This window comes from Cucurbita moschata, unplaced genomic scaffold, assembly GCF_002738365.1.
Source record: "Cucurbita moschata cultivar Rifu unplaced genomic scaffold, Cmos_1.0 Cmo_Scf00010, whole genome shotgun sequence".
Classification (NCBI taxonomy): domain Eukaryota; kingdom Viridiplantae; phylum Streptophyta; class Magnoliopsida; order Cucurbitales; family Cucurbitaceae; genus Cucurbita; species Cucurbita moschata.
The window spans coordinates 654,702-725,885 of record NW_019268526.1 but is presented as its reverse complement, the minus strand read 5'-3'; the positions used below and the strand labels follow the sequence as shown (position 1 = coordinate 725,885).

At 37.0% G+C, this 71,184-nt stretch overlaps 6 protein-coding genes and 1 long non-coding RNA gene across 9 annotated transcripts in view; 3 read left to right on the top strand and 4 right to left on the bottom strand.

Annotated features, from left to right (window-relative positions):
- Positions 1-4,434: 4,434 nt before the first annotated feature.
- On the bottom strand, positions 4,435-11,593 carry LOC111448265. The gene is made up of 3 exons (XR_002711410.1): positions 10,827-11,593; positions 10,570-10,750; positions 4,435-4,676 (listed from the first exon to the last, which is right to left on the bottom strand). It is a non-coding gene; the product is annotated as an uncharacterized LOC111448265 (long non-coding RNA).
- A 4,682-nt stretch (positions 11,594-16,275) lies between these two features.
- On the top strand, positions 16,276-19,586 carry LOC111448744 (disease resistance protein RGA2-like). Of its 2 annotated transcripts, none has more exons than XM_023088466.1 (2): positions 16,276-16,662; positions 16,747-19,586. In XM_023088466.1, exons 1-2 carry the CDS (start codon positions 16,363-16,365, stop codon positions 19,513-19,515), a joined length of 3,069 nt encoding a protein of 1,022 aa, XP_022944234.1. In that variant the 5' UTR covers positions 16,276-16,362; the 3' UTR covers positions 19,516-19,586. The 2 variants fall into 2 exon arrangements, with proteins under 2 accessions (XP_022944234.1, XP_022944235.1); XM_023088467.1 differs by having other exon boundaries at positions 16,276-18,827; positions 19,017-19,586.
- A 10,054-nt stretch (positions 19,587-29,640) lies between these two features.
- LOC111448532 (ATPase family AAA domain-containing protein 3-B) lies at positions 29,641-35,257 on the top strand. Its single transcript, XM_023088194.1, has 8 exons — positions 29,641-30,059; positions 30,548-30,643; positions 31,187-31,297; positions 31,385-31,694; positions 32,454-32,544; positions 33,006-33,339; positions 33,988-34,136; positions 34,417-35,257. The coding sequence occupies exons 1-8, from the start codon at positions 29,745-29,747 to the stop codon at positions 34,934-34,936; spliced, it is 1,926 nt and encodes a 641-aa protein (XP_022943962.1). The 5' UTR covers positions 29,641-29,744; the 3' UTR covers positions 34,937-35,257.
- A 789-nt stretch (positions 35,258-36,046) lies between these two features.
- Positions 36,047-40,756, bottom strand: LOC111448533 (NADH dehydrogenase [ubiquinone] iron-sulfur protein 6, mitochondrial). Its single transcript, XM_023088195.1, has 3 exons — positions 40,487-40,756; positions 36,536-36,620; positions 36,047-36,428 (listed from the first exon to the last, which is right to left on the bottom strand). The coding sequence occupies exons 1-3, from the start codon at positions 40,601-40,603 to the stop codon at positions 36,319-36,321; spliced, it is 312 nt and encodes a 103-aa protein (XP_022943963.1). The 5' UTR covers positions 40,604-40,756; the 3' UTR covers positions 36,047-36,318.
- A 1,019-nt stretch (positions 40,757-41,775) lies between these two features.
- Positions 41,776-49,149, bottom strand: LOC111448688 (pentatricopeptide repeat-containing protein At5g27270). Of its 2 annotated transcripts, XR_002711471.1 has the most exons (9): positions 48,497-49,149; positions 46,810-48,187; positions 46,397-46,705; positions 44,557-44,661; positions 44,380-44,467; positions 44,134-44,255; positions 43,898-43,962; positions 42,316-42,953; positions 41,776-42,244 (listed from the first exon to the last, which is right to left on the bottom strand). XR_002711471.1 is itself a non-coding variant. In XM_023088375.1 (8 exons), exons 1-8 carry the CDS (start codon positions 49,040-49,042, stop codon positions 42,399-42,401), a joined length of 3,168 nt encoding a protein of 1,055 aa, XP_022944143.1. In that variant the 5' UTR covers positions 49,043-49,149; the 3' UTR covers positions 41,776-42,398. The 2 variants fall into 2 exon arrangements, 1 of the variants encoding a protein (XP_022944143.1); XM_023088375.1 differs by having other exon boundaries at positions 41,776-42,953.
- Positions 49,150-51,200: 2,051 nt separating this feature from the next.
- On the bottom strand, positions 51,201-54,021 carry LOC111449074 (tocopherol O-methyltransferase, chloroplastic). The gene is made up of 5 exons (XM_023088922.1): positions 53,368-54,021; positions 52,689-52,793; positions 52,402-52,605; positions 51,711-51,813; positions 51,201-51,628 (listed from the first exon to the last, which is right to left on the bottom strand). The coding sequence occupies exons 1-5, from the start codon at positions 53,899-53,901 to the stop codon at positions 51,525-51,527; spliced, it is 1,050 nt and encodes a 349-aa protein (XP_022944690.1). The 5' UTR covers positions 53,902-54,021; the 3' UTR covers positions 51,201-51,524.
- A 16,282-nt stretch (positions 54,022-70,303) lies between these two features.
- LOC111448187 (growth-regulating factor 3-like) overlaps positions 70,304-71,184 on the top strand; it is a 4,255-nt gene continuing 3,374 nt past the window's right edge. Inside the window, exon 1 of the mRNA XM_023087648.1 lies at positions 70,304-70,944. Within this exon, the coding sequence (XP_022943416.1) occupies positions 70,710-70,944 (235 nt within the window). The 5' untranslated portion in view covers positions 70,304-70,709. The remainder of the gene's footprint in view (positions 70,945-71,184) is intronic.

The following is a 71,184-nucleotide window of genomic DNA, read 5'->3' as shown; positions in this document are numbered from 1 at the left end:
TGTGGAGTCGTTGATCGTAGCATTTAAGTTTATGGAAGAGTTTTGTTAAATAAACATTAAATATCATTTTTAGTTAATTTGTTTACCTCTTAAATTGAAAAGTTAGTGAACAAAGAAAAGGCCCTTAATACAAATAATGGCTGTTTATGGTGGCATTCTCCGAGCTGTAATTAGATTTAGAAAATCTTATAAAATAGGCAGTAACATTCTCATAGCTATAATTAGATTTAAAAAAGCTTATAACTACGTAATTTTTCTATTGTAAAGGTAGAGCAGAGAAAAAGGAAAATACAAAGAAGTAATAGAATAAGGGTTTTGTAGATAAACTTAGTGTTCTTTATCATTTTCAGTGTCGCTGTCGTTTTCGCAAACTTCAATACAAGTTAATGGAATTGCTTTCTCGACTGAATTCCATTAACTTTCTTTATCATTTTCTATTGTTAAAAAAATATCTTAAATTTCTTAGGGAATATATTAAATATTTCTTCTCTTTCATACTAATTTCATTGTTAGGACATTTATCCCATCATCCAATTATATCTTAGATTTTCTTTAAATTGGTACAATTATTTAGTTTGAGTTAGAAATTAAATGTTAACCATTTTAGGTGACTTCCAATAAATTATTAGTCAAAGAATTGATTAAAAATGGTTTGAACATAATTAAATTGTCAATAAAATTAAAAGAAAAAAAAAAGAATAGAGAGATAAGAGAGAAGATTTATAAGTAAGAGTCAATTAGCCAACAATGGGTGTGAACCCAATCAATAAATTGGGAGAAAAAAAAATTCTTAATAAAATTAAAAAGGTTACAATTAGCCATTTGTGATTATATCATTTATGGCCATTAAAGTTGCAACATTTCAATTAAAATAAGTTGGTATAATATTTATTTTCAAAGCTATAAATAGTCATTAATGTTGTTACTTAGGATGAAGATTTTTTTTTTTAATATTAGAATGAAAGTTGTATATTATACTTCTTAAGCCATGAAATTGTTCATTTTAGATTTGCATGCTAAAGTCATTAAGTAGCGTTGATCAATCTATTGTAACGACTAAAAAAAAACAGAAGAAGAAGAAGTCAGAAAGCGAGAATCAGTCGTATAAAGGTGTCTTTCCTTTACCTGAAATAGAAACAACACCCGACTTAAGTATTTTGAGAAATACTCAATAAGTGACCCATTATTGGGATTAGGGAAGGCAATCACATGCAATTCATGATTAGGGACCTATCCTTAAAACCATCGTAGGAGTAGCCTCCAGTCCGAAAAAAATTGGATGTGTACTTCCCTATACACGACCCACACTTGCGAACATGAATCCCCAGGCGGTACGCACCCCATGGGCCCATCATAGTCGGGCTAGTTGTCCGTAGCTGGACGTTCGGTAGTTAGAGAACTCCCGAGTGTCATGTGAGGCATGATCATCATCATACTGTTCACGTTCGTACTTATAATCATAAATGGGAAAGTAACCCCATGTATAAGAAAACACAAAATGTATGAGGTCCCTTTAACTTTTCATCTTTTAATTATCCTTAGGCCACAACTCTTTGCATTATTCACACATCACACTAGGAAACATGCATGTGTTGGCTTAAATACGTTCCTCGTTATTAACATCAATTAGGGTTGTGTCTTAGAAAACTCGTCGTCATAATGTATCATGACATTTAATACATGCACATCGTATTACTATAGAATAACATCATATTAAGTCATTTCATCATCATGCATCTTAAATCGTCATGTCATCATGCATCATCATCATCATCATGTCATTATCATGTAACATCATCATATAACATCATCATGTAACATCATATAACATTATATAACATCGTCATATAACAATCTCATCATCATAAAACATAGTCACATAATCATATAATATAGTCACATCATCATATAATATAAAACATAAATGACACGTGCAAGTGCCATTGGGCATGTATTGCCATACATAAGGCAAGTCTTCCAACCGAGTTGATAGTAAGGTCACTTACTTGGTTGGCCTTAGCTGACATTTTTCCTAAATTCGAGTACATTTGAATTTCTCCCCAAAGTTGCTACAAGTATCGTTGAAATATTTACTGTTAGAAATATTAGTTGTTAACGAAAAAAGATGGAAGTTCTAATAGGAAACAATTTCCAACAATACTTGTAGCAACTTTGGGGGAGAAATTAAAACAAACTCGAGTTTAGGAAAAACGCAGCTAAGGCCAACCAAGTAAGTGACCTTACTACCGGCTCGATCGGAACACTGATCTTACGTATGACGACTCGTGCCCAGTGGTCCTTGCACGTGTCATTTATGCTTTATATTATATGATGATGTGACTATGTTATATGATGATGTGACGGTTGTATGATGATGAGACTATATTATACGAATGATGTTATATGATGACATATTTGATGATGACACGATAATGATGATACATAATAACAGGACAATGTAAGATGCTTGATGATGAGATGACTTAATATGTTGTTATTGCATAGTAAGATTATGTGCATGTATTAAATGACATGATACAATATGACGACGAGTTTTCTAAGACACAATCATAATTGATGTTAATGACGATGAAAGTATGAAAGCCAACGCATGCACATTGCCCAATGTGATGTGTATAGGATTGTGTCCTAAGGATGATTTAAAGATGAAAAACCATAGGGACCTCATGCATTTTGTGTGTTTATATACATCGGGTTATTTCTCCATTTATGATGACTAGTACGAATGCGTACACTATGATGATGATGATCATTCTTCACATAACACTCGGGGGTTTGCTAACCTCAAGACATCCAGCTACGGACAACTAGCCCGACTATCATGGGTTGAAAGGAGTGCGAAACACTTGGGAATTCACGCTTGCAAGTGTGGGTAGTGTGTGGGGAAGTACTACACATCGAATTTGTCTTGACTGGAGGCCACTCATAGGATGGTTTTAATGTTAGATCCCTAATCATGAGTTGCATGTGGTTTCACTCCCGAACCCAATAGTGGGGTCACTTACGGAATATTTTTAAAGTACTCAACCCATGTGCTACTTCTAGTTTAGATAAAGGCAAGACCTCCCTCTACGGTTGAGTGCCCTTTTCTGGCTCGTTTTTTTTTTTTTTTTTTTTTTTTGATTGTTACAAGATAGCTTGGTCAAAACTACTCGAATGAATTTAGCATGCAAATCTAAACATAAGAAATGCAAAGAAACAAACTCATAAGAAATGCAAAGGAACAAACTCATTTGTTAAGAAGTATAATCAGCAACTTTTATTATGATATCAAAAAATCTCCATCCTATAGTAAAACTTTGAATGATTACTTATAGTATTTAAAATAAACTTTACACTAACCCATCATTAATTAAAATGTTGTAATTTTCATGGCTATCAATACCATAATCGCCCTTAGCTAATTGCAACGTATAATCATAAAGACAATTCTCTTAAAGTTAAAAAAAAAAAAAAACAATAAAACCTCCTTAAATATAAATAACATATACGAGTTTTGTCATCCACCATTAAATCTTTGTGGCATGATTAAGACAACTTATTTTATATAGTAACTAAACACATTGACGTATAAATAGGACTTTGCATGTATTTATATCATGGTTTATAACCATGAGTTTAGTTTCAACTCTTAACTATGGCTACATAGTGAGTATATAACCACCATTGCTATTTTTTTTTTCCATTTTAGATGATGCATAAATATATGAGACCGTTGTGACGAGCATTTCATCTTGTTTTAATTTTCGCTCAATAATTTTTATCTCATATTTTTAAATATGATGAAAGTTCTGAAAGATTAGGTGAGCTTGATATATATATATATATATATATATATATATATATTAATATGAACTTTAGTTGGTTGCCAAATGTGATGTATGTATTTGTATGCAAATTATCATTTTCACATTGTCAAACTAGTGATTCAAAATTAGAAGGAAAAAAGTATGGTTATAGTAAATTTTTTGCAACTTTCTCATTTTGAATTTTTTTTCCTAGTTTTGGAGTAGAGACATGGTCTTTCACAATTATTTTGTATTTCTTATAATTTTGAAATTTTTTTTTAACAATAACGTTGTTTCCATAATTCTAGTGTACTAACTTTTGAACTAAAAATTTATTTAAGTTTTGTTTTCTAAAACTTTTAGGCACTTTTCTGTTTTCATTCTTGAAGATTTCTATCTACAAAATCTATGTTAATTTGTCAAAATAGTCATGCTATTAGCTACAAACAAAGCAAAATTATGCAAGAACCTCTTGAACTTGTTTTTGTATTATAGATTTTAATAGAGGGACTTGAAATTGTTGGAAGTCATTAATTCTTTGATCTTGTGTAGGAAATTTCTTACGTTCACAATTGCAATCAATCTTGAGAACTGCAATTTATAGATTAAAGTGTTGCACTCTACGGAAAGATAAGTTTATAATTTTATTGATAATTTCATATCTTTTGCAAAGAAAGGAATTAAAGTTGAACCAAAATTAAGGGTCACAACAACAAATTATGTTTGTTGGGTTTGGAATACATACTCCATGTTGAAATCCTCTTCTAGAACATAACTGTATGCATTTATCATTTTCAGCGTCGCTGTCGTTTCCGCAAACTTCAATACAAGTTAATGGAATTGAAGTTCCCACCTTCACCTCTGTATCTGCATCAATTGAATTAAACAAAAATTTAGGGCCTCATAGAATTGAAAGAGAGAAAGAGAGGGAGTAGGGGAACAATTAGAGATAATAGAGAGGGTACGAGAGCAAACTAAAAGCCAAAGCATGGTCATTGTAGCGACAGAAATCAAGAGAAACTTTTGCATCTTCCTCCTTAACTTCGAAAACTATATGTTTAATTTTCTTCAACCGTGTTATTTTAGCTTTTGAAAATAGCTTTTGTAATAATCCAATATATATATATAAATAAATAAACAAGAAAAATTCTTTAAAGAAAACAACCTACCCATTTCTCTAAGCTAACCTATATGTCCCCTTATCCAATTATCTCTCTTAAGCAAACTAGTTAAGCCATAATATTACAGTTGTTACAGCTCAACAAAAAAACAAATAGGTCACATGTGTAAAAAAAAAATAATAATAATAAATAAAGAGGAAAATGGCTATTTAGTGAAAAAAAATGTCTTAAATTTGTGAAGGTTTATATTAAATATTTCTTCTCTTTCATACTAATTTCATTCTTAGGACTATCACATCCAATTATCCAATATATCTTAGATTTTCTATAAATTTATGCAATTATTTAGTTTGAATTAGAAACTAAATGCTAACCATTTTACGAGACTTCCAGTAAATTATTAATTAAAAAATCCATTAAAAATTGTACAAACATAATTAAATTGTCAATAAAATTAAAAGAAAAAAAAACATAATTAAATTACCAATAAAATTAAAAGAAAAAAAAGAATAGATAGATAAGAGAGACAGAAGAATTGTAAGTAACAATCAATTACAAATTAGCAAATAATACGTGTGAACACATTCCTGAATAAATTCAAAAGAAAAGAAAAAAAAAAGAAAATTTAGTTAATAAAATTAAAAAGGTTACAATTAGTCATTTGTAATTATAGTATTGGGGTCATTAAACTTGCCACATTTCTATTAACAGAAATTGCTATAATATTTATTTTCAAGCCTATAATATAGGATGAAGAATTTTTTTTTATATTATAATGAAAGTTGTATATTATACTTCTTAATCATGAAATTTTTCCTTTTAGATTTTCATGCTAAAGTCATTCAAGTATGTTGATCGACTGTAAAAAAAAAAAAAAAAAGTCAAAAAATGACCATGAAGGTTACAAGGGTGTCTTTCTTTGACGTGAAATAGAAACAGCACCCAAACTTTGAGTATTTTAAGAAATACTCAATGAGTGCCCCCACTTTTGGGTTCAGGGAAGACAATCACATGCAACTCATGACTTGTTTGCTGGGTTAAAACAAATGACACACAATCACTATCCCACTACCACAAGAGTGCGCCTGTGACAAATGGTATCAGAACTGAGTCGGCTCTTGAAAAATAATACACAATCATGTTTGCTACAAAATAACTGAACAAGTCTCAGGCTGACTAATTAATTGAAATCGAAGAAAAGTTACTCTGAATGAGTGAAGTTCCTGACGCAATGAGTCATTTAGAATCTCCCATGAATGAGATTGATGCAATGAGTCATTTAGAATCTCCCATGAATGAGATTGCCGCTAAAACCAACATGATCGATGAGATGGCAGGTTGCCTTAAGGTAATGTCTGTCAGCGAATTAATGTCTAGGGTGGAGGCCCTAGAAGACAAGACTACAATTGCAAGTGGCTTCAAGTGCAGGGATAGCTCGATGGACTCTGGTGCCCGAATGTAAGAACGCGTCGAGGGCTTAGACAATGTCTAATGAGCGATCATTCAGATAGTCTTAAATTTGTTTGAATATTTGAGAACAACTCTTGGAATGCTAAGGACGAAAGTGGTAGATCTAAGTGCTAGATTAAACCTGGCCATGAGAGCAGTGGGTAACCAATCCCCAACTAGGGTGTAGTACAATTTAACAAGATAAAAGTCTCGGAGTCAAATCCCTTCTAAGGGGTTTGAGTTGCCAAGGCTCTAAAGAACTTTATCTTTGACCTTGAACAGTACTTTCAAGCCACAAATACCGTGACAAAAGGAGTGAAGGTCACGTTGGCAACAATGCATCATGTCGATGATGCAAAGTTGTGGTGGAAGTTCAAGTACATGGACATTCAAGATGGTCGATGTACTGTGGATACTTGGATAGCTTGAAATAATAAATCCTCTCTCAATTCTTCTTAGAGAATGTCGAGATAATTGCAGGAAAGAAATTAAGAAAGTTAAGGCATACTGACAGTATTTGAGACTACGTGAAGCAGTTTTCTAGGCTTATTTTATATCTTTGTGATAGGTATGAGACAGCTAAGGTCTTCAGTTTTGTTGAGAGGTTGAAGCAGTGGGAAAAAAACCTATCTCTACAAACAAAGAGTTCAAGACCTTTCAATGGCTTATGCTACCGCCAAACGACTATTTGATCTCGTATCAAACAACCCCAAGAGTGAAGGTGGAACCAGGTGACGACAAGTGATAGAAATGAGAATTATCGACCCAGCTCCCAAAGAAGGGGGAAGTGATAGACTCGATGGCGAAGAAGAATGCGAATTCTCCCAACAAAGAGTTAGGACTTCATGGTAGAGACCTTAGCGCTAAAACAATCATAGTCAAAGTTGAGACTCCTTGTCTTGCTTCACATGCAAAGGGGCCCAACAAGAATCAGAAATGCCCACATGCCTTCCAAGTAAAACTCGGAGTGAATTTAGAAGCCAAGAATGAGACAGTAGAAACAGAAATACAATAAGCTGAGAATGTTGGACACCCTCACGTGGGGCGCTAAAATACTTGTCTGCTCTCTAGAAGAGAGTGGAAGAAACAGAAGAGTCAATGGAACGCGATCTTATGTATGTTGAGGTCTGAGTTAATCATAGAGCGACTAGAAACACCATTGTCGACTTTGGAGCCACCCACAACTTCATGACAGAGACCAAAGTAAAATGTTTAAATATCCTTTGGCATCGAGACCTATGAAAGATGAAGGTCATCAATTCAGCAACTTTACCTTTCTTAAGAGTTGCATAGAGAACTCCAATAAAGTTAGGAACTTGGATTGGACGAACCGACCTTGTGATCATCAAGATGGACGACTTTGACATCGTCTTAGAGATGAAATTCCTACTATAACACAAAGTTATTTCCATGCCCCTAGAAAAATGCTTAGTAGTAACGGGGTCCAACCTGACGATTATTCAAACAAAAAGGGTGAAAAGGATGTCGACACTACGATTGAGAAAGGATCTTAGTCATGAACCTACGCTTGCTGTTTGTACCGTATTTAAAAAGGGAAGCTCGAGTGAGTCAAGCCAAACACAAGCCTCGTGGTCAATACAAAAACATCACGACGTGAGACAAGTAAGTTAGACAAAGTATTTATGCCTTCGTATTTTTCTTATATTTTTTACTCTAAAATTGTGAAATAAGGACGTTTAAAAATGCGAAAAAAACTCATGTTAATGTTCTTGCTTGGGTTGTCGTCTTGCGAATCGGACTCCGATTTTCATCCAAGTTTTCTCCAAGAAATCTATGCGAACTCTCTTATAGTTAATCACTTCACAATTTCAGATCTATCACTCAATAAACATCTTAGTTCTGTTGGATTTCAATAATCGGCCAGAAAAATTCTTTTCTTTTCGGTGAGAGAAAATCGTTGACGGGAAGTTGTTGGAAGAAAATAAAACGAGCGTAAAATAACAAAGAGAGAGAATTTCTGAAATTTTGACCGTGCTTTTAAATCAGGTTATCAAATCTTCTGAACAGATTTCCTATTTAAATATAACCTATCCTATAAATGGCTAGGAAGTGGCCAACTAAATCTATGCCACCTCCTACAAAATTGACGTCTAAAACTTCGTTAATCCATTCAACGTGTTTGTCAAATGGTCAAACGGAGAACTAATGAAATCGTGTGAATCTAAATAAGGAAAAACTTAGGTTTTATCTAACAATCTTCTCCTAAAACCTGTGGTATATGGCTCGGTGTCCCTGGCGGCATGTCCTCCAGACTCCACGTCTTGTTCAGCCACCTCTTCTTCGAGTTGGCACGCCGCTAGTCCAGGTGGTTCACCTCTTCCTAATAGGTCTTCCATCCTTCGGTACCTGGCCGCCTCTTCTTTGAGTTGGCGCCCCGCCAATCCAGGTGGTTCACCTCTTCCTAATAGGTCTTCCATCCTCCGGTACCTGGCCGTGAGGTTGACTGGTTGCTCTATTCTCCAACTCTAGGATGTAAAGGCAGTTTGTCATACACCGAACTTACGTGAGCAACTGTCGTCAATCATCACGGATCCTAAGTAGCCCGCGCTTGATGGAAATGTGGCAGCCGGCCTTATCGAGTTGACCCATTCGACGTGTTTGTCAAATGGTCAAACGGAGAACTAATGAAATCGTGTGAATCTAAATAAGGAAAAACTTAGGTTTTATCTAACCATCTCCTCCTAAAACCTGTGGTATATGGCTCGATGTCCCTGGCGGCATGTCCTTCAGACTCCACGTCTTGTTCGGCCACCTTTTCTTCGAGTTGGCGCGCCGCTAGTCCAGGTGGTTCACCTCTTCCTAATAGGTCTTCCATCCTCTAGTACCTGGCCGCCTCTTCTTCGAGTTGGCGCGCCGCCAATCTAGGTGGTTCACCTCTTCCTAATAGGTCTTCCATCCTCTGGTACCTGGCCATGAGGTTGACTGGTTGCTCTATTCTCCAACTCTAGGATGTAAAGGCAGTTTGTCGTACACCAAACTTGCGTGAGCAACTGTCGTCGATCATCGCGGATCCTAAGTAGCCCGCGCTTGATGGAAATGTGGCAGCCGGCCTTATCGAGTTGACCCAGGCTCACAATATTAGCCTTCAGCCTCGGGATGAAGTAGACGCCGGTTAGCTTGTGATGATTGCCTCCCTTGCCGACGAATAGGACGGTGCTGTGCCCTTCGCGATCTCGACGACGGAGCCGTCGCCGAATTTTACCATCCCGCAAATCCCCGAGTCAAGCTCGGAGAACACAGACTTGGCCCCAGTCATATGGTTTGTTGCCCCCGTGTCGAGGATCCATCACCGGTGCTCTTGCTGCTCGCCTCTTTTATCGATTTGAGCGAGCACTCGCAACTCCTTCAGTTGAATTGGCTCCCCAGCCGGTGCATTTATTATGCACAGTTGGAGCTCTTCCTCGGGTTCGACGCTCATCGGAGCGGTTATGCCGTCGTCGATTACCTCTGTGGATTTGGGGAGCTCTTCCTCGGGATTAGAGACGTCACGTAGGACTGATGCAGTCACCATGAAAAGGGTCGGCACGTCCTCCTCGGTCGTCTCCTTGTTCCTGAGCTTACTCCAGCAATTCTTGCTCAGTGGTTCACCTCTTCCTAATAGGTCTTCCATCCTCCGGTACGGCTCGTCCTCCTCGGTCGTCTCCTTGTTCCTGAGCTTACTCCAAGCAATTCTTGCTCAGTGGTTCACCTCTTCCTAATAGGTCTTCCATCCTCCAGTACGGCTCGTTCTCCTCGGTCGTCTCCTTGTTCCTGAGCTTACTCCAGCAATTCTTGCTCAGTGGTTCACCTCTTCCCTTCCTAATAGGTCTTCCATCCTCCTGTACCTCGCCGAGGTTGACTGGTTGCTCTATTCTCCAACTCTAGGATGTAAAAGTAGCCCGCGCTTGATGGAAATGTGGCAGCCGGCCTTATCGAGTTGACCCAGGCATGCTCACCGAAGCAGTTGTGCCGTCGTCGATTACCTCTATGGATTTGGGGAGCTCTGATGCAGTCACCATGAAAAGGGCCAGCTCCCGCCTTTGCGGCTGAAACTTCGTTAATCCATTCGACGTGTTTGTCAAATGGTCAAACGGAGAACTAATGAAATCGTGTGAATCTAAATAAGGAAAAACTCAGGTTTTATCTAACAAGTTCTAGGTAAAATCAAAATGAGAAGGCCACAACCTTACCTTGTTCATTCTCGAATTTCTTTCCGAAATTGACGATTCCACCACCCAAACCATTCCTCCAGGACCGAGAGGAGTCTTGATTGAAAATTTCTTACTTTGGATTCAATCTCCAATGGTGAATTTGAGGCGATTGATTTCTTTGTTCTCCTTCTTCATCGACTCGAGCTTGGGTCTCCTCGGCCTACAATAAAATCTCATGACCTAATTATCATGCATATATTTGTATCTTAAAAAAAAAAGGCAAGGGTTGTTTATACCTCCTAAGCTCGGGTGTTACAATTCTCCCCTTCTAAGGAACTTTTATCCCCGAAAGTTGATCCTCCTTGAAAGAGTTCAGGGTAAGACCTCCTCATGTCATCTTCACGTTCCCAGGTGGCTTCATTGTCCCGATGATTTTTCTATATGACTTTGACTAAGGAAATCTCCCTTCTATGTAGTTTCCTCACGTCACGGGCCATTATTCTGATGGGTTTTCTTCGTACAATAGGTTCTTTCAGAGAGGAAGTATTTCATGATCAATGATGTGAGTGGGATCTGGAGTGTACTTCCTCAAAATCAATGCATGGAATACATTGTGCACCGCAGCGAAGGTGGGTGGTAATGTTAGTCTATAGCCATGGGCTCTACCCTTTTTAGGATTTCACAAACCTCGGGATTAGCTTGCCCTTCTTCCCAAACCTCAGCACTCCTTTCATGGGGGCTACTTTCAAAAAGACGTGATCACCCACTACAAACTCGAGGTCTTTCCTAAGAGTTTGCATAACTTTTTTGTCGACTTTGTGCAAAGAGTATCCTCTGTCTGATTTTTTGTACTACCACATTAGTAGTTTGTACCAACTTCGGCCCGATAAGCTATTTCTTGTCAACCTGTCTGAGGGTGGAATGTCGTACTAAACCTGAGTTTCGAATGGTGTCATCTAAATATTCGCTTGATAACTACTATTGTAGGTCTGATTAAGCCTCTTTATCTACCCATCTGTCTGAGGGTGGAACGTCTTACTAAACCTGAGTTGCTTTTCCAATGCCTTTTGCAAACTTTTCCAGAACTTAGAAGTAAACTTAGCATCCCGGTTAGACACAATGGACGTATAACAGGGCCCATTGATCTACTTGGCAAGTGGCCCAGCCTAGAATGAAGTGGGCTGTCTTGGTCAATCTATCCACATTAACCCATACGACATTGAACCCCTGTCGGGTCCTCGGTAGGCCCAAGATGAAATTCATGCTTATTCCCTCCCATTTTCACAATAGAATATTTAGCGGTTGTAATGACCCTACTGGTTGTTGTCTCAGGGCCTTTACCTACTGATACACATACTCAACTACATCCTTCTTCATTCTTGGCCACCAATAGCTACACTTCAAGTCCTTATACATTTTAATATTTCCAGGGTAGAACGTATAGGATGTGTCTTCGGCCTCAGTCAGGATTTCCCATAGAATCTTCTCAACTCGAGACACACATAGTTGGTCTTGCCACATCAATCCCCCATAAGAAGAAACTGAGTACCCTTATGGTCTCTCAGTCTCTTGCTAATCCCAGATCTTGCTAAGGTGCGTATCAGTTCTCTGAGCATCGATGATACGTCTCTTGAGGGTAGGTTGGACCGAAAGCTGCGCTAGTTGAGCGATGATGCCTTTAATCATGATCTCTATTCCAACCCTCTACATCTCGTCCTATAGATACCTCTACTTCATGATCAGGGCAGATGTGTGGGTTGTCTTCCTACTTAAAGCGTCCACCATTATGTTGGCTTTTCCATGGTGGTAAAGTATTTCACAGTCATAGTCCTTAACTAGTTCCAACCACCTGTTGTCTCATGTTCATCTCTTTCAGTGTAAACAGATACTTGAGACTCTTGTGGTCAATATACACCTGAATCCTCTCTTCATACAGGTAATCCTACAAGGACGCCAATGGAGGCCCGACTCCAACTAAGGAAGGCCGGCACTACGATGACAGTCGACTCCAAAATTACCGCAGCATTGTCGGGAGTCTGCGCTATCTAGTAAACTCTCGTCCTGATCTTGCTTATTCTGTTGGATATGTGAGCAGGTTTATGGAAGCACCTAGGGAGGAGCATCTAGTAGCTGTCAAGCGCATCCTGCGCTATGTAGCCGGAACCAGAGGCTGGGGTGTAAGATACTGCGCAGGGAGAGGAAAGGAGAAACTCAAGCTGGTCGGCTACAGTGATAGTGACATGGTCGGTGACGTTGATGATCGTAAGAGCACCAGCGGAATGATCTACTTCCTCTCAGGCGGCGCGATCTGCTAGCAATCAACAAAATAGAAGGTAGTTACTTTGTCTTCTTGCGAAGCAGAATACATTATCGCTTCGATGGCAGCAACACAAGGGGTCTGGCTTGCCGACTAATGGAAGAACTCATCGGGAGATAAAGCGATCTACCAATGCTATACGTAGACAACAAAGCTACAATCTCCCGGACCAAAAATCCAGTTTTGCACGATCGGAACAAGCACATAGAAATCAGATTCCACTACATTCGAGAATGTGTAGATCGAGGGCTCATCAAGATTGATTTCATCCGAACAGAGGAACAACTTGGAGACATTTTCACCAAGTCCCTGGCGCGGGTAAAATTTGAAGAACTATGCTAAAAAATCGGAGTTCAAATAATAAGGTAGATATAGCAAAGGTTTTAGGAGGAGATTGTTAAATAAAAGCTATGTTCCTTATTCAGTTAGGTTGTTTTGACGTCTCAAAACTTCTGAATTCACGCCAATGAAATAGCGTAATTCTAGCTGCCATTTTTTGGCCAACTTGGGCGAAGTCTTCGCCCACTTTTCTATTTTTTGTAATTAGTTTTTTTATTTTTGTAATTAGATTTGTTATTACAGAATTCAACTGAAGAGAAATAAAACATCAAGTCTTCAGCCAATCTCTCTCCCTCTCTCCTTTTACTTCCGCTATTTTTTCTTTCAAAGAAACCTTCGGCCAGTTTTTTCGTCGACATTTTCCTCCGAATTGCCAGAGTCAACATCTGTGGCCTTAAGACTCCCGCATGCGCTCCCGCCTCGATTCGTGGCATCACTCACCTGAAAAAAGAAGAGTAAAAAGGGATGAATGTAAAAATACTTAGTAAGCAACCGACCGGTCTTTCTAGGGCTTTGCTCAAAACACGCCCCCTTTTGACCCGACGCCTCACGCACCTAAAAAAGGAAGATATAGCAAGGATGAGTATAAAAGTTATACTCAGTCAGCCACTTACCTGTAGGCTCTCATCGCGTACTAGGCTTAATAGGTTTTTCACGGAGTTCTCATTGGCTCTAGAACATCTGGTTCTAGTCTTAACCCCTGGGGACTATTTTGGTTCTCCATCCTTTCATAAAATTCCTAAGAGCTCCTTATGCTGAGTTGTAAATGACCGGTATCTCTCTACAACGCACTACCTTTTCATGACTATCTGAGACTACATGGTATCTTACCTAGGGGTGTGCTAAGTATCTCCTAGGCCCATGATAGTCCCCCTCATTGGGGAGGGGGGGGGGGCGTGACTCCACCCTTATTCCATGCAACTAACGGATTGTACGATGTGGGAACACGTTTTCCATGCAAAATGGCTAGGAATAGTGAGAACTGATCAGGAACCCCTGGTCCCCCATGAAGCTATAGATATCATTCACACAACTAGCAGCCTAAGAACACTCATAAGGTACTTCATTTACCATGGTGATCTGTTAGGCTCCTAGGGAAAGACTAGGTCTAAACTCAGTGATTTGTCACTCTAACTACAAATCCCTAATCATTAACATAATTCTGGATCATGAAAACTACCTGAGTGTGCATGCAACTGTTATCATTCATTATCATACACAATTCATGCAAAATAAACATACATGCTCAACGGTTGTCCAACAAGGTTTCGCGGCGGCTCCTTCTTGATTCTCCCAACTTTCCTTTCTCACTTTTCTTTTCTTTTTGTAGGTGATCTAATTGGGCATCATTGGACCCCTCTAATGCCTAGAGGGGCAAAATGATTCCTTTTCCCCTCTGTTGACTTTGACCGATTTTTTTTTTTTGAAACATTACAATTTAATAGGGTGAAGCACCTCGTTATAAGTGAAAAAGAATTCGAGGGACAAAGGCAAGCCGGTTATAAATTAAATAGAAACTTTGGCTAAGGCCAACCAAGTAAGCAACCTTACTATTGCCTCTGTCGTTAGACATGCCTTATGTATGACGATACATGCCCAGTAACCCTTACATATGTCATTTATGCTTTATGTTATGTGATGATGTAATTATGTTGTATAATGATGTAATGATGTTGTATGAGGATGTGATGTTGTTGTATGATGATGTGATGACGTTATATGATAATATGATGATGTTATATGATGTTATATGATGATGATATATGATGATGATATGATGATGATGATGTATGATAACATGATGGTGTAAGATGTATGATGATGAGATGACTAAATATGACAATATTCTTTATTAAGATGATGAGCATGTATTAAATGTCATGATGCATTATGACAACAAGTTTTCAAAGACACAAACATAATGGATGATTAATGATGATGAACGTATGAAGGTTAATGCATGCACGTTACCTAAGAAAATGTGTGAATGAAGCATAGGGTTGTGCCATCATAAGGATGTTTAAAGATGAAAAATATAGGGACCTCATGCATTATATGTGTTCATATATATAAGTTTACTTCTCCATTTATGATAATGAGTACGGACGCGTACACTATGATGATGATGACGATCATGTCTCGCATGACAAGGGTTCTACTGACCTTCGGACATTGCTATGGATAGTTAGCTCGACTATGATGGGTCCAGAGGTGTGCGAACTGCTTGAAAATTCTCACTCCTACATGTGAGTCATGTGTAGGAACGTACTACACATCTACAGTAGTTCGGACCGGAGGCCACCCCTAGTATGAGATGAAATAGAGATAGGTCCCTAGAGCATATTTGCATGTGATTGCATTTAGCACGACCCCTATAGTGGGGTCACTTACTAAGTATTCTTCGAAATACTCAAGTCATGTGTCACATCATTTTTCAAGTAAAGGCAAGGTGCCCATGTACAGACGGCGGTATCACGAGCAGAGACCATAACACGTGCATAGGGTTGTCTTACATTTCATTGATTTGAATTATGTTGTATTTGTTTTTATTTTTCTTTAAATTTCAATATTTCTTATTAAACACGTAAGACCATGACAGTGTTTTCTAGAAGGTGCCCATGTACAGACGGCGGTATCACGAGCAGAGACCATAACACGTGCATAGGGTTGTCTTACATTTCATTGATTTGAATTATGTTGTATTTGTTTTTATTTTTCTTTAAATTTCAATATTTCTTATTAAACACGTAAGACCATGACAGTGTTTTCTAGAAGATGAGGTTGCTTTAAATGTTTTCGACATTTAAGTTATAAATAAAGTTCGAGTTATATTCCACATAGTAGTTAAACATGGAACGTTAATGGTGACTTTGAATAAGTAGAAATATTCTTTCCACAGGCAATTTAGACAAATTATGGAACTTTTAATATATTCAGCACATTGATTTCTTTTTTTGACAGTCAAATATTTCAAACAGAGAACCAACTGATTGCCACTTGCCACCTGCTGATGGGGTTTTATACAAAGACTTTTACTTTGGTTCTTTTCCACGCCGCTTCCCTTATCCCAAATCGACCTTGACTTCCAAAACACTGATTTTGATCTTGTGGATTATGAATCCTTTCCCCCAAATTGACTGCAAATTTCAGGGATAAGTAAGAACAGAGGAAGCGATATGGGTGAGTTCCTATGGACTTTTGCTGTGCAAGAAATGTTGAAGAAAGTGGTAAGGCTTGCAGCTAAGGAGATCGGCCTCACATGGGGCTTGGAGAAGGAGCTTTCAAATCTAAAGGAGTGGCTACTCAAATCTGAAACCTTCTTACTTGATATCAACACAAGAAAATTACATAATGATTCCGTGAGGCTGTGGGTGGAGAAGCTTCACCATCTTGTTCATGAAGCTGACGACCTGATAGACAACCTTGTTTATGAACATCTTCGACACAAAGTCCAAAAGAATGATAAAATGAACAAGGTACATAATTTCCTTTTCCCTTCTAACAACTCTCTTGTCTTTCGATACAAGATGGCAAAGAAAATGAACAACTTCATGAATCAGCTGAACAAACATGACCGTGAAGCAACTCGTCTGGGACTTGTTGGTGATGAACCCATACAAACATTACTACAAAGTGATGTTAGCCAAATTCGAGAGACAGTCTCGGAGGTGGATGATTTTGAAGTTGTGGGTAGGGATGTTGAAGTTTCAAGCATAGTGAAACAGGTGATTGATGCTCATAATCAACGAGTTACATCAATTTTACCCATTGTGGGTATGGGTGGATTGGGGAAAACAACTTTGGCAAGGTTAATCTTCAACCATGAGATGATCAAACAACATTTTGATGAAACTATATGGGTATGTGTGTCTATACCTTTTGATATCAATAAGATTTTGGGAGCAATCTTACAGAACGTAAAGGGTCATGATGGCTGCTACCACAATAGGGAGATCTTACTTCGTGAGCTTAAAAAAGAGATGTATGGAAAAAGGTATTTTCTTGTTCTTGACGATGTTTGGAATGAAGATTCATTATTATGGGAACAGTTGAAGAATTTTTTAATGAAGATCACTTCAAAATCTGGAAATAGTATTCTTGTGACTACAAGGAATGTTGAAGTGTGTAAAATCATGGAAAAAGCTCTTCCTACTCATCATATAACCAAATTATCAGACGAGCAATGTTGGTCCTTATTTATGGAAAGTGCAAATGCCAATGGACTACCCACAACTTCAAATTTGGAGGCTGTTCGTGAAGAGCTGGTTAAAAAATTTGGTGGCATACCATTAGTTGCAAGAGTGTTGGGAAGTGCAGTGAAATTTGAACAAGATTATGACATCTGGGTCTCACTGTTGGAAGGTGTATTGAGAAGTCCATTGCATTTGCAAGGCAAAAATTTTTGTTTACCCATATTGAAATTAAGTGTGGATTATCTACCATCTTCATTGAAGCCATGTTTTGCTTACTGTTCAAATTTTCCTAAAGATTATGAATTTAGAAAAGATCCACTCATTCAAATGTGGATAGCTCAAGGGTTTATTCAACTACAAGAAGGAAGAAGCTGCTACCAAACAGTGGAGGAAGAAGGAGAGAGATACTTCAAGATCTTGTTATCTCGTTGCTTATTCCAAGATGTTGTTAAAGATGCTAGAGGGAGAATCATAAGTTGTAAGATGCATGATCTTATACATGATATGGCATGTGATGTTTCAAATGATCAAAAATCTCTACTGGATTCTTGCACTTCATCTGATGAAGAACTTTGGAGGAACAGAACCAAAAACATTGGCAGCAAGTTACGGATGATTGCTTGTCATGAAGGGATGCCTCATAGAATAGAGAAGGCCGTTCATGATAAGATTGGGAGCTTTGTTTGTTTGCGTGTTTTGATAATGAACTCACGATCTATTTATAAGTTACCATATTCAATTGGTGAGTTGAAGCACTTGAGATACGTTGACATTTCAGGTTGCTTAATCCAAAAGCTTCCAAAATCCATTGTTCTGCTTTATAATTTGAAAACATTAAGGATTGGAAGCTCACCCATTGAAGAGCTTCCTAAGGATTTGAGAAGGTTGGTTAATTTAAGGCATTTGGAATTCTCAGAAATTTACTTTGTCGACCCAAAGAAGATGCCTCCACATTTGAGCCAATTGATTCATCTTCAAACATTGTCTTGTTTTATGGTAGGGTTTGAGAAGAGTTGTGAGATTGCAGAACTCGGTCCTCTGAAGAATCTTAAAGGGAGTTTGAAAATTTCAAACCTGGAGAGAGTTAAGAGCAGGGAGGAAGCCAAAAGCGCAAATTTTATGGAGAAGGAAAAGCTTAGGGAGCTGGTTTTGGAATGGGGTTGGAGCAATGAAACAGAGGATCATAGTAGCAATCATAATGGTTATCAAGTGTTGGAAGGGCTTCAACCACACAAAAAGCTTCATTCTTTGAGTATCCATTCCTTTGTAGGTGAGTGCTTGGCTAACAACATTTTTGTTGACAACTTAGTAGCAATAAGTCTAGTTGATTGTCGTAATTGTGGAAGGCTTCCAATGCTTGGGCACTTAAACAGCCTAGAGGAACTTCTTGTTTCTGGGCTGAATGGTGTAAGGAGTATTGGCAGTGAGTTTTATGGAAACCACTCCAACCAAAGGGCTTTGTTTCCCAAGGTGAAGATATTTAAGCTCATTGAGGTGGAGAGGTTGGAGCAGTGGGAAGAAGTAACAGTTGGAGCCCATGTTACAACTTTTCCACAGCTTCAAGTTTTGGAAATTTCTAAATGCCCCAGATTGTTGAGTATTTCAGATCTTTTTGGTTGTTGTGATGAAAATGGAGTCCAACACCTGAGAGTTTTGCAAATATTGGAATGTTCTAAGCTGACAAAGCTTCCAAATGGGCTGCAATTTTGTCACTCCATTCAGCATTTGAGATTGATTGACAATTGCTCCTTTTTGGCACTAGATTTGCAAAATGAGCACTTGTTAATGAGGCTACCAGAGAGGTTAGCCCATCTCAGTGAGTTGAAAGAAATGGACATTGTTGGATGCACTCAACATGGTGATCTTATGAACCTACGTCCTGTCCGGCCTGTTATAAAGCTTTTGTCGAACGATGAGCACCGTTTTCAAGATCTTAGTGAGATTCAAAGTTTACCAGAATGGTTGGAGAACTTCACGTCTTTGCAACTCTTGAATCTTTCCTTCTGTGTAAATATGAAACAGCTGCCGGAGACACGCCATGTTGTTTCTCACCAAGTTGAGTGTTATTTTTCAATGTCCACACTCGAGACTTGGCGAAGGGAACTTGGAGTTGACGTTCAACATTCTCTTTCCTAAATTATGTTTAAGTTTTCCTCCTTTCTAACTTTTCCATGTACACACCCTATTTAATGATCATAATCTTTGATTACTTCTCTCAATCTTGGCCCGACTTGCTTTGACCTTTATCTGTTCGTAACTCATGGAGTGATTTTGTGTAACGCTCAAAAACAAAAAATAAAAAATAAAAAATCTTATGAAAGGGCAAATGAGTCATTTTGTCCCTCCATTGCCACCAAAAGAAGATGTTAGATAAATTTTTTTTTTTTAAGCCACACAATTAAAGTGAATGGGATGTACACGTGGAATGGATATAATTGTTATTTAAATATGTCACTTGAATTAGAAACAAGTCATCTAGTCTTCATCTTCAACACAGACCATCGTCGGGACAGCAAGGTCATTGCTAATGACGGTCAGGATGCCTGTGAGGTTTTGGGGAGAGGCGGTCATGACGGTCGTCTACCTCCTCAACCAGTCGCCAACGCAAAGCCTCGATGGGAAGACGCCATACGAGGCCTAGTACAACAAGAAGCCAGAGGTACATCATCTCCAAGTGTTCGACTGCATCGCATACATGAAGGTCATGTGTCCCCACTTTGCCAAGCTCGACCCTAGGGGGCTAAAGGTCGTCTTCATCGGCTACGAACCCATGAGCAAGGCGTACAGGTTCTATAATCCTACAGGGGGACGAGCTCACGTGTCGCGCAATGTCGTCTTCGACGAGAACACCTTCTGGCGGTGGAACAACGTGACTGAGGCAGACCAAAACCCAAATCAATTCACGGTGGCGTACCTCATCACCGAGCCGGGAGAAGGAGGAGCATAGCATCGGGCACTATCACCGCCACCAGTAGCTGCCCTAGGCACGCCTACGCCAACACTAACCACAACTCCTACTACGCTCCCTAAACTAGTGGAGTTTGGAACACCACGTACTGCAGACTCGACACTGGATGTCGATCATGATGATGGTTTGGCGGCCAGGTATGGAGGGTTGAAGACCTACTAGGAGGAGGTGAACCACCGGGACTGGCAGTGCACGAGCTTGAAAAAGAGGTGGATGAATTGCATGTCATCAACGTAGATTAACCGAACTTCTTTGCCAAAGCAGAAAGGAACCCGTGCTGGCTGAAGGCAATGCAGGAAGAGATGGCGTCCATTACTGAGAACAAGACGTGGAGTCTAGAGGATATGCTGCCGGGACACCGAGCCATAGGGCTCAAATGGGTCTTCAAACTGAAGCGTAACAAAGAGGGAGAAGTCGTGAAGCACAACGCCCGTCTATTGGCGAAGGGCTACGTCCAGAAGCAAGGAGTGGACTTCGAAGGTGGACTTCGAAGAGGTATTCGCGCCAGTGGCAAGGTTGGAATTTGTCCGCCTATTGCTGGCGATCGCAGCACATCATTCCTAGGGGGTCCACCACATGGACGTGAATTCCGCTTTCCTCAACAGAGAGCTGAAGGAGACCGTCTACGTCCAATAACCACCTGGCTTCTTGGACAACGATAACCCCGGCAAGGTAATGCGTCTGCACAAGGCACTCTATGGGCTTGGGCAAGCACCACGAGTCTGGAACGCGAAGCTTGACAATACCCTGTTATTATTGAAGTTCAAGCGTTATGCCAATGAGCATGACATGTACACGCACGGCCACGATGAGCAACGACTGATCATGGGAGTGTATGCCGACGACCTCATAATCACTGGAGGAGACATGGAAGTTCTTGTAGATTCAAGAGGGAGATGTCAAAGAACTTCAAGATGAGCGATCTCGGCGTGCTCAGTTACTACCTCAGCATTGAAGTGCAACAGAGTACTATCGGCATCACCATTTGTCAAGGTGCGTACGCGAAGAAGTTGCTGGACATAGCTAGGCTAGCAGACAGTAACCCTAGAACGCCAATGGACGCCCAACTCCAGCTATGGAAGGCCGGCACTATGACGGCAGTCGACGCCACCAATTACCGCAGCATTGTCGGAAGTCTGCGCTATCTAGTAAACACACGCCCTGACCTTGCTTATTCCGTTGGATACGTGAGTAGGTTTATAGAAGCACCTAGGGAAGAGCATCTCGTGGCTGTCAAGCGCATCCTGCGCTATGTGGCCAGAACCAGAGGCTGGAGTGTGAGATACTGTGCAGTGAGAGGAAAGAAGAAGCTTGAGCTGGTCGACTACAATGATAGTGCATGGCTGGTGACGTTGATGATCGTAAGAGCACCATCGGGATGATTTACTTCCTCTCGAGTGGCGTGATCTGCTGGCAATCAACTAAACAAAAGGTCTGTCCTCTTGCGAAGCAGAGTACATCGCCGCTTTGACAGCGGCCACACAAGGGGTCTGACTTGCGCAGTTGATGGAAAAACTCCTCGGAAGGCGATCCATCAATGCTATATGTGGGCAATAAAGCTACGATCTCCCTGATCAAAATTCCAGTTTTGCACAATCGGAGCAAGCACATAGAAATCAGATTCACCTACATCTGGGAATGTGCAGATCGGGGGCTCATCAAGATTGATTTCATCCGAACAGAGGAACAGCTTTGAGACATCTTCTCCAAATCTCTGGCGCAGGTGAAATTTGAAGAATTTCGCTCAAAGATCGAAGTTCAAACAATAAGATAAATATATACCATAGGACTTTAGGAGGAGATTGTGAAATAAATCTCTATTTTTAAGTTAAGAGTCCTTTTTTTTTATTAAAGCCACACAATTAAAGTTAGTGGAATGCCACGTCGAGCAGATTGACTTCAATTGAGTCGCCACTCCTTTCCATTTTTAGAATATAATTGTTATTTAAATATGCTAATGGAATCTAATCATCTAGTCTTCAGCTCAGAATCTGAAATACTTATGTCTCTCTTGTGTTTTTCGGTTATTTTCTACTTTCAACATTTTCCTTCGGCTTTTTTACTCCGTTAAAGATTTCCTCTGATTTGCTCAATCAAAGACAACAGAAGATTAACCGAAAAGAAAGTTGAGAAAACTTTGGAAAAGTTGTCAAAGTACACATCGGAAACCACTACCAAAATCTGCCTTCATTGAAGCCTAAGCACAGGAACCCTCTTCTTGGAAGGACAAATAGGTTCAAGAGACCGACGCTTCATTTCCGTCAAGATCTAAGAGTTCGCGAGGTAAGATTCTTGAACGAACCTCTTCATATCTGAGTTCTTATTGAGTGAATCAAGTTCTAAAATCTTGATATATTCATCTAAGAAAAAATCTTCATTGAAACCGTGAAGAAGTTTGGCCGAAACCTCGATTCAAAAGTGGAAATCCAAGAATCGTCCAAGAACGGTAAGCGAACTTCCAACGTTGATATCTCACTCTATAAGGAAGTAAAATTCAAGAAAAAAAAAAAACTAGAGCATAGATGGTAATACGATCTACAACTTTGTGAAATTAATCATATTGATTTGAGTTGTAGATCGAAAGATACAAAAATATAAAGATTCAAGAAAAACTGATTAGATACTGCGTATGCGTCTGCCAGGAGAGAGAAACATTTTCAGGCGAGCCACGTGTTGACCAACAAGGGGGGAGGCGCGCACGACTAAGCGAGGGACGCATGTCAAGCGACAACTGGAGCTACGCGTCAGACGACGGCTGAAGAAACACGGCTTCAGCGAGACGGCAATACATGTCGCTTGCGAACCCAAACCGGCCCGCGGTCCACACGAGCGAACCGAACTACCGACCCAAACCGAAGCGCCTGACCTATGACTGCACGATTTTTGCCGCACATGCCGCCCGCGAGTAGAAGTCTTCCCAGTGCGAGAGGGCACGTGTAGGACCCATTTTTATCTATTTGACTTCTGGTTGCCCGATTTTCATCTCAATTCCAATTCTAACCATGTTTTTGTGTGAATAGGAACCTAATTGAGGAAAATCAATATCTTTTGGACACCCTACTTACATAGAAACGCTAGCGAAAGGGCACGTGTCAACCAAGTCACCACACAGAACTTAGGAAGAAATACTTGTAGGAATTATTTGGGTATGTATGCATGCTAGCTTAATTACGTTAGTTGACTAGATTTTTCCATGATATGAGCTTAAATAGAAAAATGTAGTAATATGAAAAGTTAATCATGGTTTATGCTTCCGCTTAGTATGTATATGTTTATTCATGCTGAAAGGAGGATGGAAAAATTGTGAACTCTACGTTTCGGGTGCCGATGAATGTTATCGCCCCGTTGAGCATTTTTCCCTATTTTGCATGAACTGTGTATGATATATCTAGATGTTGATGTTCGCACATCAGGCTAATGCTTGTTGTTTTCCAATAATATAATGTTTATGAATCGTTATTATGATAAGCCTAGGGATTCATGGTTAGTGTGACAAGTCACTGAGTTTAGACCTATCCCTTCCCTAGGCACCTAACAAATCACCACGGCAAACGAAGTACCTTAGAAGTGTTCTTAGATTGCTAGTTGTGTGAACGGTATCTACAGCTTCGTGGGAGGACTAGGGGTTCCTAATCAGTTCTCAGGACTCCTTGCCGTTTTACATGGAAAATGTGTCCCCACATCGTACAGCCCATTAGCTGAATGGGAAAGGGTTGGGTCGCGCCCCCAGGTAAGATGTCATATAGTCTCAGATAGCCATGTAGAAGTAGTGTCTCATAGAGAGACACCAGTCATTACAGCTCGGTATAAGGAACTTAATCTTCAAGGTCTGCACCTTTGTTTTCTTGACACGCTCCACACCCACATGCATTGTTTGCAGCGTCTTCCATGCTGCCTTTGCTGAGTCCTTCTCTCTGCCAACATGAGAAGGACGTCCTCTGGGACTACTTGGTAGATGGCGGCAAGAGCCATCCTATCCTTATGCTCCTCAACGTCAATGCTCAACAGCGTCTCATACGCCCTGTGCTTGTAAGTTAACACACATCTTTATCGACCATGTTACGTTGTTACTCTTCATGAGTAACAGGTACTGGAGCGTTACACTCCCCTCCCTTCCGCTCCTTAACGTTGTCACATCTCCTCCGACAACTTTGTGTGGTGACAGCATTTGTTTTTGATGGTGTTAATATAACACATGCGGAAGCAATTTGGATCTTAGACACTCTAAGTACATCAATTATAGTAAATTAGCTAGTATGTTCAAAAGCATTTTAACTCAAGGAGTTTGAGTACTAACCTTTTGTAGTTCAAATTCATTTTTTCCTCACAAAACCGGTTTCACTAACTTGTGGAATTATGTGGCAAGCATACAAACGTGGTTAAACCATATATTGACACTCAATATTCCACTAACTCAAACATCGATTTTTCTATTAGGTGAAGTCAACCTTTTGACTTTCTCTATTTTAATTCAACAATTAATTTAAATAATTAATTTTAAATTAAAATAATATTAAATAATTAATTAAACAATTTAATTAATATTTAACATTAAATCAAATGTCAATCCCAATCAATTTGGGGACATATCGATTATGAATCCCCATTCATACTTAAAATATTTAAATCTTAGTTAAATATTTGTAATTTTCCCTTTTTGTTTAATTCGTAATTAAAACAAAATGCTGTTAAATATATCGTATATATTTAGCGCATATTCCCTAATTTGAATTTGAACACTTCGAACTCACTCATCACACTATTCTAAGGTTTAGTCAGATATGAGCTAGCAGGGGGACCTAATGGAACTACAAATCATAGGCTCCAACGATCCTAGATTAATCGGCTAAACTCATTAACCTTGTTAATCAACATTCGTTAACTACCAGGACTCTCCACTATAGCCTAGTAGTTGCACTCCTCTCACTATAGATATATTTTTGTCCATTTGATATAACCATGATTAGTAAGTCATCGATCCTTCACAGGTTGTTCGTAACTAGAGCTGGGTCAATTTACCGTTTTACCCCTAAAGTTACTTCTTATTCCTTGAATCCTATTGATCCTGTAATGAACAATTGGTTTGTGTTCCAACCAATAAACCGAATCCCTCTCGGGCCAATGAGAGGGTGGGACCCCTTGTTCAAGACCTGAAATCAGTACTTAAGGGAGCAACCTCTCTACTATCCCTAAAAGCGGGTAGGAGCGAATTTCATCTTGCACCCTATGTCCCCAGCTATTCACCTAGTCTTACCCTTGAAATGGAAGGCTTATTGAGTCCGCAAACTCGGGTCACTCTCACCCATCCAAATCTAAGGATAATTCTGAATAAACAAGAGTTCATAACTAGCTCAGAATTAAGATTGAGTTACCTAGGTCATCGAATAAAAAAATTAATCTCAATAGTAAACGACATTATAAAATGAGAGTGACTTTCTTCATGGTCCGATCTTATGCAATACTCATTGCATAGGATGTCTCCACTCACATGTCTCCACATATACAATTTAGTGATCACATTGTTTATATCATATACAAAAGTGGGCCGCATCCATAGTGTCCCCAAGATTCGGCCCACTTTTGTATATGATATACTTAGCCTTATCCTTGTACTATAGATCATTTTCACTATATACTTGAATTTGATTCACTCTTATATCTCCACATATAGTTCAAGTAATCAAACTATAGCTAGTGTCTTCTTAGTTTATTGAATTTAGATTAATGATCGTAAAATTCACTTTATTCAATAATAATCTTTACCGAATAAACATCAATAATAAGTTTCGACATTCTAACTCTGATACCATTTGTAACGGCCTAAGCACACCACTAACAGATATTCTATCTTTGGGTTTTCCCTTCCAAGCTTCCCTCAAGGTTTTTAAAACGTGCTTGCTAGGGAGAGGTTTCCACACCCTTATAAAAGGAGTTTCGTTCTCCTCCTCAACCGATGTGGGATCTCACAATCCACCCTCTACAGGACCTAGCGTCCTCTGCTGGCACTCGTTCCTTTCTCCAATCAATTTGGGACCCCCACCAAATCCACCCCCCTTTAGGCCCCAGCGTCCCTACTGGCATACCGCCTCGTGTCTACCTCCTTCGGGAAACAGCTTCCTCGCTGGTATATCGCCCAGTATCTAGCTCTGATACCTAATGTTGGATATGGCCCACGATCCAAATATGTTGAACGAAATAACTGAAGTGGAAGAACATACATATCATGAGGTGGAGATTCTGCAACCTATCTCCTAAACTTTCCCCTCATATTAAGCAACTATTAACAAATTTTTGGATCTCCTAAACTTTCTCCTAAAATTAAAATTAAGCAACTACTAATAAATCTAAACATAATCAAATCAATAACTAGTAAATAATTATCCTAAAATTTCTCTAGTTAACTAAGTCAACCTTATTAACTCACAAACGTTTCAAGTTACTAACACGAAAAATAGGGCTAGTCCACATGGGAGCAATTGGATCTTATATGATGTCTTCCTGACCTTGTGGATAACTTCACTTGAACATAGTATTATCGCACCAGTCTTTGATTCTTGTTGTTTTGACTTTGAAGTTGATCTAACCTCAATTTGATCAAAACTCTCTCTCCGTCTTGAAATTGTCGTGGTTGACGCTTTTGACCGGCCCTTCTCTTCATTCGTCTAGATGGTATTCCTGCGTCAACATGTATTGCTTCTGAGGTTTGTCTGTGTCTCCCTCCTTCGGCGGAGGTGTTGGCTTGGTGTTTCTCCCCAGCTCTTAGGTGACCACTAACAACGATCTAAGTAGGTCTAATGGACCCGACTGTTAGCAAGCAATTTAGCTGCTTGTAGAAGTCAACTAGCTCAGGCATAGTCGTATGACATTCATTTGTCGCAGACAATCTCGCCCCCGATATAACATCAATCTTATGATTTATCTATCCAGGTGGAGATAAATACTTTGTCTCATGTTGTGATGTTTTTGTATTGATCGCGAGGCTTGTGTTTGGGTTGGCTCACTCGAGCTTCCCTTTTTAAATACGGTACAAACAGCGAGCGTAGGTTCATCATGACTAAAATCCTTTCTCAATCGTAGCGTTGACATCCTTTTCACTCTTCTTGGCTGATGGGTATTTGTTTGAATAATTGTCGGGTTGGACCCCATTACTACTAAGCATTTTTCTAGGGGCATGGAAATAACTTTGTGTTCTAGTAGAAATTTCATCCCTAAGACGATGTCAAAATCATCCATCTTGATGATCACAAAGTCGGTTCGTCCAATCCAAGTCCTCAGCTTTATCGGAGCTCTACGCAACTCTTAAGAAAGGCAAAGTTTTCGAATTGATGACTTTCATCTTCCCTACGTCTCGATGCCAAATGATATTCAAACATTTTACTTTGGTCTCTGTCATGAAGTTGTGGGTGGCTCCAAAGTCGACAATGGTGTTCCTAGTCGCTCTATGGTTAACTCAGACCTCAACATACATAAGACCGCATTTTATTGACTCTTCTATTTCTTCCACTTTCTTCTAGAGAGCAGACAAGTATTTTAGTGCTCCCACGTGAGGGTGTCCAACATTCTCAACTAACTGTATTTTTGTTTCTACTGTCTCATACTTGGTTTCTAAATTCACTCAGAGTTTTAATTAGAAGGCGTATAATGCCGCCTTTTGTGGGCATTTCTGATTCTTGTTGGACCCCTTTACATGTGAAGCAAGACAAGGAGTCTCAACTTTGACTAACTGTTTTGGCTCTGAGGTCTTTGCCATGAGGTCTTTACCACGAAGTCCTACCTCTTTGTTGGGAGAATTTGCATTCTTCTCTGCCATCGAGTCTGTCACTTCCCCCACCTTTGGGAGCTAGGTCGGTAGTTCTCATTTCTATCACTTGCAGACACCTGGTCCCACCTTCACTCTTGGGGTTGTTTGATACGAGATCAAATAGTCGTTCGGCGGCAGCATAGGCCATGGAATGTCTTGAACTCTTTATTTGTAAAGATTGATTTTTTCCAACAGCTTCAACCCTCAACAAAATTGAAGACCTTATTTGTCTCATACCTATCACGAAGATTTAAAAATAAGCCTAGAAAACTGCTTAACATAGTCTCAAATACTGCCAGTATGCCTCAGCTTTCTTAATTTCTTTCTTGCAATTATCTCGACATTCTCTAGGAAGAACTGAGAGAGAATTTCTTGTTTCAAGCTATCCAAGTGTCTATAGTACATCAACTATCTTGAATGTCGATGTACTTGGACCTCCACCACAACTTTGCATCATCGGCTAGATACATTGTTGCCAACGTGATCTTCACTCCTTTTGTCAGGTATTTGTGGCTCGAAAGTACTCTTCAAGGTCAAAGATAAAGTTCTCTAGAGGCTAGACAACTCAAACTCCTCAGAAGGGATTTGACTCCGAGACTTTTATCTTGTTAAATTGTACTATACCCAAGTTGGGGGTTTGGTTACCCACTGCTCTCATGGTGAGGTTTAACCTGGCACTTAGATCTGCCACGTCAGTCCTTAGCATTCCAAGAGTTGTTCTCAAATATTCAAGCAAATTTAAGACCATCTGAACGATCGCTCATTGGGCATTGTCTAAGACCTCGACGCGTTCTTCCATTCGGGTAATAGAGTCCGTCGAGCTATCCCTACGCTCGAAGCCACCAGCAATTGTAGTCTTGTCTTCCAAGGCTTCGACCCTAGACATTAATTCGCTGACAGACATTGCCTCAAGGAAACCTACCATCTCATCGATCATGTTGGTTTTAGCAGCAATTTAAGTCGTTTTTCTCTTTAACCAATGTGGGATCTCGTAGTCACTTTATTTGAAAAATACTTTTAAACTTTCAAAAGTGTTTCAAAAATACTTTTAGATTGAAAAAATTTCATTAAAAAATAAAGATACTAATGATAAAAACTTTTAAAACTTTTTTCTAAAAAAATACAAAGATATTAATATTAATTTTGAAAATCCGTGGATATTTATAAAATATAATATTAACCATTTTAAAAATTTTAATGATATAAAAGAAAATTTTAAAAATTTAAAGGTAATTTAAAACACTTTTTGAAAATTTAAAAGTCTAAAGTAAACTCTTTTAAAAGTCATAAAAAAAAAATATCAATGGTTTCGTAGCTTTTAATTTTTTCTTAACTTAAAATATTATTAAAATTTTAAAAATATTTTTATTAATTTAACTTAGTCCATCTTTAAATATAAAATAAATAAATATGACATCACTTGGGCCCAAATTCGTGTGAACTTGAACTGTTTAAACCCTCGGAAAGAGAAAGAAGAGCCTTCTTCGTAAAACCTCTTTAAAACCCTATCATTTCTCACCCCACACCTACACGAGCCTCGAGCCGAGCTCTAGGTTTCTGCTTCGGGGTCTGATTTTCCAAGGATTTTGCTGCGAAATGGCGAAGACGACGTATGCCATGGGTTTAATTTCCGCCATTGCAGCCTCTGCATCTTTATCTCAAGATCGCTCTGCTTATGCCGATGGCCCCTTCAACTTCCCTCCCTTTTCCTCTTCTCCTGCCGCCAATGTTCCTCACACTTCTCCTCCCGCACAATCTGCTTCACCTGCTGCTACTGCTAATCCTGAGCCGTCTGCCCCAAAGGCTCGTAATGATAATCCCAGGACGTCGTCGTCGGGGTTTGACCCGGAAGCGCTGGAGCGTGGTGCTAAAGCTCTCAGAGAGATCTCTAGCTCTTCGCATGCTAAGAAGGTTTCAATTTTTTTCACTTGTTTTGTTTTTCTTGGTTTTTAATTGGGTTTTGCTCGGCTTTTAGTGTTCTCTTCTCTGTAAGGGTAGAGTCGGTTTATGTTCTGTGTTTTTAATTGATTGTTAGAACTTGTAGATTGCTATTATTTTTTTTTTTATATTTGGCTTTCGCTTGTACAATAGAGCTGAAGCAAGTAGGGTTTAGAAAGGAGGAAAAGCTGCAAAGATGGATATTCTGAACTACGCAATCCTATAAGATACTGATACTGAAAAATATGATCGAACTGATTTTTCGTAATTTTTTTATTTGGCCACTTAGCCAATTCGGGTTTTCTTGTCTGGTGCTTTAAGTTAGTAACTGGTATTTTTACAGGATGGTTATATTGCTTAAATTTTCAATTCTCTAGTTTCTCTAGTTAATTCTTTTTTCATGTTTCGTTTACCTTCAAAATCTTATATTATGCCCTTTGGGTGGCCTCTTGTTGGGGTAGGCTTTTGAAGTTATGAAGAAGCAAGAAGAGACGAGACAAGTAGAGTTGCAGGCAAAGGCTGCTGAGTTCAAAGCAATGCAAGCTCAAGCTGAAACAGTATGTTTTACCAAGTTCTTACGGTTAACTACTCTTATAAAACTACTACCTTCTCTGTGTCCTTTGAACAATGTTGGGTTTACTTTGTAATCTTCTTTAATGGATATTTTGGTGAAGGTCTGAATCCGGCGTTGGACCAATTATTTGAAATGCTAAGATGCATGGAGAAAGTTTCAATAAGAGGAAACCCTTTATATTTGTATCGGAATTTAACTTCATCATATTTATTACTGGAATTTATATATTTTAAGTGGCATTAATCTTGAAATATCCTTTAATTTGTTGGCTTGTAGTTGTATCAGGATAAAAATAAAAACTTTTTCTGTTTCAGATGAGGTGTAATAGTTTGATCGGACATTATTTAAAGTAAATGCACTTTTCAATGGTTGCATTGAGTTCCTTTGTTTTCTACTGAAAACTATGTGCTTATTCTTGACTAATGTTTATATATTTGTAAAAAGGAAGAAAAACAAATAAAGAAAGGTATAATGCATCTATTAATTATGTTTTTGACATATGACGGATTGCTTGTTTGTATTGTAGGAAAGACAAAGGGTTATATATGATGAGCAGAAGAAGTTAGCTCAGCATCAAGCACAGACTAAATCCCAAATGGCACGATACGAGGATGAATTGGCAAGGAAGAGAATGCAGGTACATGCTTGCAAACGTCTAAGTTTGGGTTTGTTTCTTTATGTGTTCAATATGCAGACCTTTTTGTGACCTATAATATACTTACAGGCAGAAAATGAGTATCAAAGAGCCAGGAATCAAGAACTTGTAAAACTACAAGAAGAGTCATCAATTCGGCAAGAGCAAGCACGTCGAGCTACTGAAGAACAAATTCAAGCCCAAAGACGGCAAACAGAGAGGGAGAAGGCTGAGATAGAGCGTGAAACCATCAGAGTAAGGGCTATGGCAGAAGCAGAAGGAAGGGCCCATGAAGCAAAGCTTGCTGAAGACGTAAACAGGCGAATACTAGTTGATCGTGCAAATGCAGAGAGAGAAAAATGGATTGCCGCAATTAATACTACTTTTGATCATATTGGAGGTATTAACCGAACTGTATTTAATTTAGATCAATATTGTATGCATAAAATGTTTGATGGAAAAATCTTCTCCATGATATTTCTGTATAACTATTTTGTGACAAACAGATGCTTTTTCCTCTTATAAATTAAAAACCATGTATGCATTACTTTGTATGTTAATCTCGATCAATTTATTACCTCTTAACTTCTCCCATCCAAATCCATTTCACATGTTTTGTTTATACAGTGAACCTTAAATCATTAATGCAATCTCAAACATGTGCAATGATGAGGCCATGTAAAAAGCGATCAAATTAATTTATTTACTAGGTGAATTAGTATCTTAAATAACCTGCCACAGGGTCAGCCATTATTATTTTCGAGGAAAAATGGTGGCAAATGTTCTTTTTAGCCCTACCTTTTTATTGTTTTGGAGAGGAGCAGAGAGTTGGTTATCCTCTTACATCATAAGAGGTGGCTGACCTTCTTAACCAATTTAAGTCTCTTGAAGTATGATTTAATATTAAAAGAAATTTCCTTCATGATAACAGTGTCGTTTGCATTAGTGGCTTGTGGCCTATATGTTGGGTCTGGCTGATGTCTACGTATCTTTTCTTTTTAATTCTAGAATAGGCTAGTGACTTTATAAAATTCCGTAGCAAAAATAGTTCCATATTCACAACTTGTGCCAAGTTAAGTAATATATGAATTCTTAGCACTAACACGGGTGTCAGTATTGCATAGAATTGGTCTGGTTCTGATTCTATTCACATTTGCAGGAGGTTTAAAGGCCATTTTGACTGATCAAAATAAATTGATAGTTGCTGTTGGTGGAGTTACTGCATTAGCTGCAGGCATTTACACGACAAGGTATTTATTAAATGCTAAAACGTTTTGTGAAACAGGATACTTGTATTTCTGTGAAAATCTTCTTGCTCTGCTAGGGTTAAATTGTTCGTTTATTTAATTTCCTTTCTACTTTATGAGCTGCATTTTGTGCAAAGTTGTGTAAAATGTTTTTGCCCATTTGAGAGGAAGATTTTGAGACTGTAATTTATTTGCATTTAGATTTTGGATTTGAATTCATTCAAAAGTAGCTAGTTTGGATTTTTCTTTTTGGAGGTTTACTTTGTTCTATATCCTTTCCTAATAAGAGGAAAGGTTGCTTGACATATCCGATGTTTGCTACTCTTTGGGGCATCAACTTCTGAATTTTTTTTAAGGATAGGTTTATGTAGGGAGGTGCGGAGTTAGAATTTTTTTTAAGGGCATCAAATTTTTTTCAATCCCTTTTTACTGAATGCAGAGTTTGTGGCTTTTCCTTACTGTAGAGAAGGTGCAAAGGTGATTTGGAGCTATGTGGATAGAATATTAGGTCAGCCATCACTGATTAGAGAGTCCTCTAGAGGGAAATACCCTTGGTCAGGGTTGCTCTCCCGTGTCATGAGCACTGTATCACGTGGTTCAGATAAGGGGTCTTCATCAAAAAATGGAAATGGGTTTGGAGATGTAATTTTACACCCTTCACTTCAAAAGCGGATACAACAATTAGCAACAGCAACTGCAAATACGAAGTCTCATCAGGCTCCATTTCGGAATATGCTTTTCTATGGCCCTCCTGGAACAGGAAAGACAATGGCTGCTAGAGAGCTAGCTCGCAAATCTGTAAGAGTTCTTTTATATCATCTCTTGTTAAGTTGTTGAAAGCTTTGAAAGTATAAAATTCACCATCAAGTGTTATTATTTATGAGCATTGTCACAACTCTAAAAAATTGTTAATGTAACTAGAGAAGTATCCACTGTTTTGGCTATAATTAAAATTCTTGGAATACCTTAGGGATTTTTTTTTTAATTGTCCCGACTATTTCACCTAAGTGGGTAGTGATTGTGGCTTGCAGGTAAGTTACAGCTTACTCATTCCAAAATGAATTTTTGTTTTGATTCAATTTGTAACTGCGGGGTAGAATAAAACCTGTGAACTGAACTTTATGGCTTTTTTGGTAGTATATATTTCAGATTAGCATGTGCAGTTTTCTAGTTGTGGGTAAGCATTGAATTCTTGAATTTGAACTGTGGTTAGCAAACAATCAAAAACTACTACTGGTGAAACTGATGATTTTCAGGCTAGTTACACAAATTCTGCGACCAGTTTTAGCAATGAGTTGTTTGTTGATGTGACCAGTTTTAGCAATGAGTTGTTTGTTGATGTGATGGGAGTTTGTACATTTTTTTACTTCCTTATTTACTGTGCCGTACCTATCAGTCACTGATTTTTCTTTTTTTTTTTTTTTTTTTTTTTTTCTATGCTCGTAGGGACTGGATTATGCATTGATGACAGGAGGGGATGTTGCTCCTCTGGGATCACAAGCTGTTACTAAGATACATCAGTTATTTGATTGGGCTAAGAAGTCTCGTAAGGGCTTGCTGCTTTTCATTGATGAAGCAGATGCATTTTTATGCGAGTAAGTCGAACTTGCTTAATACAAATAAATATCAATTTTTTCTTCGTGCAGTATACTTTTTATCTCTATTCATGTTTGTAATGAAACATAATTTATGATATCTCTAACACTGTTGGGCTATAATATTGTTTCTCATTTTATTGAAATTTTCTATAATTCATTCCTTCATTATCATCTCACAGAAATTAATGTAATAGAAACTTTTCCTTTGGCAAAATTTTTGTGATTGAGGTGATGAAAAATGCGATCATTAATATTAGAGTACTGTCTCAATTTGTAGGCGAAACAAAACATATATGAGTGAAGCCCAAAGAAGTGCACTGAATGCTCTTCTTTTTCGCACTGGTGACCAGTCAAAGGATATTGTTCTTGCTCTTGCTACAAATCGCCCTGGCGATCTTGATTCAGCTGTAGGGGATCGTATTGACGAAGTTCTGGAATTCCCCTTGCCCAGGGAAGAGGAACGCTTCAAGCTCTTAAAGCTCTATCTAGAAAAATATATAGCTAATGCTGGAATGAGGAAGTCTGGTTTGTTCCAAAACGTTTTTAAAGGACAACAAAAGAAGATCGAGGTCAAAGGACTGACCGATGATATTGTGCGTGAAGCAGCTGCAAAAACGGAAGGATTTTCTGGGAGAGAAATAGCGAAGTTGATGGCAAGTGTTCAAGCTGCTGTGTATGGTAGCGAGACATGCGTGCTTGATCCGAGCCTGTTTCGCGAGGTTGTAGATTATAAGGTTGCAGAGCATCAACAGAGAAGAAAACTTGCTGGCTCAGATGGAGGCAGTGTGCAAAATTGAAGATGTTTTGTAATGTGATATTATAGAAGGCTAGTACTTTGGGATGGAGGGAAATTGAATGGTGGCTCCATCTGGTAGTGTTATTTTAGAGGCTATCCATTCATTGATGAGGGAAATTTTGTATTTCTCTGATGTGAGTTTTCATTACATTTAAGTTAAAGTGGTATTGGTATCTACCACTTGGGTATTTAAAGTATCATTTGTTCATTGAAGTTTTGAAGGTCATATAGAAGAATCCCTGAGGTATTGTAACAAACTTCTAACAAGTTACATGAAATAACGAATTTGTAGGTCAGAAGCTTTCTCGACCATTGGGATAAATCTTAGTCGACCATTCTTTTACAATTTCATTTGCGAAGGTTTGCAGTTCTAATGGATTAGTGAGTTTTGTACTCATTTACTATAAACTATTTGAATTCTTCCCAATTTAAAAGAAATTGTTTTCTCAAATGGTTCCAACTCAAGATTCACATTGATATAGGTTTAAATTTTCAAAACAAATGTGTCCTCTTCAGATGGTTTCAATATTCCAATAGCGTATCGTGTGAGGTTGGTAAAGGTTCGTGTTGTGGATAATAAGAGATTTGTTATATTGAAGAGTTTCTTCTCTTGAGGTGGGAGGTTAACTCTTATTCATACAGGTGGAATCTTAATTTACTTATTTTCTCCTTAGAGCCTTGAATTTTGTTGTGCAAAACTGGAGTGGGAGGCCTTGAATTTTGTTGTGCAAAACTGGAGTGGGAGATGAACTCGCGCCCCTTTGGTTAGATAATGGAAAAGTCCATTTCCCTCTAATAATAAAATAGGAGGAAACACTTTTCAATAGAGGAATCGGTATTCTAATGATTTCAGTGATTCCGGCATAATACAAAGGAAAGAAAAAGGGAAATCATAACCTAAGGAGATACTAATATAATATAATATAAGTAGGGTTAGACACTTCTAACCATCATGATTACCATAATAATATAATATAACCACCGCTTAACATGTGTTTTGGATGGATCATACCCCTATTGTCAAAGTCAAGCACATTTTAGAAATAAAGTACTAGTACTAGGTGATACTATGCTAGGCACATAAGATCGAGGCTAGAAATGAAAAAGTGGGTCATTTCAATCTTGCAACTCCAAGAACATCAAAAACCTTTTATTTGAATTCGAGTCAACATGATAAAGTCATTAGACACGGCAATGAAACAAATTTGGCAAAGACAATGGAACCAGCCAAGTGTGAGTGAATGGAATTCCCAAATTCCTATTTATGCAGGCAGAGTACAACCATGACAGTCATTTCGTTACAGAATTCAAGTTTGGAAAAGGTAGGGTATTGTCTTTCCATGTTCAGGATTGCTGTCTGGAATGATCACTTGCAGATCTTCTCTAGTGATGATGGTCCTGAGTGTAGCGCAGGCCACAGTACTTGCACACGGCAGGCTCCTCCCGATCGAGGCATATGAACTCGATTGGATGACCAAGGCCAGGATTGCTGTCTGCAATCAGCAACAGTTCGTTTGAATCAAAATAAGGAATCACACCTTCCTTAATAAATTACTTAGATTATATGCAAGCATGGATACATGTATGGAGATGGACTAACCTCCCTCACAAGCAACGATACGGCCTTCGACCTTGATCGGTGGAACCTCGTTGATCAACTCCATGGGTGATTTCTTACTTGTATCCTAGATATGGAAATAAAGTAGAACTTTCATATATCCTTCATCATTGGATAGGATCACAAAGAGTAGAATCTATCCCCCCAAAACGGTTGGATATTTCTTAGAAGTAAATGAAAGAAATAAAAATAACTATATCATGTCTCAACAGTCAGTTGAACTTGATTGGCCCTCAATAATTGAAGCAAATAGATGGAAAGAAAGAAAAATGTTGTGAAGTCATGCCAAAGAAAATTCGAGATCCAAACATGCCAAACAATGTATCAATTATTAAAAGAGAACAGTAATCCAGACAATTTCCCAAAAGCAAAATGAAGTCACGAGATATCATTTGAAAATGGAAGAGTTAATTAACAAGACCATTGAAATTGATGCAGTTATAAAACGCACTAACAGCCTGCAACACGGCGTCTGTACTGAAGAGAATACAGATATTGGAAAAAAAATATATGAAAAACTTGCAGCTTTGGGAACAGGGATAACTCAACGAGCTCTATGGTACAAGTAGAATAGTTAAGCAACACAGTAGATGTTGATGAAAACCTAGTTGTCTCAAGCAATCACAATGAAGAAAACCAACCAAATTGCCAAGAATTAAGAAAATTGAACCCCACCAAAGTAAGCTATTTTATTAGCAGGCCGGTTGATTTAGTTACGCAGACTGCAAGATGAATTAAGTTCAATTCCTTCATGTGCCACATCCTTAATGCAGTAAAAAGAAAAATTGAGGGAGTATCGAATAAAAATAGCATTCTCCTTTAATGGAGCAAGAAGAGTTCTGCTGCAGGCAGAAATATCATTGAACAAAGAAAGAATGTCTCTTTCAATGATTAACTCTACTGTCTCTAACGAGCCAGAAGAGTTTCTACAGGCAAAAGTATCTTTGAAGTAAAGAGAAACAACTTTTTCAATGATCAAAACATGAGACATTACTTTCACAACTCAAAACTTCTTCAAAATGTGAAAAATGCATAAGGGTTATGAAGAATTGATCTGCAGTTCGATAGAATCCTACACTTAAATAATAATAATAAAAAAAAAAAACCATGGACAGTTCTCATGTTATACTTTAGAGCACTCCAAAAAAATCCAGGTTATGTAGAATAATTTAGATAAATCTAAGATGGTGTACATGTTACAAAATAGGAAAAATCTATAAAGTCTTGGCTGTTAGACTGACTTAATCCTAGTTAATGGACATGGATGTAAAATCTTATAAAAGAAAGAGTCCTCTAGTCTCCTATTTTAACCAAGAGCTGATAAAATCCATCAATAGAGTGATAAAAAAAAACTCTGCTAATGACATTCTCTCCGACTTGGTTACTAGGCAACTACTCTTCCAAGCAAGCACACTAGAAGGGCTGACTTGCTTCAAGTGCATAAGAATGTTACATGCTGTGACCGTGCAACAGATTAGCTGTTAGGATAAACAAAGATTATGGTTTCCTTGGAATACAAATTCTTAAAACGGTGGCATCACCACTGCAAGGCAATGAGATGTTGGGTTGGAAAGAACATTCAATAGAAGAACCTAGGTCAGTGAAACAACCAAGGGTGTTGCTCATGATTTCCTGGAGATTCATAAGGCAGGGATTCATATGGGACATGCATTCTACAGTTGACAATCTTTCTATATTCCTTTTTCTTTCTATACGAGAAAACCAACTTTCTAGTCAGGAGGGACCATCTGGCACTATCTAGGGGCTGGACATGGAACAGATTGGACCAAGTAGTTAAGACTGGTGTTAACATGTTAAAGAAAATTCACGACAAAGAACTCCAACTTTTGGTAACAAAAAAAGGATAATCACTAACCAGTTTTTAAATCTGAGTTATGAGTCCAAAAAAGAGGATGCATCAAATCCTAAATATCATCCCACCATCCATCTAACTGAACAAACATTCTTCTATTTTTCCTTTCTAGCCAAATAAACTACGCCAAAAAACCCCATTTTCAACCTGAACACCATCCATCATCTCATGAATGCTCAACCTCAAACAACAAATAATCCAAAACTATATGAAAAACGGCTCCAAACTCATGAAGAAAAGGGCATACCCAGAAGCATAGTTTCAATCTTTTTCCCATATGTCCATGACTACACAAAACACACCAGTTCACGAAACCAGGCACTCTGCAAACAATTTGAGGCAAGATCTCTATAAATATGTCACATTGCAATAAATCTGAGGGATAGAGCTCAAAACCATTGTGGTGTTGACTTGGTTCAATGCAAGGAAAGGATTACTGTTCAGTGATGGGTAAAAGTAGTTGCATGTTGCACCAGCATTGGTGGTAAAGGGAGTTTTGAGGCAAGCAGCTTAGCTAATTTAGCTATTTTAGGGTATATTTGGTTTGAAGGAAATCGGAGGATTTTTAAAACGGTTAAGGATTCTTGGGAGGAGGTCTGAGGATTGGCCTATATCAAACCTCTATCTAAGTGTCCCCACTTTTTGGTTTGTAACTATCCTTTACTTTTGGTTCTTAATAATTGGAACCTCTTCTGGTAGTCATAGTTCCTTTTTTCTAGGGATTGCCTCTCCATGGCCTGCATCTTAATGAAAAAATCTTATACATAGTAATAATGATAATTGAGAAGATATGAAAGCCATTAGAAAGCAACATCAACAGTCATAGAACCTGTTGAAGGAGAATGTGGTACCCTGAGAAAAGTAAATTGCATTCATAGGGTCCAACTCAGAAAAACGTAGGCGTGAAAGACAAAATCTTAGTTAGGCAGCTAGCTTAAATACACAGGTCATGTAATTGGTAAGAAACTTTTATTCCCGAAGGTCATAGAAGGTATGACATGAAGTGAGTTGAAGAAGCCTTCTGCTCAATTGTAATATGAGGTGGTGGGTTATTTCTTCAACCTGGAAGTGCAACCATATTGCAATCATTTTAACGCAATGGCAATGCAGTTTTGTGGTAGAAGACTTAGATATTGCCGAGCAAGGAAATGAAAATGAATAAACAAGTTCCAACTAGAGAATACTAGGCATGTAGATGTCAATTATCGAGTTCAAAAGAAGAGCTCAAATCAACCCTAGAAGAAGAGCCAAAAGTTCTAAACAGACATGGTGATAAAAAAAAATGATCCGCGGGAAATTTTTCTGGCATTGCTATGCACTCGTACAAGAAGACACCAACACCTGCTCCTTATGCACCAGGATGCAAGAAATTCGGAAGATTTGTTATTCATGACAGCTCCTCGTTTTTTTTTTCTTCATTTTTCAACCTGGAGGAGTTCTCTTTTCTACTTTTATACATTCTTTAGGAAGATGATAGCTCGTCAGTTCTCAAATATCAACGAAAAGTTCATGTTTCTAATCAAAAATAAAAATTTGGCAGGTGGCTATCAAGAGAAAAGGATATAGAGAAATAGCTCTTTAATATTTATAAAGGTGAGGCATGTTCTCTGATAATCTTCATGTACATATAAAACCAACAGAACATGAAGAAGATAATACATAATCTAAGCAGGGAGGCGAGGGGGAGATAGTTAGGTGAGAAATAAAATATTTGTATAGTTTATATAAATTTGCTTCGATGAAAGACGAGCACCAAAAGGTTTAGCATCCATCAGTGCCACTGGAAAACAAGTTTCTTTCTGTTCTCTTCAAATAACATGAATTAATTTCCACATAAAAAAAAATCGATCAAAAAAAAAAAAGGAACAACAACAACAAACAAAAGAAAACCACCACATAAATTGGGAGCCTTCAAACCCAATCTCTAAATCAGTTCTCGGGTAAAGTTAGAAAGAACAACGAATTATAAACAAGAACACAAAATCTGCAGAGATCAATTGAAACACAGGCATGGAAGCAATAAATTTCAAAGGAAGGATTTGCGATAAATTACTGGATACCTGCATCCATTTGGCGGTGTGCTGGCCGATTTGGTTGCTAACAAGACTCAGACTTCTAGCCGAAGAAGGAATTTTGGAGGAAGATTCAACAAGTGCTTTGAAAAGACTCGACGCCATTGATCCACCGATCAAACACACAACCTGAGATGGAGAAAGAGAGCGCAAAGGAGAGCTACGGCCAGAGAGAGCTCGAAGTATAAACGCTCGACGGAAGTTTTGCCCCCAAAATAAATAGTAATAATAATAATAATAATAATAATAATAATAAATATAATATTTCATTTTTATTTAATAAGAAATAGCATATTTCCAAATAAGATTTTTTTTTTTTTTTTTTTTTTGTAGATGACCATTTACTATATTTTAAAGCTCGATCTTTCTCTTGCCTCGACAAAAGTTTATTAATAATGAATCAATAGTCCAAATACTCGAAATATTTCAAGTCATGAAGTTAGGATTGAATCCATGGTATATATTTGAAAGAGGTCGACCTCCTTACTTCTCTCATGTTGCAATTTTCTTTCTACCGAGCACCCTTTCTCCTGGATGACAAATGGCTGGGAGAGAGAAAAAGTTCATTTTTTTTAGGGTACCCGAAAATAGGTCTAGTGGAGATGGGGTGGGGTCTGTAACTTAGAGGATTAGAGGCTAATAATGTAATGGGCAAAAAGGTAAATTGAAGGATAGTTCGGTCTTTAAGTGATTGGACCCTCCTAGGTAACCCTAATAATACTAATAAGGTTACACTTATTCTCACGTTTAAGTAAGCTAGTCAACTAAAATTTGAGTTAGAGTGGAACAAACGATCTATACTCAAGCCTTTGACCCCATTTTTAAAAAATTGTTTTAAAAAACGAGCTCAGAGAAGATTTTGAAATACATTTTGAACACGATTTAAGAAAACAATTTTAGAAACTAGCCAGTAATTAGGAACAGGAATGACCATGGATAACATATAACTTTAGTACAGAGAATTAACGACTAATTACATTCTCATATAGTATATTCTCATATAGTATATTCTGAAACATTTTAACCTTGGCATGACATTTATGAAGAGTCATACGCACGTAAACTATAATATAAAATAAAAAAACAACTACTTAACATGGACAACACGACCTAGACAAGTATGACCATGACACTCAACATATGTTTTAGTGTAGAATTTGTATCTGTATCTCTAATATTTTAAATGAAGATCCATGTTTGCGATACCCTTTGTGTTCAATAGATCGAGAAGATGTTTACATTCATATGCTTAAAGCCGTAGACGAGTAAGTTCTCGATAAGAAACTCGGCCTATTTAACAGATACCTATGATAACAAGAATTCATATATTTTTTTGTTCTAGAATAGGATTGAATGTTAATTTCCTCGTATATAGTAACTGCACCTGAATGAGCTTTATTTTGTCAGGTTGTCCCATCCTAAACTGAAGAGATACAAAGATAATTGATCATTTACAGAGCTTACAATAGATAACGTTCATCACAAGCTCATCCAACTTCCTCAAAACTATATTGGTAAGAAGATGATCTTCGTCCAATCAATGCCACTTTTCAGCCTCGGATGTCTTCTCGGTATGGCGTAAATGACGAAATCAATCGATCCACGACTGCAAATTCCTTCATCCTGTGTGATGCCATCTCAACAAGGTTGAAGAGAGAGAACAAAACAGCAGTTCGGTCAGTTTACGTAATCTTTCGATCCCATTTAGTATCCTCGAGTTTCAAGTTCTCGGTTTCTTAAAGCAACCTGGGACGTTTCTGCTATCGTTACAAGGAGTTTGATGAACATATATCCAGAATATTCTCCTTTATGTGTACCTTTTCGAGTCGCTTTGCTTCTCAGTCAAATGACAACCGGCAGGTAACGTGCTGGCAAATCGGATCGTTGAATACGTTGAGGCTCAAGCAGACTCTAGCTTCAATCCGACTCGAAGGTCTTTCAAGAATGAAAGACCCAAACTTTTCATGGAATCCAAAATATTCAATGCTTCATCCTCTTTTCCTTCAACCTTGTAAAAATGTACAGCTGCACTCATGATAAACCTGTCTCCTGCATATTTACATGAAGATTCAAAGAACTCGATACCTTCTTTGACATATCCGTAGTCGAGGTAACCTCTCATCAACGTCCGATTGCACGTAACATCGGGATTTAAACCATCTGTTAGAAGTTTGTCATAGACTTTTTCTGCTTTCCGTATCATACCGACCTTTGCCAAAGCCGAGAGCAACAGGTCGTAATGTGCACAAGATGTGGGGATGCCATTTTCCTTCATAGAGTTGATGATTTCCTCAGCTTCTAAGTATTTGCAATTGTGTGTGTAAGCTCGAATGAGTGAGAAGTAGGTAAAAGAATCAGGTAAGAGACCATCTTGCTCCATTGCTTTGAAAAGCTTCTCTGTTTCTTCTTCAAGTCCGGCCGTAGCATATACATTGGCCATAATGTTGTAGCTGACCTGCAGTTTTATGTAAGTCAGCACCAGACTTGTAGAACAATTCAAAGAACACAAGGAAATAAACATTTTGCTATTGTATGGTGCAGCTGAACAACTCTAGTTCTAATAACGGAGCAAAGGTGTGAGATCCCACGTCAGCTGGGGAGGAGAACGAAGCATTCTTTATAAGAGTGTGGAAACCTCTCCCTAGCGGACGCGTTTTTAAAACTTTGAGGGGAAGCCCAAAAGGGAAAGGTGGGATTGGACCGTTACAAATGGTATCAGAGCCAGACACTGGAAAATGTGCCAGCAAGAAGGCTGAGCCCCAAGGGAGATGTACACGAGGCGGTAGATTTGGGAGAAAGGAACTCGTTGGCCCCGAAGGGGAGTGGGCTTGGGCCGTTACAAATGGTATCAGAGCCAGACACCAGACACCGGACGATGTACCAGTGAGAAGGATAAGCCCTGAAGGGAGGTGGACACGAGGCAGTGTGGATGCTAGGCTTGAATCGTTACAAATGGTATCAGAGCCAGACACCGAACGATGTACCAACGAAAAGGCTCAGCCCTGAAGGGGGTGGACACGAGGCGGTGTGCCAGCAAGGATGCTGGCCCCAAAGGGGGTAGATTTGGGGGGTTCCACATCGATTGGAGAAAGGAACTCCCTAGCCCCGAAGGGGGTGGATTGTGAGATCCCACATCGGTTAGGGAAGGGAACGAAGCATTCTTTATAAGGATGTGGAAACCTCACTCTAGCAGACACGTTTTAAAAACCTTGAGGGGAAGCTCGAAAGGGAAAATCCAAAAAGAACAATATCTGCTAGCAGTGGGCCTGGGTCGTTTATTATAGGTTAAATCACCACTATACCTAAAAGTTTAAACGGATAGGCTATGGTATGCTTAATTATTTATACATATCCTTAACACCATACAAATCCAAGGGAAATTATGAGTTATGAGAGTACCATCCCAGGCTTAATCCCTTCTTTCAGCATTTCTTTGAATAGCAAGCTTGCTTCATGCGTCTTACCTACAAAGTACGATAGTGAAATATTAACTTATATGAATTTCATTACAATATATACATAGTAATATCATTGACCGAATGCGCAAAATGAATCATAGACCATAGTGCAATTAAGTTCAATGATATATAATTAATTTTACAAGGTTATTTGATCGAGTCTGGAGAACACGATACCAGCCTTCCCATAGAAGCTAATCAGGTTAGCATATGCCTTTTCATCAGGAGAGTGACCCGAGCTGCGAGCTTCATTAAACATTTCTACAGCTTTATCGAGCTTCCAACCACGTCCATAAACGCTGAAGCCACAAAAGCCAATATCGATATCGATATAAATATCTTTTACTAATGGGAGAGGCAGTCTCAATAGCTCTGGCTATCAGTTTCAATAAATTTGGAGTCATTTCAAGTTTCAAATCATACCTAATCATGGTGTTATATGTCTGAATTGATGGTACAATGCCAAGAACAATCATGCGCTTATATATTCTGGATGCAAAATGCAGTTTCCCTGCAAATTAGAACATGTTATATTCATAGTGAATGTTTTTCAAGAAGTATTCATCACTCAATTTATTGATATATTTGACGCTAACCAACCTGCCTCCAGCATTGCCTTGATAAATGTATTGAATGCCACTGTATCAAGCTTCAAGTCAGCTTTAAGACTAGCACGTACGACACTCTCTGCTGCTTGATGTTTTCCTGGAAATAATTCAATGTATAATACTACCTCAATAGCAGAAGAAATGCAAAGAAAAGTCTAAAATGCTACCATGTTTAATTGGTTTAGATTATGTGATAACTCAGTCACAAAATTAAATGACCACTCGAAGAGTTGGAATGGGTCGGCTTCGGGAAATCTATTTCACCGGGCCAATCAGCATAGCAGTAAGCAGAGTGTCACAGTCGTACTTTTTCAAGCGTGCGGCATCATGATCTTATCACACTCATGACAAGCCTTGAGGGAACTCAAACCTCATTTACATTTTTTGTCCGGCTTTGTGACTTTGTCGGACCTTAGGCGAGGTTCTTTTTTACCAACCGAACACAACTCTTGTAGAATCTAAGCTTGTTCGGCCACACATGCTGCTCATGCGTGCACGTTCAATCATCTGCAACTCTACTATGTCTCTATTCTCGGCCAAGGTCTCTCATACACAACGTCGCATCTCGTCTTGTCATCAACTTGTCATCTAGGTTCCCCACAACACGGGCTATGTATTGCAATGTCACCAGCCATCTTAACACGCTTAGACATGTTTACCAAGTACTAACCCCATGAGTCAACTATATTGTCGGGACATCTTGAACATCCATCCATTTGAGTCCAATCGAGGCATGAACCCTCCTATGTCCATGTCGAGTCATTTACAGATATTGTACCGAATAGCAAGTGCATATATCAACTAATGACAAATGGGTTGGGGTGCAATGTCAGCACGGACACTGTCCTCAAAAACCCATTTTCAAAGAAATACACCCAAGATACTCGTCTTACAACGCTCGCCTACGCTGTGGCACACGTATGTGCCACAAAGTAGCTCACTTAGACCACATGGCCCAAGAGTGGTGGACACATGGCCCAAGAGTGGTGGACAGTTGATACCATGTCTCCCCCTATAGTATATTTTGGAGCATTTTTGGACTAGCAGGAGTCGCATGATTTTGGCATACAGTCATATGTGTTCAATTGACATCAAATTTGGCCCCCTTTCATATTTCATATATACGGACTTAACTCTAGAGTCATATGTCAAAACTCATAACGAAATCCTGACTTCCGAGGTTAAGGCCAGGGGCCCTACCAGGCTCTTTTTCGAGCTTATCTATGACACTCTTGTCTATCCTATGCCTCTATCTATCTTGCTTATCCCTCAACTTGACTTCAATGTACACTTTCTCTGGTGTGTTAGATAATGCATCGTCCTTCTCGGTCGCATCATGGCACTTGTCTATCTTAGCCCTCACATGGTTGGATGGACACCACTTGGGGGTTACTGTCTTGTCTGTCTCCATGTGAGAGCCACAACCTACTCTCTTTCTCAGTATGGTTGTGACATTCTCCCTCACTTAAACTAGTCAGCGTCCTCAATAACGCGCTCAATAACTTTCTCAGAGGCATAACACACCATCATAAATTGTGACACAGAGCACCCAACTCTAACCTCTGATAGTCATATGCTACAAAATTTTCTAAGAGTTCCACAGTAAACTTCTATCTGGTTATTGGCTTTGAAAACATTTAAAGCCTAAACCTAAACTAGTACAGGTCAATATCTCTGTAGTTTCCATCAGTCATTCATTTTACATTTTAGCCTTTCAAACTATTTAAGAAGAAAGTGGTATGAACAGCTACAGAAGAAGAAGACTAATCAAACAAGAGTAAGTAAAAAAGGAAAAACAGTATGTCGATCACTTATACGACTCCACAACGTACCAGCAATACTCAAAGTATTCACCATTCTGCTGACAGCAACAGCACCAAGATCATATCCTTTCTCAATTACCTCATTGTAAACCACGAACGCTTCTTCTGCTTTATCACATTTGATATACGCATCGATCATAGAACCAAAAATCAATTCCGATGTGCAAGAATCTGAAACTGCTGCAAAAATTTCAGCTGCTTGATTTATTTTCCTCTCTTTCCCATACAAACTGATTAAGGACGCTGTAGTAGCGTCATCTAGCCGGTAGCCAAGCTCAAGTAATTCTTTCGTAAGAGTTTCTGCTTTCAATGCATCGCCTGTAGAGTAAAGACATTAATCGAGCTTGCCTTAAACCGACAGCATAGATATATAAATCCATAAAAGAAATATTATCGTAACTCAAAAGACATAATTTTCTTGCCTTCTCTAATCAAATTAGCTACAAGTTGACTCACAACGGTCACGCCACCGTCCCTAAGTATTAATTTCAGGATCCTATTCCTTTTACCAACATCGCCGTTCGCCAAATACAGCCGAAGTATCATATGAAGAGCCATATAATCTGGTTGGTCATAGCTTCCAATTGTATTTTCATTCATCATAAAGGAAAATGTCTCCATAAATTTCTTATCAACAAATAACTCTTCCTTCTTCATAAGTTCAACTAAAATTTCAGCATCTTTTAACATCCCCTCCTTGCAATAGACTCTCATAACCAATTTATAAAGTTCCTCGTCGAAGACTACCCCGTCCTTTCTTATATGGGCTATAAAATCTTTTGCCTCGTCCACCAAGTCTAATTTTAAATACAAATTGAGAATATCAATACACGAACGAGCATCAGGAAGCCCCGTTTTGGATAAAGCTTGAAATGTGGATTCTGCAGACCTTATATCTTCTTTCATAACATAACACTTTAATGATACTATATAAGCAAATCTTGACAACCAAATGTTTCTAGATTTCATCAACTCAATTATGTTTAAAGCTTTCTCGAAGTTTCTCGCACCGAGATGGACTTGAGCCATTGCCAAATAGCTCTTCTCATCTGTAAGTAAACCAAGTTGCTCCATTTCTTCAAATGTTTTATGGGCATCCTCATGTAGACCCAATTTTCCATATATTCTAATAAGTAATCCATATATAACTTCATCAACCACCACTTGTTTCGTTTCCATCTCGGAAAATAGAGAGAGGGCTTTAGAATAATCTCCATTCTTGTAAAACAATGTCAGGAGTGAAGAACAAGTGTAGCTACTTGGAACAATATCCTTATCTCTCATATCCTTATAGAGCCTCAAAACTTCATCCGAATTACCTCGCTTTGCGCTTAAATTAATAAGTAGGTTATACGTCCCCTCTTCAGGAACGAACCCACGGTTCTTCATCTCGTCGAAAACTTTGAAAGCCTCCTCACTATGTCCTTCCTTAACAAGTGAGTTGATAACTACAGTATAGGTAAATTCATTGAATGTCACTCCTATCTCTACCATCTGCATCCATAGTTCTTTGACCTCGGCATGGAGCCCCTTCTTCTGCAAGGACGACAGCATAAAATTGAAAACGGCACTCGAAGGTATAATTCCCCTATCCTTGACAGCAGAATAGAAAGACAACATAGCCTTATGATGTCCCCATCGGGCGTATGTACATAACATCGTTCCACAAGCAACTTCGTCTGGTTCTAATCCAACTTCAAGCATCTCCAAGAAAGTTTCTTCAGCTAGCTTTATTTTTCCAACTTGTCCATATGTTCGCAAAACAATCGTGTAGACAATGACGCTTGGGCGATAACTCAACTGTCCAAACAGAAGCCTACGATTACGACATATTTGATTGAATGCTTCATTTCAAACTATTATGTAGTAACAACATTCCAAAGTGTAACTACGAAGGACCCAACAGACATTGATTTTAATCAAACATCCAACAAAAGGGTATTAGTTCAAGCCACCTGAAGAACAGTTTGTGTATCATCATGGATCAAACATGGCATTGGTAAGATATAATCAAGTTTATTTACTCTTCAGCTAGCTGAGCAAATTCCATGAAAACAGCAACATTCTAAACAAAACACAATCAAAAGGACATAATTCCTCAAAACCCACCTGCAATTTCATCCAATCAAGCACATCTCTGACCTGCCTCCACCCCTTCTGCTCCTTAAGCACTATACACATCTCCCTAAAGGTCAATTTTCCAACAAAAGAAGCCATCTCCATTCTCATATCGTACTCTCCCTCGGCTCTCTGAGATAAACTCCGCACGTGCTTAATCGCCGCCACCACATGCTTTCCATAGAGATGGCCATTTTTATCGTCCTCAAGGTACTGCACCATCTGTTCCGGAGTTCTCTTGATCCATTTGGGCGTTTGAGCTCTTGGGCCCTGATTTCGACGCAGTACACTGAGGTACTGAGCCTTGGCCTTGATGATTCGACGGGCGTTGTCGTCGGAAAGCGGTTTTTTGGCGTTTTTGGACCTGGGTTTTGGTCTTGCGGGATTGCCATCGCTGAGAGACCAAGGATCGGGCGTTACCGACGAGCGGATGATGAAAATTTGGGGTTTTCTGGACTTTAACGGGCAACGGCTGCTGCGATTGGAAGGTGGAGGGAGGAGGACTGGACTAAGGAATGAAGTCTTGAGGGACTCCATAAGAAGTTCTCGGAGAAACTTACCACGAAATTTGCTGTTCGTTCTGAGACATCAGGAGAGGTTAATGGATAAAGCAAGGACCGTACCGATAAGTTTCAACTTGTTTCAAATTTTCAAGTTTTAGTGGTATGGAGCTAAAAGGGGTTTATCTCTCCTAAACACTCAAAAAAGTTTATAAATCATCTCTTGTATTATAAATTTAATTCCTCGTAATTCGTGATCGTCATGTTCTCTCTCGATCAAAACTGATTTTCACATGCAACCTTACAAATTGAAGTCGATGCATAAATAGAAGCTCGATCTAAAGAAATGCACAAGAACAAGAGTTGATCGCTCAAAATAATTCATGGAAGAACGACTTTGACAAGCAACCTTTTATAGATGCTTTGGTAGACTCTCATGTCGACCAACAAAGAAGAGGAGTTAACCAAAATGGTTGGTCGAGGCTCCTCATAATCATATTTTGGTGGATGGTGATTGAGATCGAGCTATACGAGATTATATGGTATTTGAAATACTTTGTGCGTACACAAGCTGTATCGAACGCTATTCACCACATATACGTAAGTAATTTTAGGAAATACTCTAAGGTCGAACCAGCAAACAAAATTTGAGTCTATACAAGATAATACATCTATGTGTCGAAGTTAGTTCGACCGTACAATGTCTAAAGTTAACTCAAATGGTTAGCACTAGATCCCCCAGAATGCTCCATTCGTGGTTCAGAAGCGGATAGGAAATAATAAGCATATGGCCAAAAAGGCTACCTTCCAAGACTCCACACCTAGAGGCTCTTCTTGCATTCTCTCTACGCTAGCACATTTCATGGACCAAAACAAACACTATCGAGCCTGTTCGTGACAGAGAAGTGGTCATGTAATCTAACCAATAGGACAACAAATGTCCAAAATGATATGATATTGTCTATCTTGAGCGTAAACTCTTATGATTTTGTTTTTGGTTTTCCCAAAATGTCGATAGCGTCCCTTGTTTATATACTCATAATTTTTTCATTAATTAACCAACATAATTAAACCAATATTCACGTGGAAACTATTTGTCTTCGTCAATAATCATATAATATATTAAAAGTTGAGCCACTGTTTTGGTTGATCGAGTTTGACTTGATTCAACAATATCACAATTCTTGTTCTCGTCAAGATATCAATTTTCCTTGGCTACCTCGCCATTTTTTTCTTCTATAGATCTTGTTTGAGATCAAACAATGAAGTTTGATTTTCCACCATCTCTACTTCGCGAGAACAACATATTTATTGATATTTTTGGCTAATCTTTGGCTTGTCGATCTAATTGGACCGATCATTCACTTGTTGATCATATTTGAATTGCATATTGGCTTGTTAGTCTTTTCAGATCATCCTTGACTTGTCGAAACAAAATTTTATGTTTTAGTATACATATACATATAAAAATTTCAATCCGTAAATTTTATGTTTATTTTAAAAAAAATAAAATATAACATGATTTGACTTTTCTAACATGCTTTTTGTATATCTCATTGGATGTAATATCTATCGGTTGATAAAACTTGTAAATTAAAAACTCTATGATTCGTTCTTATTAATGCCAATCATTTTCTTTGATGAGATTTTCATTTTTATTCAAAGTTTTGCTTGTTCGATCCAAATTCTCTACTATGTTCTATTCCTTTTAACTTTTCTTCTTACGTCATTCTCTTTCACTTTTGATGTGGACTTTTTTTTTTTTTTTTTTTTTTTTTTTTTTTTTAATTTATAGTCGAAAACAATCCTCAATAATAATTAACTTTGTGTTTATCTCATATTTATTAAATATGATAAATGTTTGAAGGATGAAAAAAAATAAGATAGGATAAGAATGAAGTTTTTAGGTTCAAGGATTTAATAATTAAATTAAAATGGACAAAATTTAATACTGGAAAATGTAATAATGGTTTCTTTATTTTAAGAAATAATGATTGATAATGACATTTAATGTAAAACAATTATTAGTAAAATAATTTTGAAAATAAATTCTAATACAGAAGTTTTTTTCTTTTTTTTTTTTTTGTTTTGTTCAAAAGTGGAAAGCAAAAAATGAAAAAGAACGACCTACACGACCCGAACACAACCCAACTTGAAAATAGAAAGTTAGTCTAAAAGATTCCTCCAATCCCGTATAAACTCCCAAACCCCATGTGTCTAAGGTCTCCAACAATGGATATTAGAAAGGAAAAGGACAAGTTGAAGTTCGACTAACACATAAAAATAACTTGGACTATTATTCCGACCATAGAGAAATTTGAACCTATTTTCAGATTTAAAAAAAAAAAAAAAAACAAACTTACAATAAACACAAAAGAAAGAAAAAAAAGCTAGAAATTAACTAATAAGATGGATTTTTTTTTTCTTTTGAAAAAAAAAAAAGAAAAAAGAAAAAAAGAGGGAGAAGAACATGAGTGTGACGAGTTATATTGTATTTGGTATTAGGCGTAGGGGAAGCTTCATTCAGGCTTGCGGCAAGTAATAATGGCAAATTTGATGAGATCTTTCTTGAATCCTTCAATCATCAATGGCATTACTAATGCCCCTTTTATTGTTTTCCACCCTGTTTTTCACCCAACAAAGTATTAATTGTGAATACCTTTTTAAGTGGTAAAAAAATAATAATTTACAACTATTTAATTTACCACTTCGCAAGAGCGATGAGAAGCCATTCCAAGTGAATGCTGACCGAATAACTGCTGGCCAAAACGGAGCAACATTCCTAGACCAGTCTGCCGTCCTTACATCCTGTTCAACACCACAACAATGCCTTTTCACATCTCACGTTTTTAGCTCAAAATCCCACATGGGTTTCATCAATTCATTAACTTCTACCCACCATTCTAGATATTATGGATGTTTCGTGAATATCAATACTCCGTGTAATGAAAGATCAAGCTTATTCAGTTCAGTCCTTTTATTGGCATTAATTATGTCTACAATAGTTAAACTCACCACTAATAGGACCGTTATGTATCACCGTCAGCTTTACAATTTTAAAATGCATCTATTAGGAAGAGGTTTCTATACTCTTCCAAGTAATGTTTCGTTCCTTTCTCTAATTAACGTGGGATATCACAATTCATATCCCTTGGGAGCCCAGTGTCCTCGCTGGCATACTGACCGATGTTAAGCTCTATACGATTTGTAACAGTCAAAGTCCAAAGCTAGTAGATAATATCTGCTATAAGGGAGAGGTGTCCACGCCCTTATAAAGAATGCTTCGTTTCTTTCTTCAACCAATGTAGGATCTCATATGTCAACCCACGAGGCTTAAATTTCAAAGACGACAAATAAATAGATATGATGATGCTCAAAGTAGGAGGAGTATGATACCTGGAGACCGTGGGACTCGAGTAACTTGACGTAATCAGCAGTGGAGCACCAAGCAGGGAGATAGAAGCCATCACAAATCTTCTGAAGGAGTTTGTGCTCCCATGGCTGCAAGGAGTCCTCAGAAGGCCCAAGGTCTCTATGGCACCATGTCACTATAATTATGGTGGCTCCTGGGGCTGCAACTCTAACCAGTTCACTCACAAACTGCAGAGGTTGAAAGAGGTAAGGCATACAAACAAACAGACACGAACTTCAAAGTAAAAGTCAAGCAAAGGAGAAAAAATAACCTTGGATTTGTCAGGCATGTGCTCCCCACTCTCCATGGACCATACCAGATCAAATTCCCCATCTGAGAATGGTTGGTTCAGAGCATCTGCCACTTCAAAACACACCTACCACTCACCAAATATCCTCTTATTATTATCAACGTGTGTCAACTTTGTTCTAACATTTCAGATTCCTTCATAGATAACCGAGCCCATCATCTCTACAACTTTTACAATATCTATTTTCATTTTTAAAATTTTCAACCATAGTTCATAACCTAGTTCAATGGGTTGATCCTCACATGTTCTTGAATTCATAATTGGATATTCAGCTCATCCTTGCATGTTCTTGAGTTCATGATTCAACATTCATTTCATAAATTATATCATCTGGTTATTCAATTAGAGGTCAAAATAGATCTTAAAATGGACCCAAAAAAAAGTACTAAACATTTTGAGAAGTAGTGGTTGTGTGGGCACTCTTTTCACAATTTCAGCAACCAAACAAGAAAAGGACTAATCCAGCAGGTACTCATTATTTTGGTTGTATTACTTGATTCGTGACTAATTTTCAAGTTTGGTATCAAAGCAAAGAAAACGGTAAAACAAAAGCGTAACGGAAATTCTTCAATGAAGAAAATACAAAACAAGATAAATGGAGAAGAACAAAAAAGAACAGAGGATTCAACGACGTCCATACCTTATCACTTAATCCAGCATCAGCAGCAATCGCTTGAGCGCGTTTGGCTTGAACAGGGCTCAAAGTTATACCTCTACATTTCGCCCCAAATTTCCTCGCCAAATACCTCGAACTTCCCCCAATCCCACACCCAACATCCACCACCGCCGTCGCCGCCTCCACACCGGCAAACCGGAGCGTCTCCTCAATCATCCGGATTTGCGCGGCACGGTGATCAGAGAGAGAAACGGAAGAATCAGGATCGTAAAAACCATGGTGCATATGCTCACCCCAAACGTTCTCCCAAAGCCCCGACGATTCATCATAGAACTCAGCGATTCCCTTTTTGAGGCTATCGACATCCATATCGATCTCAACGTCCGTCGTCGTCGCGGCAGCGGCAATCAGAGGGCAGTTGCGGCGGCGACGAGCGAAAGAAGAAAAGGAACGACGGAGAGGAATCGGAGAAAGGATTGCGGCGTTGAAGCGATTGGAATGGAGGGAGGAGAGGGAATAGGAAGGCGTAAGGATTGGAGTTGCAGTGGTGAAGCTCATTGCTGCTTACAATATATAAAGAAAGGAGCAATGGCCGACGACAAGCCGTTGGGAAAGTAAAGCCGCGCAGAGATTCTGTGAGAGAAGATACAGAAAAAACTATGCGATTTTTTTTTTTTTTTTTATAATTATAATANTATATATATATATATATATATATATATATATATATATATATATATATATATATATATATAAATATTAAAATTTATAATTAAATATCTCCCCATTTTTAAGAAAATTTTAATTTCTTACCCTTAATAAGTATATATATTGTTAATAACGTAATAAAAAAAAATCTCGATTTACCTTTGAGGTAGACGTCGAACTATAGTCATATCAATGAAAATTTAAACTCTCGAGTATAATCAAATTAATTTAGTTATAACCTCGATAAAAAATTTAGTCGGATCGATACTCTCATACACTGTTGAACAAAAGAACACAGCTTCTATATGAATGTTGGAGCATAATTGAGTAAATAAAATATCTAATATCATTAACTTTTAGGAAAATATTTATCTGCAATATATTTTTAAGTTGATAACTAAAATCTCATAAAACATAAATATTAAACGTTCACAAGCCACGATATATCACTAACATCAATTACAAAGAAAAAATATTTTTAATCTTGGTAATAATTTTAAAATTAGAGTAGAGTTTGGTTGGATTGTAACCCTATTTTCGAGTGGGTCGAGTTGACTTAACTAAAGAGATGTCAACCAGAAATCCGTCTGAATTTTTTGTTTTGGAAACATTCAATCCAACCTAAATTGAAAAAAAAAAAAAAACTAATCCAACTAGGTTAGATTGTCTGAATTGATGGAGTTTTCGAGTCATATAAAAATCTCTCATAAGAAAAATAATGCGTGATTTTGTTCTGACATGGAGCCCACTGGAGAAACTAACCCATCTAGCCCACTTGAGAAGCTTTTGTGTGGACCATTTTTCTTCTTTTAGTGAAAGGTGCGTGCGTACTCCGTACTTCTAACCATTTTTAGCTTAATGTGCTTAATGTGCTTAATGTGCTTAATGTGCTTAATGTGCTTAATGATGGTTAAGTAACATTGACAACGGATTAAACCACTAATCACACTAATATTAGCTTTACATGGCAATGAAATTGAGGTCAAAATGGAACATTAATTACAACTTTAATAATATTGTTAATTAATTTAGTATAAAAAATTAATAAATATTTTTAAAACTTATATTTACTAGATAATTGAATATTAAAAATAAAACTTATATTGTGGTACATGTTGAACGTATAATCTTTCATCATTAATGATAGTGATAGTGAAAATTGGAGCTACCCATTATTGCAAGTTGTTATGGTCTGACAACTCAATTTATCTAATAAACTACTCGGAGGTCGTATAAGAGTTCTGTGGCCTACTTATCCTAGTTGTGTATATTTATTTTTAATATTTTAATATTCTGTGACAACTCAATTGAAATGTCTTCGTATTAATATTTTTAGCCTTAAATTTCGATGAACATAAGGATTAATTCATCTGTATATTTATTTGTAAGAATTTATTTATTCATCTGTATATTTATTTTAGACTATTTATGTTTTATAAAATTAAAATTTTGACGTAGGCTTGAACTCTTTCTTTAATAAAATAAATAAAGATATAGAAATTTGAATTTTGTCTATTTATTATAAAATAGAGACAACAAAAGATTTTTTAAAGATTTCTCCACGTGGTTTGTTCCCTAAAGATAGAAAGATAACCATATATATTAAAGTGGGAAAAAAAATGGAAAAAAAAAACATAAATTCTTGATTGTATCGGGAATCCCAAAGATCTGACTAAATTATACTATTCAATTATGGACGATGAATCAATTTGATAGTTTCGATACTGTTATTTATAATATTTTAACAGCTTTTATATCAACGAGATACAATGCATCACATTATATTTATAAGCAAAACATTTATCATATTTATAAGATTAAATCTCGAGTTATTGTGAATAAAAAAATAAAATAATAAAATTACTGAAGTAAATATTGTTGCATTTATTGCTACTAATACACGTACATATATGTTAAAAACGGTGATTAATTTGAATTAATTTGTTTTTTAATACATAAATAAATAAATAAATATAGGAGTGTTTTAATTTTAAATAGCTTTTTAAATTCAAAATGATTTAATATGTGCATTATTGGCAACAATAATAGATAGTCATTATATAGTCAACATGAACTAGAATATGGGTGTTCTAAATGCTATTGAAAAATTAATTTACTTTTTTTAAATTATTTTCATTCAATTATTTAATGTCATAATTATTTATTATTATTATTATTTTTTAATTTAGCTTGTATATATTTATTTCTATTTTTTAAAAATAGAAGTTTTAGCCTAACTAAAAAATTTAAGACTATTTTAAAGCCACCAATTTATTTCTTTGTACCTTCATCCATAAGTGAAAAGTAATAAAAAAAAATATATATATATAAATATTAATAATCGTCTAAAATAATTGTACTTTTTCTACCCTGACATATGATTATGAGACATAAATCTAAAATGTTCAAAACGAGCCAATCGACTCGATTGAAGTCAAATTATCCGACGAGGCCGACAATATACAAATCATGTCTTTTATGTTGCAAAAAAAATTAATTGCCCTAAACCCACCCGAGATTAGAATAAGAATCGAATTGCAACTATTAAATTTAAGGTTAGATGACGTTTAATAATAATCATTATCGTAGTATACGATGACAATGTAGAATTGAGATATCTCTAATTCAATCTGCAGTAAATTAATTAACATAATTTGAACATGAAATCGGTACTAAATTGATTTGTACAATAATTTTCAACCCTTGTTTCGATTAATACATGCATATCGTACAAAACTTACTCCATAACATTTTTTTTCTCGTTTCTGAATGTTATAGTTCGAGGTTGGTTTATTTGTGTTTCATGTAGGAGTGATCTACAACTTTGTAGAAGAAGTCGAGAGGAGATAAGGACACGAAACCTCAAATTGAAGATGAGGACACCTGTAGTGCCTATAATGCTTGAACCAATTCGAGTTTTAGACCAGTTGGACCATTGTCATACGAGCACGCCTGTGTCTCATGGAAAGAGACGAAGTGCCGTGGGTGCAAGCTATTCACGGTTCATTTCAAAACTTTCACTATTTTGGTTCAATTGAGACTATTTATTATCTGGTTTTTATTCATTTTCTCATGTTCTCTCATGTTGACTCAATTTAGGACGTTCTTAAAAAATTTGTTGAGTATGAGATGAGTTGAAGAACCGCTTTACTTTGTTGAGATTGACCTACTTATTGAATTTTTTGTGAAGACTAAATGGAGAAGTCAAGGCGAGAACGTGCATGAACTACATGGCTATAGAGGTCAAACTAGATTAGTGTCTTGAATTTCTCACACTTTCTTTAATGAACTTAGTTTTGATGTGTGTTGAAAACGATGTCCGTTTAGTGTCACATTAAGTGATTTTGACTATGTTTTTTCTGGATTTCTTTAAGTTAATGTACGTTTTAAATGTTTTAAATTTACGTGTATTTTTAAATATTTCACGTCAGTCAGTGATAATTCGAAACTCGAGGCTCTCGAAAAGTAGGTCATTACATCAACTTAAAATATATTTTGACATGTTCTATAAACAAATTTTGTTGTCTTATACTTGCTGAGAACAACAATTAATGGATCATACGCGTATTTTCACAATATTATGATATTGTCTACTCTCAACATAAACCCTTGTAGCTCTACTTTCGATTTCATCCAAAAGGTATCCTAATAATTAGGAAATGGGAAGGGCCTATAGTATTTAACAAATCGTATCTGAGTCATACACTCGAAATTTTCTACTTAATTTAAGGTCGGTACTGTATACATATCATAAACATTGAATACGAAAATATTTCATTTAAACTTTCATAAAACATAACCTTCAGCTTAAAACACAGCCAATGACTTACGTATTTTGAAAATACGTTTAAAAACGACACAACAAAAGACTAAATAAAATAAATAAACGTTTAAATTAAAAACATCCTATTCTAGCCTAAGTCTAAGAAAATAATATGATTACCCTATGCATGTGCCATTGTCTTCAGTTGCTATGTTGTTGTCAGTTGTACAAGAATGTCTTGCCTTAACTTAGAATAGAGGTAGTACGTGACTTGAGTATTTTAAGAAATACTCAATAAGTGACTCCACTATCGGGGGTTAAATGCAAGAACATGCGAATGTTGCCTTAACTTGGAATAGAGGTAGTATGTGACTTGAGTATTTTAAGAAATACTCAATAAGTGACCCCACTATCAGGGGTTAAATGCAAGAACATGCGAATGTAATGACGAGACCTATCATATCAGTTTCTTTTCCTACGACACTATCCTAATGCGCAGTTTGGATGTGTACCATATACTCTACACACAACCCATACGTACGAGTATGGGCTCACCAGACAGTTTGCACATCGCTGGGCCCCTTTTCTTGTCAGACGAGCCTTTTCTGGTATGTCTTTATACCGAACACCCATTAGAATTAGTAACCGTCACAGTAGCATTATGTAAAACATAATGATACTTCACCTGCCTAGTAGTGTACGCGTTTGTACCCTCATGATGGAATAGAGGTATCCATTAGCATACATAATGCATGAGGTCACAATATTTTTCCGTTTTCAACATTATTAAATATAACCCCTCAATCATTTCTCATTCATATCATATCATTTCTCATATCATACATATTTCTAACGGGTTATATTTCATGTCATTTATCGTGATTTCATGTCATTCATATCATGTTGTATATACACAATTTATGACACATAACATAATGTTTCATGCTTTTAAAATAACATTTCATTATATACATATCATACCATAAACATGTATTTATCACATATCTCGTATCATAACATATTTCATATCATATGACAACATATATATATCCATCATTCACATGTCGTATCATAATCATATCATATCGTAAACACTTTGTGGTCATATCATTCCTTAACTTATCGTAGTCTTAACGTTCTTATGCATATCACAATCATATCGTTACATCTACTTTGGTCATATTGTTACAGGAACGTATCCTAATACTATCGTTCTATCAATCTATCATAATCTTATCCCTTTCTACCTATAAACTAATCGTTTTTATCAATCTCGCATATCTATAGCACTTCGATACGTAACTTGATATTAACGTTTCATGAACATATCTTACTCCTACCATTACATTACGTCTAGTGCATCATTCCCATATTCTATCTCAAACATATCATTGAACACATCGTATCGTAAGTATTATCCTATAATTTACATATCATAAGTAGAGACTTTGCCTCTATCTATCTATATATCTATATATATATTAAAAATATCATTTTCTATTATTTTTATTTTTTATCTTATGATATTTTAAAATTCACTTCATTTCGAAGTAGATGGAGAAGGAGATGATCTCTCATTAATGAAGTGATCAATAGTCTCCATTTTATACAACAATGGCAGCTCTAATAGAATAACAATAGGCCCAATAGGCCCATTTACATACCAGCAACAGAAAATGGGCTGTTCCTAAAATGGGCCTACAATGGGCTTTACTAACGTCTGAAATTTCAAATAAAAATACTCTAATGGGCTGCTTTAATAATAAGTATAAATAATTAGCGTTATTATTATTATTTTTTTAATTTGAAATAGAGGAGACTTTTCTCCTAAATATCATCACGTTATTAGCGTAAAGTTAATGTCAATTTAAACATAACTCAATTAGTTAATGTATATACGATCAATTTTAGGCTTTTTCATTCTCAAAACAAAATATTTCAATGTACACCTTTTACATGCTTTCATCCTAGATAGGTCTTTACCATTTCATATCGGGTCAGTATGAGGATGTATCACCGTTCACCAAAATCATGTCTACACTTGCAAGAGCTAAAATGCCCCAAAATGTACTATAGGGGAATATGACTAGTTGTCAACTTCTTCCTACCCGATAGTTATATGCAGTAAGCCGTTGTTGTTGCCTTTTTGCTTACATTCTCATATAACATCATTTCCAATTTTTCAATTCTTGCTTTCAAAACTCTCTACCCCCGTTTTCTAAAAATTTCATCTTGAACTAGGGCTAGAGACTCGAGCATACATCGTTTGGCCGTAGGCGACACAAGAACGAACAGACTTAACTCACTTGTTGCTGGGAAGTGAGTGCCGCACAATCGCAAGTCTACTGTCATCAAAGTGCGATTGTGACATGGAAGAATGATATTAATTGTTGTTGGTCAAATATGGATAATTTTTAAATAGTAAAAATGGAGTTTTGATGTTTGTTGGTGTGGTTTTTTGTTTGGTTTGGTTTTTCTTTACTTTCATTATAATATGTTTGACCCTAAAACACCGTTCCTACTTTCTCTCCTTCTCTCAAATAATTCAACAAACCAAATCATTAAGTTCAAAGAATCCTTACTATTTTTTTTCTTTAAAAACTAATTCATTTTATTCAAAGGAAATTCAATGGCTTCGTCTGCCCTATCATGATCTATCTTGACTTCCACGACTTTTCCAACATTCACGGTTATTTGTGCATAAAAGTTTTAATTTTACCTAAAAAAAATATAAGAGTAACAAGTGGTTTGAGTATTTTAAAAAATATAAGGCATAACCCCAGTGTTAAGGTTAGTAATGTAATCAAACATATAGCATGATTTGAGACCTATCTTTTCAAATCGGAACATGACCTTAAACTCTTTTTAGTTCTAGGCAGAGTTGGATGTGTGGTACTTTCCCACACATGGAACCACCAGGAGGGCTCGTGTACGTACCCCTTGGGTTTGGCTTGGTTGGGCACAACGCATTATGCGTTGTTGGACACCACATAAAAGAAAAGATCCGCATGATATCATGGCGAACAAATATTGAAGGTACACATCTGTACTAACATAAGATAACGAGAACGTATCCCGATGCACAAGAGGCCTTATGTTCATAGCATAACACTAATATCATTCCCTTTCTCCTTTCATCCATTACATATTACATACATGCATTATGAATACATGGCAATCATCAAATTATCCATCACATTGTTAGAAGAATTTGATTATGTCATACGGGTTAAATAAAGATAGTTTCTTTTGGATAGTTAGAGTATTTTTAGCTATTTAGTTTAGCTAATTTGTCATCTTATCCTTTAGTTTGTATTTCTTTTGTTATTTGTAAGGCTATTAAAGAAGTTAGTTGCTTAATAATATCATCACTTGAAACTCCAATAGTTTATGTTTCTGGCTTAGTCATTCTTTTGTCAAAATCTTACAATTGGTATCAGAGTCACCACTATGCTTTGTAGAGTAGCAATTTTTAAGTGATAAAATGCAGAGAGTATGAGTGGAGACAAAAATTTAACGAAGATCCCTCACTTCGATGGTCACTATGATCACTGGAGTGAGATCTCTCACTTTGATGGTCACTATGATCACTGAAGCACAAATGGGTCACCTTGATTATGTTAGACTCAAAGATCACCGAGTAAAGCATATTACCTCTTCTAGACAATTGATCATACTGTCTTTGAACAAATCTTGAATCATCGCACATCCAAGATTGTCTGGGTCTCAATGAAGCAAAAGTTTGGTGGAAATCAAAAAGTGAAGAAACCTCTTCTTAATGCACTAAGGAGAGAATTTGAGATCCTGGAGATGAAGAAGGATGAAAGTATCACAGATTATTTTGCAAGAGTGATGTTAATCTCCAACAAGATGAGAAGCAATGGAAAAGATATGTCAGACAAGAAAATTGTATAAAAAATTATACATACCCTGACGGAAAAATTTACTTATGTTGTAGTATCCATTGAGAAATTCAAAGATACCGATAACATGTCCATTGATGAATTACTAAGTTCATTAGTGGTGCATGAACAAAAGCTTCGAAGATCCAGCATTAATAGAGAAGAGCAAGTTCTAAAAGTCGAAAGTCGAACAAAAATAAGTAACAGAGGAAGAAGAAATTACAGGGGACACGGAAGAGGAAGATCAACTTTCAATAAAGTAACGGTTGAATGTTATAGGTGTCATGACTTATGTCATTTTCAATATGAATATCCAAAGATGAATAAAGAATTGAATTATGCAGAGCTTGAAGAAGACTATGAAATGTTGTTAATGGCTCATATGAAAAGATATGAAGCAAAAAGGAGTGATGTTTGGTTCTTAGATTCTCGTTGCTCAAACCATATATGTGTGCAAATGAAGGTATGTTTTCAAGCGAGACAAGACCTTTTTCCACACTGTCAAGCTTGGAAATAATACAAGTATGAAAGCTACTGGAAAGAGTGTAGTGTTGCATGGGATTCGTTACACTATTAATAATGCGTATTGGGTACCTGAACTAAAAAATAATCTCTTGAGCGTTGGACAACTACAAGAAAACGAAGTAGCAGTGTTGTTCAAAGATGGTGTATGTAGCATTTGTCCTCCATGGAAAGGAAAAATGGCAAAGTCAATTATGAGTGCAAATTGGTAGTTCATTTTGCTTGCTGAACCATGTGCCATAACAAATAAAGGAAGATGCCTCCGAGTTTCAAATACGGATCAGTCAACACTTTGACACCATCGTTATGGTTATCTTGGCTACAAAGGCTTGTGCACCTTGAAACACAAAAACATGGTGAAAATCCTCCAGCAAATTGTAGCTCCAAACCCACATGTGAGGCATGTATGAAAGACAAGCAACATCGAACTCCATTTTCAAAATTGGGTAAATGGAGAGCAACTGAAAAATTGGGTCTTATGAACGCGGATCTATGTGGTTCAATTTCAGAAGCTTCAAGTAGCCAGAAAAAGTATTTGCTGTGCTTTCAAGGAAGACAAGTTATTTTCTTGTAGAAAAAATCAGAAACATTTTCGAGGAGCGACAACGGACGAACGATTTGATAGAAAAGTCAAATTATGAAATACTAACAAAAGGTGACGAACAATTCAATAGAAAACGAAAACCGATGATAACTTGGAACACTTTCGAGGAGCGGGAGCTTACATAAATTAGTAGGGAGAACGCCGGCTAAGGCCATCCAAGTATGGTCCTACCGTCGTTAGGTTATGAATTGAATGTTGTATGACGACACGCGCCCGTGGTTCGCACGTGTCATAAACCGTGAATGTAGAATGTTATGAAATAATACGTAAACGCTATGCAACGTGGTTGTTATGTTGTTTTCGATGTATTGTTATGCTCTATGCGTTATATTGTGATTTATTGACAACGTGTTCAGAATGTATTATGCGATTGTTAAGACATATGCTATGATATATGTATGTTATGAACTCTTGTGTCTGCAAGCATGTAAACATTATGTATGTCCTGTAAGTCGCATAAATAGTATGATATGATTGATATGAAAAACAAAAAGTATCATGAAATACAACTCCGACATACGATGAAAGACTACGATAAATGATATGTTAGACGTTATGAGAAATGACATGAAAACGTTATGATATGAAATATACGTTAGTGAGGTTGTATTAAGAATAATTAAAATTGAAAGATATAGGGACCTCGTGCATTATTGTGTGCTCATACATTAGGGTATACCCCTATTCTTTCACGATAGTACAAACGCATACACTACTAGGCAGAAGAACGATCATTGTGTGTGACATAATACTGTCCTGACGGTCACTACTTCTAATGGGTGTCTGACAGCAAGAGCTCCTAGAGTACGCTCGCCCAACCAGAAAGGGTCCCAGGAGGTGTGTGAAATGGCTGGTGGGTTCATACTCGCACGTGTAGACCGTGTGTAGAAAATTAATTACACATTCAAGTTGCCTGTTAGAATAGTTGTTGTAGGAAACCAGACGGTTATGATAGGTCTCATGCATGCATTTTGTATGTTCTTGCATTATAGCCGAGACTCAAAATTAATTGAGTTGAGTTGTAACCCTATTTTCAAGTTGTTCAAGTTCGTCAATTTGACCTAACCAAAAAAATGTTAACTCCAAACCGAACCAAATTTTGTTTTTGAAAATATAATTTTTAATTAATTTAAAATAGTTCTCTTCCTCAAAAGTGACTTCAAACTCACCTTACTTTTTATTTTATACTTTTCGAATTTCATTTTATATAATTTAAATTTTAAATTTCCATGTCTTCGGGATAGTGACGGGTGCATGTGGGTGGTGAATGGCCTAGTCAATCAATTTATTTAACCTTTTATATATATATATATATATATATATATATATATACACACACGTATACGTATACAACTTTCACTCTTCGAAACATCTTTTTCGAAAAAAATCGTCACAGTCGAATATTAAAATCGAATATTTTGGAAGAAAAAAAGTCGAGACAATTTATGTTGGAAAAAATGAAAGAGAAATCCGTCACATGTCCTGTTTTTTATTGTAACACCTTCCGGTATCGTATTCCAACTTTGTTGTATTCTTATACTAAAAAATAATAAAAGAAAAATGGAAACAAATCTAATCGAATTGTTTGACTAGGGTGTTCGGGCTCAAAAAGTATAATAAAGTATGGTGCGAAATCTTTGTACATTAGTATAATAAAGTACGGGCATTCGGGCTCAAAAACTTAAGTTGTCGTAGAAGGAATTTCCAGAATATATAGCGGATGGAATATGAATGGGTAAGATTAAATAATGTCTTTATCGTCTTATTAGCAAATGTAAGCGACAAAAAAATGAGCTCGGTTGAACTGGAATGATCTTCTCATCTAGTGAGTATATCATCGCCTCCAATTTCTAGCTTTCTAAGCTTTGTTACCCCTACCGTGTTGGACGTCAAGAGAAAGGGTTGACCCGTAGGTTGAAAAACAAATAAAAGTTGCCTTACCCTACCTTCTATTCTCTATCTTTTCGGGATCCCAAATCGGTTTAAGAAGGAAACAAAATATTTCTTATAAGGGTGTGGAAACCTCTCCCTAGTAGACGAGTTTTAAAATTATGAAACTAACGACGATACGTAACAGGCGAAAACAAACAATATCAACGAGTAGTGAGTTTGAGCTTGAAAGTTAAAGTGTTTAGACACGGTGAAAAGTTTAAGGACATTTTTTTATTAATTTAGCGAATATTATATAACAAACTAACCTAAGTATAATTAAACACGTTAAAATTCATGTCATTGACAAATAAGTTTGAGGTTTGAATCTTTCGCCTTCGTGTTATTGAGTTGGAATCTAAAGCCTCATGCCCAAGACTCGAATCACGGTTCAAAATTAAAATTTGGTGTCCGTGTGTCCTCGACAGTCACATAACATAGAATTACTTCAAGAAAAACACAATTTTAGCGATCTTATGATTAAGTCACGGGAAAGAAATGTGCACATTGTTAGCTTTCAATTCTTTTAAAATTTTTTAATCATCCTATCTTCAGGATCATTCTCATTTAAATAAGATTTCTATCCTTTCGTATACTCATCTATTACTAAGTGTCATAAAAAAAATCGAATTCATAAGCTAGCTTAATTATTTTTTTAAAACGAATTAACATATTAATTTAGGGTAAGTTTTAATTACACCGTTACAAAAAAACAATCCATATGATTGATTGTAATAACCCAAAAAATGAAAGTTGATGTGAAAGTTGTCCCACATCGCTTAGATCGAGAAAGTGGGGAGTTAGATTCCATTATGTGAGATCCCACATCGATAGGGAAGAAAAACGAAATATTCTTTATAAAGATGTGGAAACCTCTCCCTAGCAGACGTGTTTCAAAAATCTTAGGAAGCACAAAAGGAAAAGTCCAAACAAGACAATATCTATCGCCAAAGAGGAGAATATATGCCGTAAGATCAGACAAAAATCTTGAGAGAAGTACGAAAGAAAAAATCTAAAGATGACAATATTTGCTGTTAGATCAGACATCGTAAAAAGATTACGTCATGCATTTTTCATAGCAGTTCTATTTTAGCGGGAAAATAAGATTGGGTATATTGATTTTTTTGGTAAAGTTGAGGATATTATAGATGGTAGTTGTGGCTACAAATTGAGCACAAGTATGAGAGGATAGGAAGTTAATGTAAAAAGTAAAAAAAAAAAAAGGAAGAAAAAAAAAAGGTGAAAAAGGAATCCAAAAATGTGCTTCTTTGTAGCTTTCAAGTTTGTTTAAATTACTTTTGGGCTCCATCTAGAATTTTGGTAATTAATGTCTACAACTTGGTACTTTATACCTCCCCCACATTTTACCTTCTTTTTAAATTAACTCAAAATTTCATTTTACCCCTTTCACATCAACTATTTACCCAAAAAAAAAAAAAAAAATCTTTACATTCAAACCGAAAATTTACTGAAGATCAAGAACATAACCGAGGTCAGTGATACATTACGACTTATGAATATTTAATATTTGAATTTTACGAGATTTTAATTATTAATACAACATGTATTATGAATAAATATATTTTTGAGCTAGGTTACATCTTTTTTTTTTTGTTGGGTCAACTGGACCAACTAAAAAATAAGGTTACAATTCAATTCTAATTTGAAAAATAAGAATATTTAATATTTTTAACCAATGTTAGTGATATGTTATGACTTATGAATATTTAATATTTGAATTTTACGAGATTTTAGTTATTAATGTAACATATATTATGAATAAATAATTTTTTTTAAATAATTAAAACTCAGAAATTGAAATATATATATATATATATTTAATCTTTACGCTTTTTCCTTAATTTCAAATCAAATTCTATACATTTTAACATCTTCATTATATTCTTACACTTTGAGTAAAGCTTACTTAAATACCAAATTATTTATAATAAAAAAAAATCTAATTTATATCATCCCTCACACTTTAAAAACGTCTTAAAATTCAACATAAATTCACGTTTTTTTGTTACGAGCAAACTAAACTTTAAGCAAAGAATAAAGACAATAATGAAACTTTTAAAAGCATAAGAATCGAACTGGACTTGAATTTCTTTCGTTCCTTAAATTCATTTTTTCTTTTTTTTTTTTTATAAAAAATAAAATTACAAAAATACCCCTGACAAAAGAAAAATAATATGTGGTCCCATTAACAAAAGAAAAATAATATTTATTTATTAACATTTTGATTCTAATTAATTTTTTTCCTTCACATTTTTATTTACGAGTAAATAAACCAATAATTAAAAAAAACATTATATTTTAATAAATATTTTTAAAATTATTGTGAGAGATGCCATAAATCTAAAATAGAGGGAAATGAAGGACCAAACAGCAATAATACATAAGAAGAGGGACAAAAAAGAAAAAGACATAAATGCCCCCAAAAGGGTAAAGTCTTGGGGGGGGCTCCTTGGTAGTAGAGAAAAGAGGGGTGGGGCCCAGATTGGAATGTCACCTGCATTCCGGCAAGGAGGCGGGCCGTAGGAGGAACCGGGAATAGCAGGTTGCAGGTAACCGGTTGGGCCTAAAAAGAGGGCCCATTGTATGGACCAGCCCATCACGTGTTGTTACTGTCAGCTAAAGAGGTAGCAGTGGGTGGGTGAGGGGACAAAGTAATTATTAAAACATAACCCTTCCACCCAAATTTTAAAATAATATTTTTATTTTATTTATATCAAATATCCTCACCACACATAAAAAGGAGAAAATAAATAAATAAATAAATAAAAGTGATAAAGCTCCAAAAAGTTTATAAAGACATTAGGGTTTCTGAAAAGTCAAGTCATAGGATTGCATCTTACCTCATTTGAAATAAAACACATCCGAGCGAGGTTTCTAGACTTTTAAGGTTCCCGTGAATATAATATTTTAATATTTATGTTTCACAACTGTATGTTGATTTCCAGTGAAATGAAAGTTTGAGACTTTATTGTGTTTTGATGCATATGTACAGACTAAATGAACACGAACGTAAAGCTTTTGGACCTGTTAGGAGTTTGTCGGTGTAAACCTATTATGGAGGTATGTTTAATGTTTCGTCGATGTGGGCACATCGAAATTGATTCTATCGTATCCTCTAGATGTCTCGCACATTGGCCTCCTACCTACCTACCCAAGAGGGAGCATAAAAACACTTGGACTCTCAAGACACCTACCAATCTATGTATCTTACCTACATAGACTAACAAATCAATCTAATGATAGATGGACTAAATTCTCTAGAATTTAAAATCTCTAGATTTGTCATGATAAGATTTCGTTACCCTATAGTAAAGATCTGTACTCATGTTTTACGTCCTTTGACTTGAGATTTTATTTGTAACGACCCATGTTCAGGATTTTAATCAAGATTTGAAATCTAGATTCGGTACTTGATGGGCCCGACATTCTCGTGCGACATGGTCACTTTACTTACTCTTTGTTTCTAAGAGTGAAGACTATTCTCACAAACCAACATGAATCCTTTTATCATGTTTTGTTTTCACTCACATGCATCTTAGGAAAATTCCTACAAGATCATCCAATCTAGAATTGTTCCAAACAAAGCACGCCTAACCATAAATTCTTATAATAGAGGCACTGAAAAAAGATACACCTTGTTGGTATAGATAGTCACTTTCAATTCTTTTAACCATTTTTTAGTTATCCTATCTTCTCTGATTCGAATGTGATATCTATTCATTCATGTCCCCTCATTTACTCGGGTGTCACATTATTTTCATTGATTTTTATGTCTATTAAAAAGAAATTCCATGTCGATCACTCCTAAAAAATATACAAATAGTGAAAGTTTTTGACACTCGAATTCAATGCCTCAAAAGATCGGAACATGTCTTGTTTAGGTTTTTTTAAAAAAATGTCAGATATTGAATGAGTTAGATTTAAAACGTGTCTTATATCTAACGTCTTGATAGAAAGTGCACTTCAAATAAAGAAACGGTTCAAAATCATAGAAATTAAAGGGTCGAAGTTAAAGCTACTTTTGAAACGGATCACATGTTACGATGTAGTACTCGGGAATATTAAGTTTGAGGAAGATCAGTTCGAGTTTAATAGAACCTTTAAAAGCGACCAATTGGAGAATAAATGTTTCACCACTTTGGTTTACCTTTTCTTTTCCAAAGATGAGCAAAGATTGAGAATAAGTATGCATGAGTATGTTTCCTTTTTTAAGTCTTGGATCTCTTCTATTTTTACAACTTCTTTATTGTTCTTGTTCAACCTTTGTTTTCAAAACTACTTTGAAAAATTAATAAAAACAACCAAAGTTGGATGAAAAATATTAGTTAGATCTGGTCGAGTTTGATACGATTTTTGTTTTGAATTATGAACGATTTATTAGATCAAACCATAAGAAATAGAATCTCGTATTTACTAAAGCTGCAGTTAAAACACTTTAATTTATTGGTTCATTTTGTAAAGTCGACCTCTTCTAAACTGCTTTAACTTGATTTAGAGGACGACTTGATGCACCAATAAATATGACTAGACAGATCTGTGACTTGGTGTGTCAATGAGCTCCCACTGATCGTCTAAAAGTAACCGTTCATCTTCATTTGGGTATTAACATGTTATTTACGTGTCAAATACGCATCGACTTTGTCAACTGAAACTCTACTTTATTCAAGATTCTATTTCAATGAGACTAAATTAATGGAAAAATAAGACGTTAGAGTTGCACCAATAAGTTGATCAACACGTATGAACAAGCTCAAAGTAACTAAACTAACTATGATGAGCTACGCCTCACCCACAAAAATCGCAGTTTTCTCATTATGTTCAACATAATATCATATTTTTACTTATTAAGATATCTTACATTTTTTAATAGAAATTATAACGAAAAATGAAAGTACCTGGCTAGTAGAGTAGCTAGCTAGTCCAAAGGAACCATAGTGAGAAGCACGAGGAATAGAGTTGTGAAAGAGGACATACTACCATGTGACAAATTAAAGGATTTCTCAGTAGACATGGTTCCACAGAAGTTCCCTCGATGATTGTTTGACTGAGTTTATGTTGAAATGATACAAACTATGACAAAAGACACGCGGTTGAGTTGACCTTACGAGCAATTTGATTCGGAACACAAATGAGGTGACGTACTACGGTGTGTTGGGCGAAATTTGCCCAAATATAATGACGACCATTGAAAGCCATCTCTAAAAGCTACCTTTGATGGGCGTGGGTATGCACTCTATAAATATGGATGACATGATAGATGAAATATGTTTATAGGATAGAAAATAATGAACAAGAAAAAGGAAGGAGGAGGAGGAGGCAGCATTGGAGTCCAATGAATGGTGAAAAGAAACAGTGTGGGGCTGAAATAGAGGCATGAAAAACACAGCAAAGGCATGATTGGGAGCTCTTTCCTTACCCCTAAACAGCCCATATCCCAACAAAAACAAAACAATGATGGGTGTGTTTAAGGGAAAAGGCCTTTGATTAATTAACCAAACACCCATCAGAATCAAGATCAGCCAAAAGCAAAAAGAGGTAATCTTTTGAAGCCGAATCCCCCAATACCCAATACCCAAATTCCCAAATCCCAAACACACAAAAATAAAAATGAGACCAAACTTGGCCTCCTTCGGTTCCTCCACACATACAGATACTGCCCCCCCTTTACCCACACAAACCTTCGGACACTAAAAACAAACACTACAGAGAGTGACAGTGAGAGCAATCCAGATGGTGGACACACAGGCTGATCTATGTCCCATGATTTTCTTCTCTGTCTCAGACTATGTTTGAGGTTTTCTGGGTGTTTTAGCAAAAGGGGTTTTGGTGGGTTTTGTGGATTAGTCGCTACACAACTGGTGGTCGGCGGCGGAGGTGGAGGTGGAGGCAGACGCGGAGGAGGAACTCTCGTGTTATTATGAACAACAGTGGCGGTGGCGGTGAGGATGGGAGTAGGACAGTAGCAGCAACAGCAAGTGGAATGATGGGGATGAATAGGTCACCTTTCACAGTGTTACAGTGGCAGGAGCTGGAGCATCAGGCTCTGATCTTCAAGTATATGATGGCAGGTCTGCCTGTGCCACCGGATCTTGTACTCCCTATTCAGAGGAGTTTCGAGTCCATTTCTCATAGGTTCTTCCATCATCCCACCAGTAATCTTACCTCAACCCTCTCCTTTTTTTTATCTCATTTTCTCTCTCTCTTTCTGGGCTCTGTCAGTTTGATTGGTTTCTGTTTGTGTTTGATTTGATTTTGGTGATCTTGTTCACTTCTTGTTTCCCCCTTTCTTTTTCTTCATCTCATTTTTTATCTACAGTTCTTTTCCTCTAATGGGTTCATTTTGATTCATGAATGATGCTTGTTTTGAAGTTCCCTTGTTTCAAACACTTCAC

What these genes read in the sequence shown, in the direction of transcription:
- LOC111448744 (XM_023088466.1), top strand. Translation starts at nt 16,363, where the DNA reads ATGGGTGAGTTCCTATGGACTTTTGCTGTGCAAGAAATGTTGAAGAAA. An exon ending in AGAATGATAAAATGAACAAG is followed by an intron (nt 16,663 to 16,746) that starts GTACATAATTTC and finishes TTCATGAATCAG; the next exon opens with CTGAACAAACATGACCGTGA.
- LOC111448532 (XM_023088194.1), top strand. Translation starts at nt 29,745, where the DNA reads ATGGCGAAGACGACGTATGCCATGGGTTTAATTTCCGCCATTGCAGCC. An exon ending in GCTCTTCGCATGCTAAGAAG is followed by an intron (nt 30,060 to 30,547) that starts GTTTCAATTTTT and finishes TTGTTGGGGTAG; the next exon opens with GCTTTTGAAGTTATGAAGAA. An exon ending in TGGCAAGGAAGAGAATGCAG is followed by an intron (nt 31,298 to 31,384) that starts GTACATGCTTGC and finishes ATATACTTACAG; the next exon opens with GCAGAAAATGAGTATCAAAG.
- LOC111448533 (XM_023088195.1), bottom strand. Translation starts at nt 40,603, where the DNA reads ATGGCGTCGAGTCTTTTCAAAGCACTTGTTGAATCTTCCTCCAAAATT. An exon ending in ACACCGCCAAATGGATGCAG is followed by an intron (nt 36,621 to 40,486) that starts GTATCCAGTAAT and finishes TTCCATATCTAG; the next exon opens with GATACAAGTAAGAAATCACC. An exon ending in TATCGTTGCTTGTGAGGGAG is followed by an intron (nt 36,429 to 36,535) that starts GTTAGTCCATCT and finishes TGCTGATTGCAG; the next exon opens with ACAGCAATCCTGGCCTTGGT.
- LOC111448688 (XM_023088375.1), bottom strand. Translation starts at nt 49,042, where the DNA reads ATGGAGTCCCTCAAGACTTCATTCCTTAGTCCAGTCCTCCTCCCTCCA. An exon ending in AGCTAATTTGATTAGAGAAG is followed by an intron (nt 46,706 to 46,809) that starts GCAAGAAAATTA and finishes TTTACTCTACAG; the next exon opens with GCGATGCATTGAAAGCAGAA. An exon ending in CAAGGCAATGCTGGAGGCAG is followed by an intron (nt 44,468 to 44,556) that starts GTTGGTTAGCGT and finishes TCTAATTTGCAG; the next exon opens with GGAAACTGCATTTTGCATCC.
- LOC111449074 (XM_023088922.1), bottom strand. Translation starts at nt 53,901, where the DNA reads ATGAGCTTCACCACTGCAACTCCAATCCTTACGCCTTCCTATTCCCTC. An exon ending in ACATGCCTGACAAATCCAAG is followed by an intron (nt 52,606 to 52,688) that starts GTTATTTTTTCT and finishes CAACCTCTGCAG; the next exon opens with TTTGTGAGTGAACTGGTTAG. An exon ending in TCGAGTCCCACGGTCTCCAG is followed by an intron (nt 51,814 to 52,401) that starts GTATCATACTCC and finishes GGTGTTGAACAG; the next exon opens with GATGTAAGGACGGCAGACTG.